Raw genomic sequence first — 72,089 nt, 5'->3', positions numbered from 1 at the left:
TCGTGTTTACAAAAGGAGATCCGCAGGCAATCATTATATTTTTTCTGGTATAAAATACACATGCTATTCTGCGCCATAGTCCAATGTTATAGTGCTCAATACCCGTGCTATGTGATGATCATTATTCCTGTTATTGTGCTTGAAATACCTCTGGTATTGTGTGTAATAAACCTATTTTTTGTGCTGTGCTAAAATACCTACATTTGTACAATGTACAATATATTCTATTGTGTAATGTACCTATGCTTTGTACCTACCAATTCCTGTTAATCACTCTACTCGAATACATATGCTTTAGAGTTGAATGTACTTATGTTTTTGTGCTCAATACTAATATGATATAGCTTCCAATATACCTTTGAAATCAATATTATGTTTATCTGTAAATATATAAGTAGAAATAATGTTAAATATTCCTATACAATATGGGATAGTCCCTCAATATCCCAATGTTCTAGTATTTATTATTCCTGTCTTTAGTTATGTAACTCGTAATAAAATTATTTTTGTAATGGGACTTATAATTAATGTACACCCAGTATGGTATAGTGTACAATAATCATAGATCCTGTATCAGTTCCTAAAACTCCTGTTATTCATTTGCTTATCAGTGTTGCTTCTTTTTGTGATCCTTGGTACTGCAGAGTTAGATGATGAGAAGTAACTCTGGAAATGATAGTTCTAGAAATAATGGTAAATTAGCATGTAGTGAGTATCTTGTTATACTACAAATATTGCTTGATTTAATTCTCATACTTATATTTAAATGTGTTGTTAAGAATTACATAAATGTTTTAGTTTCTATAATGTAGTTAAATATGTAGAAATTGAGGCACGTTCCCATGGTCCACTTGTTTGATATTTTGTCTCCCATCTAAGATTTTAGCCAAACTTTAAAAAACTTACTTAATTCATCTAGTGTACATTGTTTTGATAGTATGACTATTATGTTAAAAAGAAATGACACTTTTTAGCAAAATCTGTAGCCATCCATCATGCAATGCTTAATAATTCATGTATAATATTTTCACCCCTTGTTACACACAATTGTGTCAGAGCGTAAATAAAAATCTTGAAATCTTGAGATCTTAAATGATAGCAAATGGTTCCACTGATATCGATTAAATAAGCGATTATAGAACGTCCTTTTCCTAAATTGTCCACTATATATAACCCTGAGACAGAGATCAAAATGCAGAAATTCGTATGAATACTGACTGAAGAGTTAACGACAAAAAGTTAAATTGGACATGCTGTTATTAGACCATGTTTGTTGAGTACAGTTGATATTAAGTGAAAAGATACCATGATTAGTATATTACTGATAAATGCAGCAGGTTCAAATATGGCTATATACAATTCTAAGTCTCCTTAATCAAAAAGGAAGCTAATTAATTTTCATCCTTTATACATATATTACATAGCATCATAGCATAGCATCATAGGTTTAACGGGACTCTTTAGGCTTAAAATCAAACAAAAAACTAAAATCCATTTTTGTTCAAATAGTGCATCGGTGGACCAACTAATAGTATGGCTGATTTTATTGAGAGTATTAAAATACAACTTAATCCTATTTTCAAAAAGTGTTTAAGAAAAACACACGTTTAATTAAATATCCGCTAAAATGAGTATGAATCAATGTCAGAACGAGTTGTAGTAATGTGTCTGTGTAGCTCAGATGGTTGGGGCGTTGGCACCTATGCTTAAGGTTCGGTGTTCGAATCATCACTAGCTCTGCTTTTTATTTTTATTTAAACAAGCAATAGCAATCCCCTTATTTTGTCATCTCAAACACATACTTTGAATTATATGTGATATCAAATAAATATAATCAAAGACAGATGTTTGATAAAAATATCCACATTAAAATATCCTTATAATAACTGATACCATGCAAATTGTAGACAATGTGTTACGTCAACCTTAGTAGGGAAATAATCAGTATGGATTAGTAATTCATATAATTCTTTAATTTCACACCGAAATATATATCTAATTAATGTACTGTTTAAGTAGTAAATGTTTCTGAGTTTGGCGTTTAATATGCAAACAATTCAATAGGCCATGGGATTTTTTTTTATTTAAGTCATAAAATTCCATCAAAGAATATTGTCTAGTTTACTAGATGTGGTTTTTAGAACCGTTATATATCACCGAACACTGGTCAGAATTCAGAGTGGTGATACCGTTAAGAGAGAGGTCGATTTAAATATAGAAAAGGTCACATGCGCGTGGAATGGGTACTGTTTTGGGAGCTTTGTTTCTAATGACAACCTAGAATGGCCAGGTATATCACTCTTGGTCTTTTTCAATTAGCTGGCAATCGACGACATCGTTATATTTAGGATTGTTACATGAACGAATAACAGAAATGAGAAACCAGCAGCTAAATTCAAAACACAATTTAATTATATATAAAATATTATACAGAGATGGTTTACAATATCTAAAGTAATTGGTGGTGGTACAAGAGTAATACGATGATTTAAAGTGTTACTTATCTGTATGTGAATGTCCTGGTATAATCCTTGATCCTTCCAGGTTTCAAATTAACAATAATCACAAATCCACAAGGAAAATGAATGTCCACAGATGATTTGTAAAGTTCCAGGCAATATGAATAAATCCACTAACCCAAGTGTTGTAATAATCCACAGATAAAGTCACAATAGCTCTCCCAATAGAATCTTATATGGCACTGTACAATTCTTGATATGTCTCATTACAGGTCTCATTACAGTCCCGATTAGCCTTGGACAGTTGGAGTGTATATAGCTAAACCCTAATTCAAGAATATTGGAGAACCTTCTACTTCTAGAAATATCTAACTAAAAACAGTAAACAAATAAACACACAGAACTTTCTGGAAATAGACCATTCTAGATCTCTACTTAAAATCAACATGTTTACAAACATATTTGTTTATACATGATAATATTCTAGAAAGTTCTATAACCTAAATCAATGATATGAACTTTATAGGATGTATTGAGAATAAAGCTATAGAAGTTATTTCCCTTACCTCATAACTACATGTATTTAGTGTCATACATAACACACTCTCCTTAAAGAAAAGAAAGTTTTCTTGAAAAGGAAACTTTCTTGACATATCAAGTCATATTTAAATCCTTGATAAAGCATCAGCTAGAATATTGTCTTTCCCTTTGATATGTTTGATGTCAAGATTGTATTCTTGCAAAGTCAAACTCCACCTGAGAATTCTTTGGTTTTTGTTTTTCATTTTCCCAATGAATGTCAAAGGGTTGTGGTCGGTGAAGACCAACACAGGCACAACTGTAGTGCAGAGATATACATCAAATTGGTTCAAGGCCAAAATCAACGCTAAACAATCTTTCTCAAAGGTGGAATAATTTCTCTGGTGTTTGTAAAACTTTTTCGAGAAATAACAAATTGGATGGTCAATTTGTTCAGAACCTTCTTGCATCAAAACAGCACCAACACCTACATCGCTGGCGTCAACAAACAGTTTAAACTGTTTATTAAAATCTGGAGCAGTCAGAACTGGTGAGTTTGATAGTATGGCTTTCAATTTCTCAAAGGCAGACTTACATTCGTCTGACCAGACAAATTTGACATTTTTCTTTAACAAAGCAGTAAGTGGAGCTGCTATAACAGAGAAATTTTGACAAAATTTTCTGTAATATCCAGCCATACCAAGAAATCTCATCAGCTCTCACTTGCTTCCAGGAGTTGGAAAATCTATAATTGATTCTACTTTGGCCTGAACAGGTTTAATCTGCCCCTTTCCTACAACATGACCTAAATATTCAACAGTTGCATGACAAAATTCACATTTCAATAAGTTTACAGTCAATTTCATGGTGGTGAGTCTTTCGAAGAATTCACGAATCCCGCGTAGATGGTCTTCCCACGTGTCGTGATAGTTGATGACGTCATCGATGTATCCATCACAGCCTTCCAGGTCTGATATCACGCTGTTAAGAAGACGTTGAAATGTTGCCGGGGCATTCTTCATACCAAACGGCATAACTTTGTACTGGTACAAACCTTGTGAGATTACAAATGCCGACACTTCTTTAGCTCTTTCTGTTAATGGCACCTGCCAATATCCTTTCAACAGGTCAAACTTGCTTACGTACTTGGCTTTGCCAACTTTGTCAATACATGAGTCAATCCTTGGAATTGGATAAGAGTCTGTTTTACTGACAGAGTTTACTTTTCTAAAGTCAGTACAGAATCGGTATGTCTTGTCTGGCTTTGGTACCAGAACACATGGAGAGCTCCATTCACTTTTGCTTGGTTCAATAATATCATTGTCCAACATGTATTGAATTTCTTTCTTTAAATGTTCTTCTTTCAAAGGATTGACACGGTAAGGATGTTGCTTGACAGGTGGCGCATCGCCCACATCCACGTCGTGATAGATAGCATCTGTTTTGCCTGGTGTATCCGGAAACAAATGTTTAAACTCAAGTATCAAATCTTTCAGTTCTTTGCGTTCCTCTTCTGATTGATGACACAGTTTATTGTCCAAGTTCGCGAGCACATCTGAGTTCCGTAACTTAACACCACAGTCTAAACCTACATCTTGTACACCACCATCTAAGTCTAATTTACAAATATCAGCTGTACTTTCACTTTGTGATGGTACAGAGGCCAAAGTAGCAATAGGTTGAGAGGTTTTGCTCTCTTCTCTATCTACATATTTCTTAAGCATATTAACATGACATAATTGAGTTTTCTTGCGCCTCCCTGGAGTTTGTACAATGTAGTTAACATTATCGACCTTTTTCTCAACAACATAAGGTCCAAAATATCTAGCTTGCAAAGGCTGACTCGGTATTGGTAATAGAGCCAAAATTTTGTCACCTGGATCAAAACTTATTGTACGGGCATCTTTATCATACCATGCTTTCATTTTGGTTTGAGCAACGGCTAAATTTCCTTTTGCCAGTTCACATGCCCTTGTCAACCTTTGCTTAAAATTACACACATACTCTAAGAGATTCACTTTAAAATCTTCGTCGAAAATTTTGTCATTCAAAATTTTCAAAGGACCACGTACAGTGTGTCCAAACACAAGTTCAAAAGGACTGAAGCCAAGAGATTCTTGTACAGATTCTCTAACGCCAAACATCAACATGTGTATACCTTCGTCCCAATCTCTTTTGTTTTCAAAACAATAAGATCTCTGATGAAAACGTTCTAAAGCACCCTGAGACTCTAGATGATAAGCACTAGACTTATACTGCTTGATCTGGAGCTGGTACATGACTTGTTGAAAAATACTAGACATGAAATTTAAACCTTGGTCCGACTGGACAGCTTTTGGAAGACCAACCAATGTAAAGAATTTAACCAAAGCCTTGACTATGTTAGGGGCCTTAATATTTCTGAGTGGAATGGCTTCAGGAAAGCGTGTGGAAGCACACATAATAGTTAAAAGATACTCCTTCCCAGACTTAGTTTTGGGTAGAGGACCTACACAGTCTATAATGACTCTACTAAATGGTTCCTCAAATGCTGGAATGGGGTGCAAAGGTGCCACAGGGATTTCCTCAGCCTCTTCCTCACTCAAAGCACGATTACACAATAAGGAGATTTCAGGATCTTTTTCCTGTTCTACTATAAGCTCCTCTCTAGACAAAGATGATTTACTCATCATGTCAGACAAAGAAGTACCCTTGTTAGGAACAACTCCATCACTATCAAAGTCTACAGGATTGCTCAAAAGATCAAACTTGCTCCCGATATCCTCTATATCATGAGCCAAGAAAGTGTCACCTAACCTTGGACTATAATGATCCTCAACTACTGCAACATCAGAAACCTTCTTACTCATTGAACGAGTTACAGCACAAGAAGGGAAAATACCAGGAAATTCCTGTTGAATAGTCTCAGCATCACCTGTTTTATCTGGAATACTGGACACTAATGGATCTACCCTAACTTTCTCTCCAGCCAAGTCATTGCCTAAAATGAGCGCCACGCCTTTTATGGGAAGTTCCGGTCTAACACCAATGGTGACAGGCCCAGTAACCAAGTCGGACTTTAAATAAACACAATGGAGAGGCACATTAACAAAACCTAACTCTACACCTCGAAGCAAAACACTACTACCAGATGAGGTCTCTTCAGACAAAGGCACTACACCATCTAATATTAAAGAATGAGAAGCCCCAGTATCTCTCAAAATCTTCACAGGTTTCAAGTTGGTGATATCACTAGTAAGTGAAACAAAACCTTCAGAAATGAAGGGAGAGTACTTCTCCAAGACACTATCAGACTCTGAGCTCTTAATCTCAACAGACACTTTAGAATCCTCCCCAATATCACTAAGTTTCTGACTAGGCTTTGACATAGCTAACACAGAAGGAACTGACTGTTTACGCCTTTGCTCCTTACGCTGGAGAGAATAACATTCAGACATAGTATGCCCTACGTTCTTGCAGTAATTACAAACAGGACCAGAAGGAGACCCCACACCTGCCCTATGATCTGTTTTAGAATCATACTTAGTCTTATCACCTAATTTAGGTTTGTCGTTAGAAGGGCCACTAAAGGTTGGGTTCCTAGGCTGACCAAATTTACTAGTACCTGTGGTACTGTTTTTGTCTTGAGAACTGTTTTTAACAAATGAGCCTTTGTGGGTGAGAGCGTAATCATCAGCCATTGTAGCTGCTTCACTGAGTGTTTCAACTTTTCTCTCATCTAAATGAGTTTTTATGTTTATGTGGACACAACGTTTAAACTCCTCTATCAACAATAATTGCCTCAATTTACCGAAATCCTCATCAATTTCTTTAGAATCACACCACCTATTAAATAATTGTTCTTTTTCTCTGGCTAATTCTACATGAGTTTGTTCATCTCTCTTTCTCGAGTTTCGAAATTTCTGGCGGTAAGCCTCAGGAACTAACTCATAAGCTTTCAAAATAGCTTGACTACGTGGTAATTTGAAATGTCATCTACAGATAAAGAAGAATAAATGTCTCTAGCTTTACCAATCAAGACACTTTTAAGAAGCATTGTAAGCTTATCTTCAGGCCAGTTTATACTGTCAGCTATTTTCTCAAAATGCAGAAAATAGTTGTCAACTTCTTTCTCTTGAATAGGAGGAACTAACCTAATGTTTCTACTGACATCAAAACCTCTGTTTCCTTGTAAACCCCTAAAAGTTGGATTACTTGAACTGTCCTGAGAAGCTAGTTCTAATTCTTTAATTCTAAGTTCTGTTTCAGCTTGAATTTTCTGCTTCTCTAGTTCTAATATCTGATATCTCTCAATCTCTTTTTCTTTTAATTCTCTTTCAATTTCTTTTTCTCTTAACTCTCTTTCTTTGTCTGTTTCTTTTTCTCTTAACTGTTTTTCTATTTCCATTTGTCTTAGTTTCATTTCATGTTCAAGTTCCATTTGTCTAATTTGAATTTCTGAGCTGACTGTTTCCTCTATACTATCTAATGCACTAGAGTCAAATTTGCCATTGTCAACAAAATATCTTATAATTACATTCCTAATTTCAGCTTTCCTCATTTTAGTTTTGATAGTAAGGCCTAAATGTTTACCCAATAACAGTAAATCCTTCTTACTAACTTGCAAAAGAACATCCAGGGATGGCGTCTTAACAAACTGTTCTACCTGCATAGTAGTCATGTTTATCTAGCTGTTGGTTTCATATGTAAACTCCAAGTTTAAACACAAATTTTGAAAAATTTCTTAATTAATTTTTCAAAGTTAGATTTCACAAATTAAAATATCGATCTCGGACACGAGCCCCCAATTCCTGTTACATGAACGAATAACAGAAATGAGAAACCAGCAGCTAAATTCAAAACACAATTTAATTATATATACAATATTATACAGAGATGGTTTACAATATCTAAAGTAATTGGTGGTGGTACAAGAGTAATACGATGATTTAAAGTGTTACTTATCTGTATGTGAATGTCCTGGTATAATCCTTGATCCTTCCAGGTTTCAAATTAACAATAATCACAAATCCACAAGGAAAATGAATGTCCACGGATGATTTGTAAAGTTCCAGGCAATATGAATAAATCCACACAATGTTGTAATAATCCACAGATAAAGTCACAATAGCTCTCCCAATAGAAACTTATATGGCACTGTACAATTCTTGATATGTCTCATAACAGGTCTCTTTACAGTTCCGATTAGCCTTGGACAGTTGGAGTATATATAGCTAAACCCTAATTCAAGAATATTGGAGAACCTTCTACTTCTAGAAATATCTAACTAAAAACAGTAAACAAATAAACACACAGAACTTTCTGGAAAAAGACCATTCTAGATCTCTACTTATAATCAACATGTTTACAAACATATTTGTTTATACATGATAATATTCTAGAAAGTTCTATAACCTAAATCAATGATATGAACTTTATAGGATGTATTGAGAATAAAGTTATAGGAGTTATTCCCCTTACCTCATAACTACATGTATTTAGTGTCATACATAACAGGATGAGTTGTATGATATGGTGGTGTAAGACAAAAACTGTTTTAAAGTACACAATTTCATTAATTTCACCCGAAAATAAAATCATGATTAGAATATTTTGTTTTATATTTTGTAAATCTAAAAATGATGTTCTGTTTGTTTGTAAGCCTTAATCGTTCAATCTCGTTTTATTAAGCAAAATTCAAATTATTATCTGTGTAACGTTTACGATAAGTTAGGATGCAAAACTTCTTTTCCCCCAAAATACACTTTTTTACAAATATTTTTACGTTAAATAACGCAACAGAATTCGAGTCGAGTCGTGTATTCTGTAGAACATGCACATTGATAAAACTAGAATATTACATATCAAAACGTTTATTTTTAACTCGTGATATAATATGTGCAAATTAAAACCCACCCATTTCTGGCAATTCAAAAGAACTTGATAGCTAAATTACCCAAGGGTGAATGGTTGTTGAAAAGTCACTATAAATAAAATTAATCGTTACTATGCCAAAATTGCATGTCACATTTAAATGAGCAATTTACATATACTGATGAACATTAACCATTATTTTCATTAATTGTTCATTAATGATAGTAAATAGTTCCACCGATATCAATTAAATAAGCCATTGTAGAACTTCTTTTCCTAAATTATCCTCTATATTTATAACCCTGAGAGAGAGATCAAAATGTAGAAATTCGTAGGGATACTGTCTGAAGAGTTAACGACAAAAAGTTTACATTGGACATGCTGATATTAGACAATGTTTTCAAAAAGTGTTTAAGAAAAACACATGTTTAATTAAATATCCGCTAAAATGAGTATGAATCAATGTCAGAACGAATTATAGTAATGTGTCTGTGTAGCTCAGATGGTTGGGGCGTTGGCACCAAATGCTTAAGGTTCGGTGTTCGAATCATCACTAGCTCTGCTTTTTATTTTTACTTAAACAAGCAATAGCAATCCCCTTATTTTATCTCTCTCTGAGATAATCTCAACGTTGGGAGGCGTTGCTGACGACATCGGAGTCATCAGTCGATTCACAAGGATGTACTTGAAGCGATGACATCGTACAATAACAACACGGCTCATGGTGCCAGAGAACCAGTAGCTCTATCAATGGATGTTGCCGCCATGTATCCGAGCCTCAATGCCTTCGCCGTTGCGAAGGAAGTGAGAGAGGAGTTCCTTCGATCTGACCTGGAGGTAGTTGTGGATTCCGTTGAACTTGGTCTTTATCTTGCAATCATTTATCAGAATAAACGCAAGGACTTAGACGTGCTTGGCCTTGATGATAAGATACCCAAACGCAGGAGTCGTGACAAAGACATCAAGATCACAACGGATGAAATTACTTCAGCTAGGAGGAGGGGAGAAAGACCACCAGGCTCCGACAAGAGTCTATTTAGAGAACGTGAAAGTATACCTAGGTCAGATGAGACACGTCTCATGTTCGCGTTGGCCTTGGAAGAGGGGATCAAAATAGTAATGAACCACCATACTTACACGTATCAGGGAGATTTATACCACCAACAGAAAGGAGGTCCCATTGGTCTTAAATTATCTGGAGCGTTAGCCAAGATCCATATGATTTTCTGGCGCCGACAGTTCAGGCAGAAAATGGCAGCAGCCACGGTGTCAACCTTACTTAACCACCAGGTATACGTACACAAAGATTATGTGGATGACCAGAACCTTGTTGTGGAGGCGTTACCACCAGGTAGTAGGTTTGTTGAGGGCAAGATCGTGATTATGGATGAATTGGTGGAGAGGGATAGAATAAGACCAGCAGATGAGAGGACGGCACAGATAATTAAAGAGGTTGCCAACTCAGTATGCCCCTATACAAGAATGGAGGTCGACTATCCATCGGCCCATGATTCTGGATGGATGCCGTTGCTGGACATTCAGGTCCAAATTCGCGACGCGGATAGGTCTGTGGACTGGAAGTTCTACAAGAAAGAGGTTTCCATCTCACAATTCATCCTCAATCGTAGTGCACTCTCTGTGTCCGTGAAACGCCAATCCCTTATTCAGGACGGAATACGCCGATTGCGTAACACCAGACCATCTTTGGTACCAGAACTGCGCCAAGAGCTTATGGAGGATCTTGCAGAGATGATGCTGATCTCAGAATACCCAGAGTCTTTTAGGGCCAATGTAATAATTGCTGCCCTCAGAGGCTATGCCAATCAGGTATCCGCGAGCGAGCGTGGTGATACGCCACTATATCGGCATAGATCTTGGAAGGAGAATGAGCGCAGGTCTAGGAAGAACGTGAAAAAGGCTTCGTGGTTTCGACCAGCTGACACCGTAATTTTCGTACCATCAACTCCTGGTGCAGAACTTGCCAGACGTGTGCGAGGGGTGACAGCGGTACAGGGGCCCAGACTTGACGTGAATGTCAGGGTGGTTGAAACTGGTGGGCAGACGATCAAGCAGCAACTTGTTCGTACCGACACTAAATTTGGTGATGAGTGTCAACGAGGAGAGTGTGTGCTGTGTCAGAGCAACCCTGGTTCTGGTGGTGGGTCATTACATTTCCGGTCCGGTGCGCTGTACAAAGCCACATGCAAAATCTGTGCCAAGCACAACACAGTGGCTGAGTACATTGGTGAAACCGGCCGAAATGCCTATACCCGGTTCTAGGAACACAGGCGCCAAGTAGAGAGTGGTAATCTCTCTAATGCTCTGGCTAAGCACTTGCTCGAAGAACACCCAGGAGACGAAGGTGACATTAGAAACTTCAAGTGTGAAGTCCTCAAGACCTTCTCCAAGCCAATCGAACAACAAGTTTCAGAGTCGGTCGCTATACACGGATCAGTTGCTGACAAGTTCCTCAATTCTAAGTCAGAATGGGAGCAACCTGCCGTAGAGAGATTGGTGGTCACTAGGGAACCACGACTGTGAACAGCAATATGTGATAGGGAATCTGATTAAAATACAGATACTTATGACCACTGCGGTGATTAGAGGATCTGACAGCGTCCCATGGGAAGTCATGTCATGTTCAGGTGACCTTTATACCACGTGTACTCACGACCACGTGTAGGTTCTGCACCTTGCTGCATCAAGTGTAAACAACATTTCGTCACAGTATACATATACGGTAAGCTATGTTGTTCTCTTGGGGCGAGATGACCTTAGGTGTGAAAGTTTTGGGGGCAGCAATTTGACTGGTCTTTATCAAGGATCACGTGGACGTGGCCCCTAGTGGGATTTTCTCTGATCCTTTTTATCAAACGTAATGATAATGGGAATCTGTGTTTCATTTTATTAGATTTGATGTAATAGGCACTATGTCTACAGAATAGTGTGAGGTACGAGTTGTCTCAAAACAATAACATACCCTTAGTCGATTGTCAAACTTTTCTTTCGATTGCCACCTCGAAAAGCTGGTATGTCTGACGTTTCGACCGTGCATGTGATTGCATATAATATCCCCCTATTTGATACGTCAGTGTTATTTTTATGGCTACACGAGTCTATCTGATAAAGTATCTTGCGGTCATAACCATTGTTTAAACACTGGGGTTGATTTAGTGCACATATCATGTTGGGTCGAAATAACCCGCCGTATACATCAAACGGGCCGAGACATTTCGTACCTGCACACAATAGATGTAAACAGACATGTAGACGAACACGTTGTGTTACTGTTTTTTCGGACTGAAGCAGGCCCTATAGTGGCTGAATATATATTCCATAGAAATGAATTTGATTTTACTTTGAATTAAATTTTTATTTTGGCCTTTTATTTCGGATTATTATTTATACCGTCTTTCCTCCTTAATCAAAGAGGGAGGTAATTAAATATCTTTCTTTATACATATATCACACAACATCAGGTTTAACGGGACTCTTTAAGATTCAAATCAAACCAAAAACTAAAATCCATTTTTATTTATATAGTGCATCGGTGGACCAACTAATAGTATGGCTGATTTTATTGAGAGTATTAAAATACAACTTAATCCTGTTTTCAAAAAGAGTTTGAGAAAACACGTGTTTAATTAAATATCCGCTAAAATGCGTACGAATCAATGTCAGAACGAGTTGTAGTAATGTGTCTGTGTAGCACAGATGGTTGGGGCGTTGACACCAAATGCTTAAGGTTCGGTGTTCGAATCATCACTAGCTCTGCTTTTTATTTTTATTTAAACAAGCAATAGCAATCCCCTTATTTTGTCATCGCAAACACATATTTTGAATTATATGTGATATGAAATAAATATATTCAAAGACAGATAAAATTATCCACATTAAAATATCCTTATAATAACCGATACCATGCAAATTATAGACAAGGTGTCACGTCAACCTTGGTAGGGAAATAATAAGTATGGATTAGTAATTCATATAATACTTTAATTTCACACCGAAATATATATATAATTAATGTACTGTTTAAGCAGTAAACATTTCTGAGTTTGGCGTTTATTATGCAAATAATTCAATAGGCCACGGGATTTTTCTTTTTTTGGGGGGGATTTAAGATATAAAATACGTCATTTGACATTTTACCTATAGTGTATTTTTTAGCTCGAGCATTAGTTGTACGCGGCGTAGGTCGTACTAGGCGGAAAACGAATATTTTGGCAAATGACGGCATCGTTATATTGAGGATATTAAGCTGTGTTGTTTTGAAATACATAATTTAATCAATTACATATATCAATTGTATCGGGTTTACCGGAACACTCTAGTTTTAAACAACATATATCGTGATAACACCATCAAAGAATAGTGTCTAGTTTACTAGATGTTGTTTGAATGAACCGTTATATCACTGAACAATGGTCAGAATTCCGAGTGGTGATACCGTTAAAAGAGAGGTCGATTTAAATATAGAAAAGGTCACAAGGGCGTGGAATGGGTACTGTTTTGGAAGCTTCGTTTCGAATGACAACCTAGATTGGCCAGGTATATCACTCTTGGTCTTTTTCAATGAGCTGACAATCGACAACATCGTTATATTTAGGATGAGTTGTGTGATACGGTGGTGTAAGACAAATACTGTTTTAAAGTACACAATTTCAGAAATTTCACGGGAAAACAAAATCAAGATTAGAATGTTTTGTTTTATATTTTGTACATGTAAAAATGATGTTCTGTTTGTTTGTAAGCCTGAATCGTTCAATCTCGTTTTATTAAGCAAAATTCCAAAAGTTTTCTTTGTAACGTTTACGATACTTTAGGATGTTTTTCCCCATTGTAGAACGTTCCTTTCCTAAATTGTCCTCTATATATATAACCCTGCGATCAAAATGTAGAAATTCGTATGGATACTGTCTGCAGAGTTAATGACAAAAAGTTAACATTGGACATGCTGATATTAGACAATGTTTGATGAGTACAGGTGATATTATGTGAAAAGATATCATGAATAGTATATTACTGATTAATGCAGCAGGTTCAAATATGGCTGTATATAATTCTATGTCTCCTTAATCAAAGAGAAAGTTAATTCATTATCTTCCTTTATACATATATTACATAGCATCAGGTTTAACGGGAGTATTTAGTATTCAAATTTTTATTTATATAGTGCATCGTTGGACCAACAAATAGTATGGCTGATTTTATTCAGAGTATTAAAATACAACTTAAAGCTGACAATACAAGTTAAAATCATGCATTTGAAATTAAAAAAAAAAACAATTATTAACGAAATATTTTTTTCAAAAATTGTTTCTGAGACATCCCCTAGTTATGACAGTGTGGTATCTAAGGAAGTGGCAGCCATTTTTCTTTTGCTCTGCTTAGTAACCTTCACTGGCCAACCCCCTATATAAAGCACGGGACACTTGACACACGTGTGTCATTCTAAACATGTCTTGTCTCAGATACACATGCCCCGATATTGGAAATAACAATGTCAAATTGAAAATAAACATTGCACTAACCTGCCAATATTTCATTGAAGTAATAGATGAATGTGTTGTCAGCTATATCCCAACATATGTCCAATACGAACTAATAAAACACTTCAATATACACCAAGTTTTACACGTACATGTACATCGACACGTGTGTGTCCTTGATAGTTGTCGCTCGTTCGGGTCAGGTACGTAGTCACGTGTATACGGTCAGTTGAGTGCATCGGGTACGATGACATACGTGGAGATATGTGGACGGATTATTGTTTGGATTTCTATTCACTTGCGTTGAAATTTTATTTTGAGAAACATCTAAATGACAACTTAGAGGAGTTGACATGTTAATTGCTAAAAAAAGGTCCCATATAGTTTTACAGGTGAGGGTTTTGTTTACCTATTTGTAGGTGATATATACTGTGGAATGCTAGGTACATGAATGAGCGCACGTGTGTCGATTCACGCGCTTTATATAGGGGTCGGCGAGTCGTTGGAATGTAAAATAAAAATGGCTGTCCTCAACCGGGGAATGTCTCATAAACGATTCTTGAACAACGAGTATTATTATTTAAAAAAAAAAAATAATTTTAATAATTCTAACTTGCACTGTCAGCTTTAATCCTGTTTTCAAAAAGTGTTTGAGAAAAACACGTGTTTAATTAGATATCCGCTAAAATGATTATGAATCAATGTCAGAAAGAGTTGTATCAATGTGTCTGTGTAGCACAGATGGTTGGGGCGTTGGCACCAAAGGCTTAAGGTTCGGTGTTCGAATCATCACTAGCTCTGCTTTTTATTCTTATTTAAACAAGCAATAGCAATCCCCTTATTTTGTCATCGCAAACACATATTTTGAATTATATGTGATATCAAATAAATATAATCAAAGACAGATAAAATTATCCACATTAAAATATCCTTATAATAACCGATACCATGCAAATTATAGACAATGTGTCACGTCAACCTTGGTAGGGAAATAATCAGTATGGATTAGTAATTCATATAATACTTTAATTTGACACCGAAAAATGTACTGTTTTAGCAGTAAACATTTCTGAGTTTGGCGTTTATTATGCAAACAATTCAATAGGCCACGGGATTTTTTATTTTTTTTTTTATTTAAGCTATAAAATACTTCATGTGACATTTTACCTTTAGTTTTTTTTAGCTTGAGCAAGAGTTGTACGCGGCCTAGGTCGTACTAGGCGGAAAGCGAATATTTTGGCAAATGACGGCATCGTTATATTGAGGATATTAAGCTGTGTTGTTTTGAAATACATAATTTAATCAATTACATATATAAATTGTATCAGGTTTACCGGGACACTCTAGTTTTAAACAACATATATCGTGATAACACCATCAAAGAATATTGTCTAGTTTACTAGATGTTGTTTGAATGAACCGTTATATATCACCGAACACTGGTCAGAATTCCGAGTGGTGATACCGTTAAGAGAGAGGTCGATTTAAATGTAGAAAAGGTCATAAGGGCGTGGAATGGGTACTGTTTTTGGAGCTTTTTCTCGAATGACAACCTAGATTTGCCAGGTATATCACTCTTTGTCTTTTTCAATAGCCTGTATTCACGCTTCCGCCATTAAATTCCAAAACGAGGCTGAGGGTGCTTCCCTGACAACATAACATCTCTCCATCATGGCGGCTGATAAGCCAGCATGGACAAAGGCGATGTCATGTGTGCCACCCATCTCCGAAGCTAGAATCGAGGGATGGGCGGAACAGAAATATGTCCCGTCGAAATCTAAGAAAAGGGGATACAGCAATTTTGCTGAAGGTTACATTCACGAAGTTGAAGGTGTGTTTTATGTATCCAACTCTCCCGTGACCTGACCCAGTACCGGTGACGGTGTTTCTTGTGGTTTGGAGTTTACTTGGACTATGTTTAATATGGAATTCATGTATGAAAGATGCATCTTTAGTAGTGTAAATATATTTCAATTATGATATATTTTTCTTAAAATGACCGATTGTTGAATAATTAACTGTTTTAAGCGACATTTGTCTGACTTTATGAAACGAAAGTAGGCTGTGGGCGTGGGTACACGCGACAGGAAAAAGTTTGCTTATAGGCCTAGTTATACATGTAATATATGTTTTTTGCAAGGACAAAAATTGTACAGAATTGTTGAGTATATATATTTTATAATTTTGTTTTACTACAATTTTTTAGTTTGCTTTTCTTGACCCCTGTCCTTGTAATGTTTTGTTTTGCTATATAATTTATTTTAATTTTTTCACTTCAGTTTTTGTTAATTTCTGAAGATACACGAAGACATGATTGTAACATGAGTGACAAACATGGTCAGATGAAGATACAAACATACAGCAGCATGCTTACATAACTATTGTGAAATAACACTTAGTTTACACTTGTGTCATTTTATTAAATAGTTTAGATTTATCAATAATATGTACCAGGAGAGAAAAATAAAGACTGGGATTCGAACCCAGAAATCCCTCCGAACACTAGGGCCATTTTCGATTATGTGGTTTGACTAGTTGGACCTAGTTGTTTGTTTATGAATTAAAAACGAACCTGATGATTTTATACTGTTTTCAGACGAGCTTTGACAAAGCCTTCACAGGCCTGTGTCGAAAACTGCAGGTCCATCAGGATTTATACTTCAAATATTGACTTTAAAAACGGTCTAAACGATTGTTCAGAATAAACGAAAACGGTCTAGCGTTATGCTTTGTTTTTTTTAGTTTAATGTCCCCCCTATTAACAGCCAGGGTCATTGAAGGACGTGCCAAATTTATTGGTGGAGGAAAGCCGGAGTTCCCGGAGAAAAACCACTGACCAGCGGTCAGTACCTGGCAACTGCCCCACGTGGGATTCAAACTCACGACCCAGAGGTGGAGGGCTTGTGGTGATATGTCGAGACATCTTAACCACTCGGCCACCGCGGCCCCTAGCCTTATGCTCTACCGACTGAGCTACCTCACCGGTGATCGACCCTGACCAATTCTGCTTCACAATTATGAAGTTAAAACATCTGCAGTACTTATTGTGCCAAAAGTATTTGGTTGAATTTTTTTTTTACTACATACAGTACATATTTTTGGCCTATTTTGGCGTATTACTGTACATTGCTGGCATAAGATGAAGTTAAGTATTAACGTTTACAATGAAAGCAAATGTGTCTGTTGATGCATGGCACAGATAGCCAACTAATTGACAATTAAATAACATCAGTAAATATAAAACAACCTGTATTATAGGTGTTCATATCTAAATTTATTTCTGAAATACTTCAGGAAGTATCAGTGTAGTAGACCTATTACAATATAATACATGTAATAACTTGGAACTAAACAAGATTATGGAATTCATTTTTACATAAAAAACTGTTTCATTTAAAGATGCTCCACTGCTGACAGAACATAAACCATACTCATCATTTGAACAATAATTGGTGTTTGATTGTATATACATCTGTATAAATAACACAAAAAGTAATGTAAAATAATTTTGCATTTAGTGCATGTGCGATCAGCTAGTACCTCTTCCCATATACATGTAGGACATAGTGCCATGGATTTTTTTTCGGGACACAATTACATTAATTTTAAGTAGCAGCTCAAAATTTTCAATGTGGTAATGGTGTAAAGTTAGTAACTTTTGTAACTGAAGAAAAAAACTTATACATCCTGTCCTGTTTTTGATAGAGAAAAAATACCAATTGTCAGCAGTGGAACATCTCTAGGTATCAAAACATAGAATAGCCATCATGGTAACTGAGTAGGTTAATACAATAGACAAAGTCATTTGACACAAAACAAAAATACTTAAACCTATATATGTCAAGCTTGGAATAACAACTTTCCATGAATTTAAGTTAGAAATCTAAACAAGAGACTCAATGTGCCTTAACAGTCATCTGACTACACCTCTAAGGATTTTATTGACAGAAAGTCTTGATTGAAGGTCAAGGTCATTCATTTAAACAAACTTGGTAGCATTCCAGCAGTCTACAGACCAGATATCAGTATCACGGGGCTTTCAGTTAATGAAAACAAACTGTTTGAATGGTAAGTTTACACAATGAGAATGATAATGGACAGAGCACAGACAGACTCTTGCTCTGAACAAAACCTAGTCCATGTTAACTCCTAATAATTTCTGTATGACATTAATAAATGTGTAGCCAGTTCTGAGTTCTGCATTATGTAATACCAAAAATTCCAATAAACATTCAACATATAAATACAACATTTATCCCATTCAAGCATCACACAGGCAAAAAGCTTAATTATATTTGATCACAATGACCACAAAACTTTCATTTTCTTTTTTTTTTCTTTCTTTGTTTACTTCCTATTTTCTTTTAAACTAAGTATCTGTTTTTCAAGATAAATTTATTTCCTTTTGTGCTGTTTCAGTGAGACCATTATCGACAGGATTAAGGTGCGACATAAAAGGAAAGTGCTTTCCTTCAATGAGGAAAAATGACCCCCTCATTCTCTACATTTGACCTTGGATTCGATTCAAAATTCAAACTGCACATGTAAGGCAGACTCAGGCCAATGCAGCCATATCCTCGGTTTATTGTTTACATTAAATCATTATCAAAAACTTAGCCTAAAAACCATTCCATGTGTTGCTTCAAAAACATCAATGCCTCAAACATGGCATATTCCCCAGCGTATGCAAGGTGTCGCACCACAGGCTGTCGATGATATAACTGTTCAAAAAATTTCAAATATGAAACGAAAGAGAACAGATGGTGTAAAATCCAAATTCTACTGTGCAATACAACAACCCATCCCATTCGCAAGTATTTTTCTACACAACTGGAATCTACCAATGTACAGTTAAAAACTTTATTACCAAAAACAATGGAGAATGTTGAAATCACAAACTCGAAAATTGGGCCTGTCCCCAAGGGATCAGTTTTGTCCTACCAGCAGAAAATATCTCCTCATAACACAAACATTATTATCCACCCAAACTTTCCAACATACCCTAGCTAGACATGTTTTATTTCAGCTTCTTTTTACCCCAGTGTGTTAAAAACTGAATATGGCATTGAAAAAAATTGAACGTGTCAAAGACAAATAAAAAATGCCTGATAATTGAAGTAAAATACAGCATTCATGTATTTGTCTAAAACAAAGGAATTGATAGTCAACAAACAAGCATAGAACATTATATCTATGTAAAAATATTCTTAAACACCAATCACAATTTCTGTTTTTTTATGATACTGTATAGTTACTGAATAGCTAAGTATACATAATTCAGTATGAGGATAAATTTTGTAAAAGTTAAAATAACTTTCCTTGAAAATTTGTGAGTAAACAACATATGGTCCAAATCTGGTTCACAGTTCCAGCAATTGACAAAGGTACAACTTGATCAAAAATATGGTATTTTTTACATCTTCTTATTGCCCGTTCAACATGTATCCTCAACCTTGCTATTTGTTGTGTTCTGCTGACTTCCTCTTTACTAAATTTGCCTTTGCTTCCCAAAAATGGGGGAATAACTAATTTTGCTCCGATTGGAGTTAATAAATCCTGTATCAAAAATCACTTGTCTGTCATTACTTCATCACCTGCTTCTAACAAATCTAAAATACCACTACGTTGGGTAATATCTTTGTCTGATATGTTGCCAGTGTACAATCTACTAACAAAACAAACAGCTCCATTTGGAGTTATACCAATCAGACCTTTAAAAGTTGTGTGAGATTTGTAATTAGAATAAGTTTGAGAATTTAGAACTTTTGCACTGGGAGTCTGAACACGAATTTCTGTACAGTCTAAAATTACTTTAGTATCAGGAAAAGTTTGTTTAAAACATTCTGGCAAAAAATTCTGAACAATAGCTCTTGTTGGCCAAATTGGTATACAACCTAAAATACAGTATAAATAGTTACTCCATGTTATGATAATACGACTTACAGTGCTCTGCGAAACACAAAAACGTTGAGCTAAATCTTCTTCAAAAACTCCTTGTCGTAGTCTACACAAAAACATAAAAAACTGATCTACATATGACAATGATTCAATTCTATAAGGATTAGTATTAATATTGCAATTTCGTTGAATTTGCGTCCACCGAATCATGTTAGAAGCTGTTGGTTCGTTAACATTATAAACAGAACAAAAAAATTCATATGAAGTGAAGCCAGTATAAAAATTGATTAGATCTGGATTAGCTGAAAATTTTTGAATTCCAAATTTCTCCACTTTACTGGTGAGTTCTGTAACCTTCTGTTGCAGCCTTTTAATATGGTTCTTCATCTCCTGGAACGTAAAACAAAAAGTCAATACAATTTCAATATCATAGAAAGTAAGCTGTATTTTATATAGTGCCTTTAATCAATTAAATTGAAATTATTCTTACCACGAGTAGCTGCTCCTATGTGTGGTATCTACTTATAATCTGGAGTTCATAAATCAATTTTAACAAGACAATCACATGAATTTCCCTTACCATATGTGTTATAAAACTGCATGTATTTTACTCATATACATGGTAACAAAATATATAATATAAATAACACAATCTGATGTACTAGTGGTATAAGTTTTTTTCTTAATTGAAAGTCAAAGGTAAATCGAAGGTCACAGGGGCCTGTTTTGTGTACATAACAAACCATCTTACCTATATTATATGTCAGTGGGTGGATACCAATTAGCATAATTTCCAATCCATTGATGTGGAATAAAATATAAAGCATGGACATAATAATATCTAAAATGGATAACAAATTACTGATACCTCAATATCTTCATCTTTTGATGGCTTTTCGACACAGTAGTCATGCTCCACACTAGGGGGATTAGTTGGCATAGTTGAATGTGCTACCTCAGTTACAGATTATGTACTTTTTTGTATAACCTTCATTGCTGCAAAGAAAAAATGTACATTTACATAAAATATACAGCTAGCCCACTGAGCACAACTGCTGCTGCAGTTTCATAAGCCTCATGTGTTAGTAATTTTCACATTGGCAGAATGTCTTGTACTTTAGTTAAAAAGTTTGAGAAAATTCAGATTTTTTTTTCAAAATGTTTACATGTACATTGCCAGTGCCCAATACCTATAGACCATTGGATATGCTAGATCTCCCAATATATGTTACACACAAATGCATGTCAAAAATATCACAACCAATGCTTAAATGCTTCTATTTGAATTTGCAAATCAAACCTGGTTGCATGATTATCAGTACATGATCAGTGCAATTAAGGAGTTCAAACCTATCACTAGCTGCTGTTCTTTTTCGTGGAGATCTTCTAGGCACAGTGTCTGGAGTCCAGGGAAAAATGGAAGGAACAGTCCCTTTCTTCAATTTACGTAATCCTGAAAATATTTCGAAGACAATTAATTTTTATTTATTCAAATGAGTAACTGAAAGAAAGCGAAAAGAATATGGCAATAATGATCATTCTAAAATCAAATTACTCTACCTATTATGAGTTACTAATGTCAAATTGTCAAACTTTGTCAATGATGTGATCAAATTACGACTTAGTAAAGTTAAAAAGCATATTATGAAATGTGTTACTAATATCACTCAAATTAAATTGTAGTTTTGAGGACCAATTAGGATTATCATAATTGATATACCTTTACTTTGTTTTCTCTATATTCCTTTATAGTGAAAACATATTATTTTTTCACCCGAAAAATGTTGACTGTTTATGTCACATTCACTAATTGCAGCTCACTCAGCCAATTTAGTCGAGTAAACCCATTGAAAACTCTGTCACAGATTCTGTACCCAGGATGTAATTTTTTTTTCACCAATATTCTTTCGTTCTGTGCAATCATAGAATACTAGAAAAGTATTGATTGAGATTCTTTACGAATTCATGAATTTGTAACAGATGGCTCGACATATTACCATAAGCCCTCCGCCTCTGGGTTGCAAGCCTTAAATGACCCTGGCTGTTTATAGGACGTTAAACTTATAAAAAAACTGTAAAAGGAGAGGACAAAATGTACCGGCCAGACCAGGCTTCGAACCCGAGACCATCTGACCAATAGCTGAGCGCTCTACCGACTCAGACTGAGGTACCTGGTCATGGATGATCCACCCAGTCCAATCCCGCTACAAATCTATACTTTGTAGAATTGATTTCAAGTTTGAAATTGTTGCATTAATCTTATTTGCTATTTTATGCACTTTTGATACACATATTTTATGTCAACATATATTAAAAGTTTTGAAGTTTCAGACCGAAGGAGTGTACAGTAGGGAATACAAAGTAAAAGTATAACAATTTGGTGCTCTGACTCATCTCTAGTTCAACCTTACATTTATATGTTGAGTCAAACTCATTCAAATAATTATATTTAAAAAACACCTTTAAATATAAGTTAAATGTATTATCACATGATTTAAATTCAATTATCAGTCAAACTTTTCACAATATCTTCTGTGTTTTGAAAAGCCTTGAGCACACAACAGTTGAATCTGTAACCTACAAGGAAAAATTACGGCATTTAATATATTTCACATGTATAAGACAATAGTATCAAATCACATGTTAAAACATAATATAACTATGTTTATACAGCTGAACATGCTCTCTGAGAAAAGATATCTTGATCCTCATAGACCTTATAATTTTTAAATTGTTCATTGATAATGAAATATGGGGCAAATGGCAGTTTATAAATTCATGGTTAAGCTGACTGTAAAAAGGTAAACAGTTGATTATCCTCTGGGTGATTTGACTCTCATCTGCTAATCTATTAATATTAGATCTCAACATTGTGAAACTTATGACGGGCAATAACCGAAGCTTCTGAGAGAGAACCTGTTTAGGCTTAGCCTGTAGTTTGATCCCTCTCCATACTTTTTATGAAATAAAATCTGTTGAAATTGAACCTCAGGATTCATACGTGCACGACGGTGGTATACCTCTAAAATTTGTGGAGTGAGTTCATCTCTGTCTACATTCCTATTATGTATTTCAATTACCTACACAGGCTATTTTTCATGATCACATATACATGTACATTAATGTATGATTTGTAGGTGTTTATCATGCCGGTAATATACAATCACTATACACGTATGTATATGTTAGTCTATATAGTGGATCTAGATCTTTGGCTTACGAGTTACAGGTGTGCTTTACATCTATAAAATGTGGATCATCTAATTAATTATATATATAAACAAGAGGCCCAGAGGGCCTGTATCGCTCACCTTGTCTTTTGTTAGTAATTATCTCAAGACTCTGACAATTAGAAAAATAAACAAAATTGACTCCCAAAGTTTAATTTTGAATCACAACCATACAATGATGCTATTGATACCATACAAATATGCTATCCAATACATAAGTTCAGAGACAAAGTAATTTATAAGAAAGTAGTAGCCTAATTGAGACCTTTTTGACCTCGCATCTATTGCCGTCTAAGGCCCCGGGGGTCAGCCCTATCATTTGCATGATTTTAAATCCCAACCGTATAAGGACGCTACCATTGCATTATAAGTGCTCTTCCATTCTTAGTTGCAGAGAAGAAGTCGTTTATATGGAAATAGCTAAATTAACCCTTTTGACCCCACCCTTCAGGCCCCCGGGGGGTCAGCCCCATCATTTGCAAAATTTTGAATCCAAACCCTATAAGGATGTAACCATTGCATTATGAGCGTAATCCCATGTTAAGTTGCAGAGAAAAAGTCATTTATATGGAAATTGACCACTTTTGACCCCGCCCCTCAGGCCCCCGGGGGTCAGCCCTATCATTTGCACTATTTGGAATCCCCACCTTATAAGGATGCTACCATTGCATTATGGGTGCTATACCATGCTTAGTTGCAGAGAAGAAGTCATTTATATGGAAATAGCCAAATTGACCCCTTTTGACCCCGCCCCTCAGGCCCCCGGGAGGTCAGCCCTATCATTTGCACAATTTTGAATCCCCACACTATAAGGATGCTACCATTGTATTATGGGTGCTATACCATGCTTAGTTTCAGAGAATAAGTCGTTTATATAGAAATAGCAAAATTGGCCCCTTTTGACCTCGCCCCTCAGGCCCCTAGGAGCCCAGCCCCATCATTTGCACATTTTGGAATCACCACTCTATAAGGATGCAACCATTGCATTATGGGTGCTATACCACGCTTAGTTGCAGAGAAGAAGTCATTTATGTGGAAAAAGCCAAATTGACCCCTTTTGACCCCACCCCTCAAGCCCTCGGGGGGGGTCAGCCCTATCATTTACACAATTTTGTATCCCCACCCTATACGGATGCTACCATTGCATTATGGGTGTTATACCATGCTTAGTTTCAGAGAAGAAGTCGTTTATATGGAAATATCCAAATTTGTCCCTTTCGACCCCGCCCCTTAGGCCCCGGGAGGTCAGCCTCATCATTTGTACAATTTTGAATCCCAACCCTATAAGGATGCTACCATTGCATTATGGGTGCTATCCCATGCTTGGTTTCAGAGAAGAAGTCGTTTATATGAAAATAGCCAAATTGACCCCTTTTGACCCCGTCCCTCAGCCCCCCCCCCCCCCCCCCCGAGGGTCAGCCCCATCATTTGTACAATTTTGAATCCCCACCCTATAAGGATGCTACCATTGCATTATGGGTGCTATCCCATGCTTGGTTTCAGAGAAGAAGTCGTTTATATGGAAATAGCCAAATTGACCCCTTTTGATCCCGCCCCTCAGGCCCCCCGGGGGTCAGCCCCATCATTGGTACAATTTTCAGTTAGTACCCCATAAGGATGCTACCAGTCAAATTTTGTTGAAATCCGACCAGCGGTTATGGAGAAGAAGTCGATTGTTGACGGACGACGTAATTATGGAAAGGGTCCCGTCGTGCTCTGATGCTTTCATTGTTATTGTACAGTTACATTGTATATTGTAATTCTCGCCATCGCCTGTGTATTTGTACGACTGCACACGAATTTTCAAGAAATATTTTGTGAAATTATGCATGGTAGCATCTTTTATCTGAATATGACTTCAATTTTGAAAATTCGTGAGTAACCATATAAATGCATATGCGATAGCGAGTCGTCTGCCAGTACTGTACAGATTAATACTAACCCGGAAATCAGGGCCCTCATCACGCCTGATTTTCACAACCCACTCCCTCTTGGCATCCTTATGCTTTGGAAGACGATGAAATGATAGGCTGGGGTGTCTTCTACTGTCTCCGTTGCAATGCGGAACGCAACAATGAAAATTAGTTTTCAGTTTCCGCTCGCTTTCTGTCGCGTCCATGATTGTCAAGGAAGCACTCTCAGCCTCGTTTTGGAAACCGGAAGTTGACTCGCGCGAATAGAGGCTATTAGCTGGCAATCGACGACATTGTTATATTTAGGATGAGTTGTGTGATATGGTGGTGTAAGACAAATACTCTTTTAAATGTACACAATTTCAGAAATTTCACCGGAAAATAAAATCAAGATTATAATGTTTTGTTTTATATTTTGTCCATTTAAAAATGATGTTCTCTATGTTTATAAGCCTGGATCGTTCAATCTATTATTATTATTATTATTATGATATCAAATAAATATAATGATAGACATATGTTTGATAAAAATATCCACATCAAAATATCCTTATAATAACCAATAACATGCAAATTATAGACAATGTGTCACGTCCGCCTTGGTAGGGAAATAATCAGTATGGATTAGTAATTCATATAATACTTTAATTTCAAACCGAAATATAAATCTAATTAATGTACTGTTTAAGTAGTTAATGTTTCTGAGTTTGGCGTTTATTATGCAAACAATTAAATAGGCCACGAATTTTTTTTTTTTTTTTTTTGATTTAAGATATAAAATACGTCATGTGACATTTTACCTATAGTGTATTTTTTAGCTCGAGCATTAGTTGTACGCGGCGTAGGTCGTACTAGGCGGAAAACGAATATTTTGGCAAATGACGGCATCGTTATATTGGGGATATAAAGCTGTGTTGTTTTGAAATACATAATTTAATCAATTACATATATAAATTGTATCTGGTTTACCGGGACACTCTAGTTTTAAACAACATATATCGTGATAACACCATCAAAGAATATTGTCTAGTTTACTAGATGTGGTTTAAATGAATCGTTATATATCACCGAACACTGGTCAGAATTCAGAGTGGTAATACTGTTAAGAGAGAGGTCGATTTAAATATAGAAAATGTCATAAGGGCGTGGAATGGGTACTCTTTTGGGAGCTTTATTTCGAATGACAACCTAGATTGGCCAGGTATATCACTCTTGGTCTTTTTCAATTAGCTGGCAATCGACGACATCGTTATATTTAGGATGAGTTGTGTGATATGGTGGTATAAGACAAATACTGTTTTAAATGTACACAATTTCAGAAATTTCACCGGAAAATCGAATCAAGATTATTATGTTTTGCTTTATATTTTGTCCTTTTAAAAATGATGTTCTCTTTGTTTATAAGCCTGGATCGTTCGATTTCGTTTTATTAAGCAAAATTCCAATTATTCCCTTTGTAACGTTAACGATACGTTATGATGCAAAACTTGTTTTCCCCAAAATTCACTGTTTTACAAATATTTTTACGTCAAATAACGCAACAGAATTCGAGTCGTGTATTCTGTAGAACATGCACATTGATAAAACTAGAATATTACATATCAAAACGTTTATTTTTAACTCGTGATGGGGCCGCGGTGGCCGAGTGGTTAAGATGTCCCGACATATTACCACAAGCCCTCCACCTCTGAGAAGCGGGTTCGAATCCCATGTTGGGCAGTTGCCAGGTACTGACCGCTGGTCGGTGGTTTTTCTCCGGGTACTCCGGCTTTCCTCAACCAACAAACCTGGCACGTCCTTACATGACCTTGGCTGTTTCCTTTTCCTAGATTGTCCTCTATATATATAACTCTGAGACAAAGATCAAAATGTAGAAATTCGTATGGATACTGACTGACGAGTTAATGACAAAAAGTTTAAATTAGACATGCTGTTATTAGACAATGTTTGATGAGCACAGGTGATATTAAGTGAACAGACACCATGAATACTATATTACTGATAAATGCAGCAGGTTCAAATATGGCTATATATAATTCTAAGTTTAAACGGGACTCTTTAGTTTTAAAATTAAACCAAAAACTAAAATCAATTTTTGTTCATATAGTTCATCGGCGGACCAACTTATAGCATGGCTCATTCTATTCAGAGTATTGAAATACAATTAATCCTGTTTTCAAAAAAGGGTTTGAGAAAAACGTGTTTAATTCAATATCCGCTAAAATGCATATGAATCAATGTCAGAACAAGTTGTAGCAATATGCGTCAGTGTAGCTCAGATGGTTGGAGCGCTAGCGCCAAGTGCTAAAGGTCCCGTGTTCGAATCATCACTATCTCTGCTTTTTATTTTTATTTAAACAAGCAATAGCAGTCCCCTTATTTTGTCACATATGCGGATCGTGGTATCATTTCCAACACTCGGAATTGCTAAGCAATACAAGTAGTAGCTTCCAAAAAATCTAAGTGGGCTACGCGGAAGCTCAATCCTTTGACTGGAAAGAATATGGAAATGATATGATGATATTGCTTAGCAATTTAAAACGTTTTGTTGGAAGCCATTTTATAATTTGTGAGCTTGTGTTAGTGCAAGGTACATTTGTACATGTAGCCAGGTCTAGGACAGACGAACAGTTTTGATTATACTTTTGTTCCCAACAAATAAAAAGGATTTTATGAAGATATTGATAAGCTCAGAAAAAAAAGACAAAGAAAATAATTAACTTTATCTCATATTCTTCTGTAATTTTCTATGTTCCGTTTTCATTCCGCTTTTAGTATTTACTGTCATTCTACATTCCTCATTTTTGTATGTTCTGTGTTTCGTCTATTAGCATACGCATTGTCTGATTATTATTGTGTTATAGATATACAGTGTATTTGTTGCACCTGGAAAAGGAACCAGATTTCTTTAAAAATGCCTGATTAATTACTAGAAAATTGTAATTCAGAATATTTTAACCGCGAATGCTTGTTCTACACTGAAATATGAACGGATGCAACCGCTGTGTGACAATGATTTATCAGGAAGTAACGTCCTAATCTGGACAGTCTGTTTCTGTAATTCGTTTTAATATTACTTGCAACACACGGATCATCCGTCTGATTCAAGCGTTCTTGCTATATGTACTTGACACAGGGATCTGATAATTAGTTACATATTATATAATTATGGCCCCATCAGAGTGCCCTAAGACCATTTTTAGACGTTTTAAAGCTCTAGATAAAAAAAACCCATAAAAATCATATTCTACATGGTACCATATGCGAGAAGGAATCTCATTGGCTGGCTACATAAAGGCTCTCTTCTCGGGACGCATCGTAGTTTATCTGTGGCGTCAGCTACGCAGCAGAGACACATCGAAAAAGGGGAAAACTTGTACATCTATAAATAGATTTCGCCGTTACTATTCAAAACATACACAACTGTAGGAAATAATTGGTGAAAATTAGAGAAAGATATATGTCTTATCAAATGTTTAAAATAAGAAGCGATGTCAGAACCATCTCAGCAGTACAAAAACCTCTTCTGTGAACTATCCCTTTTACTTCGATATATACATCAGGCTTTTCAGTAAGTTTGGTGCTGAAACGTTAAATTATCAAAACTTACGAGAAGAGAGCCTTTATATAGCCAATAAATGAGATTGCAGCCATAGCCTAGCTCATGCATATTTTATCCGGGACGGCCACCGTGAATTTTAAGTAGCTGCCGTTCAAGGTGTTTGTCATAATGGGGTTTATATCGTCTTAATGACGGCACTTTGTATAGATGTGTAGGATGATTTCGAAAGGAAAATTATCGCTTTTTCCAACGGTAGTAACCGTTTTATGACGATGTACTAGAAATGTGTTTTTATAGCCGCTAAAGGTAGGCGGGTTAGATATTTGAGTCTAAAATCTTGCCATCCTTCTCGTATATAGTACCATGTAGAGTATGATTTTTATCGTTTTTTATCTAGAGCTCTAAATCGTCTAAAAATGGTCTTAGGGCACTTTGGTGGGTCCATGATTATATAATCTGTAACTAATTCTCAGATACCTGTGGTACGTGGCTGTTAGTCCTTGACTTAGGCCCCTTATAGTGAAACCGAATCCTGGGGACTTAAATTTATATATCAAGATTTTAACTCTAAATATAAAGAACTTTTCGAAAAGAGTGGCACAACCACTCTACTTATAAAAAGGTTAAGCACAGTAGCTTTAGAAACTTTAAAAATCTTACATGGGCATGGTCCTTGCTACCTTCAAAATTTCATACGTTTTAAACAATCGTCGTACTCTTTCAGATATGGTAATGTTTTAGTCTTACCAAGAACTAGCACAGTGATAATGATATTTCGTTCCCACGCAATAATATCGCGTTCGAACACAATAATTTTATTTATCTCTTGTCCGCTCCAAGCTTCCGTAATTTTTGCTTAAATAAGTTTACGTAAATCTTCATTGCGCCTGCATCACTGTGCCTGCGCTGTATCGAGTGATTTTCTTTGCTGTAAATCTTTACTATGCTCATTATAATTAAGATATTAAGCCTTAATGTGTGAAATGATATCCTTTGTCACTTTATTTTTACATTTAATGATAAATTGAGCACTTTTATTTTTTACTCTGAAATCTTGAAAAATAACAAATATTTAAGTGAGGCAAAAAAGTCAGCAAACCGACCCCCTAATTTCTGCCTGATTTAGAAAGACCAACATTTCACCTATACCTATTTTAATATCTAATACAGATTAAACAATGCAAATAATATTGCTTTAATTAAATGTAATAATAATTCTGTAGTAAAATCTTTTGTATGTTTAAAGCTTATACGTATGTCCATAATCTTCCACTGACCTGAAATACGATTACACATGTTCAAAAAATTTACAGTTTACCTTTAAAGCCAAATTTCCATCGCCAAGAAGCAACAAATTTAGGTGTAATTTCCAAATTTTGCTCATTAATTTCGCTAATTAACTTTGTACGGGCAGCTAAATAATTTGAACATTCTAAGAAATAATGGTAATCATTTTCACAATGATTTGCACAGTTTATACAACGACGAATTTTCAACTATAGTTGAACGGAAAAGATCGTCATTTAGAATACTACATCTGTGCCTCAATCTGGTGTGAAAAAAAATTAGCTTACTGTCATCATAGCTAAAACAAATTAGTCGATGAGAGACGATTTGTTGGGAAAAAGCAGTCTTAAAAGAGGAAATGGGTAATGACTAAATAGCATTATTTAAACTATTCCAGTTTCTTAACGTAGAAGGTAAGAAAGACCTGAGAGTGAAGGCCTAGGAGAGACGATAGTTTGGAATACAAAAGTCGCTATTTTTTCTTAGAGCATATTGATTATTTTCACCAACTGTGGTACTAGTTTCTAGTAATAGATTCGTAAGAAAATTAGGAGTATCAGGAGTTTTCTTCTTATGTAATAATTTCAGTTTTCTTCTTACTCTCCTATCACTACTTAGTAATTCTATATCTGATTCACTATAAAGAGATTTATTATTTGTAAATGATGGCATGATTAGCATCTTTGAGTGAAAACAGCTCAAAAACGAGCACACTGACATATGTTTTTAGTCCATTTTCTTCAATGGTATGAACTCAAATTTCCAAAAATCTATATGAGAAAAAAAGTTTACTACAAGAAAATTTTGACTTGTCTGAAGCGTACATCCTAATACACTTTTGGCATAAATCTTCATAATATAGACATTGTAGTTGAAAATGATATTCATCCTCAAGTTCATTTAAATCAAAACATGTGTACAATCTATTCTATCATGAAATATTTTGTTTTCTTCCATTTTCAATATTTAAATTGTGTGAAGAAAGTTTTATTTTTGTTAATCATCTTTAACGTTCAGTGTCAATAAGCTTTATTAAATAGATTTGTAAACAAAAATTATCTACTACATGTTAATAAAGCACAAATCGTGTTGTATTACTTATATTGTACTTATATTGTCTATATACATCATTAATTCTATTATCAATAATGTTATTGTAATGTGGCTTTCCTCCACCTCTTATACGTACCACGTCATTAAATGACCCTGACTATTGATAGGACGTAAAACAAAATAAACCAAACCAAAATAAGTAAGGCCTTGGTTCGATGACTCTTTGCTAATTTCTGCACTTATTTTCTACATAATATCGAGAGAGAGAGAGAGAGAGAGAAAAAAACACATAAAAATGTAAAATAAAAAAAAAAATAAAAAATCTTGGCCTATGAAAATAATGGCCTTGAAATGTGCCATTCGTTTTTTTCCAAAGTTAGATCGATAGATCGAAACGACTGGGGTGAGTCATTGGGGACATGTATGTGGCGTTGGGTTACGAAATGAAAAACGATTTCTTATGGAGTCAGTTTTCAACTGTGCCCATTTCAACGGGTCGGTGTGCAAAGCGTGCTTTAAGATAAGTTTTCAACGGCATTTGAGGTTAAATTTATTATAAATCCTTTACCCTGTTTCATAAACATATTAGTAAATCTTAAAGATAAAGTTAACATGTACCATATAAACACAACAGGGGGAGAGTAGTATGCCGCCAGCCGGGCTCGAACCTACATTAGAGCGAAGTTTTACTAATAAAAATACCCCTCAGTTGCCTCTTAATATTTCCTCCAAACTGAAGATTACAATATCATTTTATTATAATATTTATATAAATAAAGACATAATATGCAAAATCAAATTATGATGAAAAATATATTTTGCAAAACATTTTGCAATCGTTATTGAACAAGTGGTTGTATTGACATCTTTTTTATGTTACATTGAATAAGAATTAGTTTAATGACATTCAAATACTTGATGAATAAATAACTTTGTTAGTAATATACAATCACAATCTAATAGATTAGTTATTGTAGAAAGAGAACATATTGTAAATATTTATAATACAGACAATTCTAAAATCTTCTAAATCTTTCTGCCGTAATCTAAATTCTAATTCGCTTCTAAAGAATTTATATATTATTATTTCATCATCAGGTAATGAATGTATACACGGGATAAAAGTTAAATCATGATTATTGGCTATATTCATCAATAATTTATCTCTTTAATTGCTAATAAGGTCACAACTTAAAATTGCATGTTTGGTTAGATCCTGAAAAATCATTCCACATTTCGTTCTTACCTGTGTAGAGTGCACTGTATGGTCTCGTGCAAAACTGTTTGTTCGTTAATACTTGCTTATTCCCAAGTAATTGACTTTTCATGGTTAACTCCCTAACTGTTTTCATATGAGCCATCTCTTATAATAGTTTTTTAAGTATTAATTTTTTTTAAATTAGGATTCTATTAATATTTAAAGAGACTCATTTATAAAAACGAAGAAAATAAGATGACAATGCATTCGAGTCGTCTGTCAATATCTATCAGTTGACAAACATACCTTGGGTCAAATGTTATACAAAGCGGTTCTCATATGTGATGCTTACCCACGTGTGGACTGTGGCACCAACAGAGCGTAACAACGGAATTTCCTGGTACTCCCCCACCCTACAATTTCCTGGTACTCCCCCATCCTACAATCTCCCCCATCTCTACAATCCTGATTAACTACGACATTTTTTATTAAAGATGTTCCACCGCTGACAAATAGTATTTTTTCACTATCAAAAACAGGAGCAGGCAATTTAGCATTTTCTTCAGTTACAAAAATTACTTACTTTACACCATAACCACTATTGAAAAGTTTGACCCTTTAATTTTAGAACAAGTTAAAAATATAGAAAATAATTAATTGCACCCCGAAAAAATTCCGTGGCACTGCATCATATATGGAAGTACTGAGGGCGCATGCATCAAAGGCAAAATCAATTATTTTATATTATTTTTGTACTAATTAGACATATATATACACGATTAAACACCAATTATTGTTCAAATGATAAATATCATTTATGCTCTGTCGGCGGTCGAGCATCTTTAAGAAATATCGCCATAAGGATATAAACTCTATCATTTGACGAAATTTGGTATTTTTTTTACAATTAAATATATTGCGAAACTAAATAGAACTTTTAGGGAAATCCCCCCTAGTGTGAAGCTAGAAGGCGAATGTATCACCACTTACAATTAAAACCTTCTTCACATGTATTGTCATGTACTGATATTGATTATGTAACGGTGAGATAAATGCTGAATTTCAGCACCGAGAAATATGTTGGCTACTGGATCGGGGTGACGGACGAAGTGACAGAAGGAGTGTTTCGGACATACGATGGACGAATACAGAATTACACAAACTGGAAATCCGGCGATCCCAATGACAACAACATGCCAGCTCAGGATTGCGCAAGGATATTTCCAATGGAAACTCCGGGGTATCTTTGGCAAGACAGGTCGTGTACGGAGACAGCTCCCGGTTTATGTTCCCGTCAGTTTCGTGAGTTTTAAGGACGTCTCGCTATTTTTAATCTTGTAATTTATCTGTAGGATTTTAGACATTAACAATAGCTCTATAAATGTTCGAATAGTCAATCTTGTTTTATTAGCACTATAATCTCAAATCTGCTTTAAGGACCACCTGTCCGACACGTCTCATATGGCAATGACATAATGGTATCATACATATTTTACCTGTATTAAGGGAACACCTGTGACACAATGGTATCATATATATGTTACCTGTTTTAAGGGACCTCCTGTGACACAATGGTATCATATATATGTTACCTGTATTAAGGGACCTCCTGTGACATAATGGTATCATATATATGTTACCTGTAATAAGGGACCACCTGTGACACAGTGGTATCATATAAATGTTACATGTATTATGGGACCACCTGTGACATAATGGTATCATATATATGTTACCTGTATTAAGGGACCTCCTGTGACATAATGGTATCATATATATGTTACCTGTATTAAGGGACCTCCTGTTATATGTTATCATATATGTTTTTTACCGAATGTTCAGATATGACAGGTTTTATTGTAGTCAGTTTGTGTGTGAAGTTCAAAAATGCATTTATTCACTGCATTTATTTGAATTAGAAATTGCTTACGCCGACAGATGCCACTTCAAATGGGGACACAACAACAATAATGGCATCTAGGAGTACAATAGAAGTCGTAACATCAGAAGACTTATCTACGGGATGGCGGGAACCAATCGGCAACCAGGGAATGACTACCGACCAGGACTTAGGTACAGACCAGGGAGTTACTTCCAATCCTGAAAAGACCTCCGACCCAGAGACGGATTCGGTGGTCCAAAATGAGTCAACGGAAATGACATCAGTTGCAACTGTGGAAATGACGTCATCTTTTAACAGGCAATCATCGCTGGAAACGACCGAGTCTGATTCAGCGTGTTCAGTGTGCAGTACGTATCTAAAGTGTCGTTTCGCAGAAAATATATTAATTGCAGCAGGTAAATTTTTATATGATTTCTCCATGTATCGTACAGGGCTCTAATTTGGCGCACATTAATAATCGCGCACTTTGGCAAGTAGCAAGTATTTAGCCCGCAAATATAGTGCTTATATTTGGAGATAAATTATGTAATGCCAGTCGGGTTGTTTTCATCCATAACACTTTTTCGGCAACTTTATAACTCCAGAAAATATCATCGTCTCGAACGCTTCTTGTCACCTAACTATTAAGCGGACGACTAGATAGATTCTAATAATATCTATGGAAACTACAAATTACATATGAAGAGTACTGCATTGCAATTTTGATTAAACTCTATATCCATATGTAAACCTATTCGTCTGAACATCTTGATTTCGAAACACATTGGATATCGGCTTTCTACATATTATGACGTAATAGGGAAGGAGTGATGTATATATAAAATATGATACATGTAATGTGGAATATTATTGACATTCCAACACCCATCTTAAATTAGAAGACCCGTGCATAAATATTAACTATTTTATGTTGTTAACAGTTAATTAGTCAAACAAAATGTTGTGCAACATGGTAAAAATATCTTTCCATATTTCATTCGACTATAGTCCCACATAAATGTTTCTAGCAAAAAAAAAAAAAAAATTGTGTAGGCTCGCTTTCAGAGGCCAAAGTAACATGTTAGTGCAAAAATAAATGATCTGCCATCAATTTTGACCTTGCTCACTTCAAAAATCAATATGCAAGTTGAAAGATAAACAAAATTATAATATAAAACAGATAAAGCAGGACAAATACAGCGCTAAATCAAATCTTTTTAAAAAGCAATCGATTTTAAATACTTTTGGTAACCATGGTAACAATAAAAATTAAATTGAAAATGTGATATTCAATAGAACTTTCTTCTTTAATTCAATGATATGTTTGATTATTAAGTTGTTAATTGAGCATTTAAATCACTTTCATAGGCTTAAAGCTGACAATGAAAGTTAAAAAGTATGCATTAAAGTTTTTTTTTTTCATTTTTTTTCAAAATTTGTTTCTGAGACAACCCCATGCGTTTCTAAGGACGGGCAGTCGTCATTTTGTTTTAACTTTGTTTGGATACACCACCGCGTACCAACCCCTATATAAAGAGCGTGAACCACACACATGTGCAATCAGTGGAACGCTCGCTGTTCAAGGTGTAACAACTAACACCTGACCGACTCTAGATCTACTGTACTGTATACCCAAAACGTATTTACTTATAACTTGAGGCCGTGCCATAAGAATAAAATGGTTAGTACGGTCAATGTTTTCTCAAATAAAGTTTATAAGAACCATATATACATGTACGCCGCGCAGTGGAAAATTGTCTAAAATAAAGTACGACAATGTGCAGAAGGACCTTTTTTCATTCAAATGGGCAATTTCAGAACATTTCAGTCGGCAAAAATAGGGGGGATAAAAAGATATGTTTGCCCCCGTTCTGGGGACCGGGGCGGCAAATGCCCCCGACCCCCTCCCACCCCTATCCACCCCACGCTTCATACGCCCCTGTATCTACATTGCCAAGTAAAACAGCATACGTTCTATGAAGCTTTACAGTATTTGATGGAAATATGACAGGAATGTCAAATATTGATATAATGATAAAAGAAATACAAGTACTTACGTACACGGACTAGTACCTAATATCATGACAAATGGAAATAAAATAACAGTAGAAGAAACCATAAAACCATAAAATATAATGAAAACTCTTCTTTATGGCTACAAAACCTTACAGTATGTGATTATTTACACTTAGAAACTCTTCACAAAACTTCTGCATATGTTTCAACGTTTATTAGACTTAACACTGTAATCAGGAACCTGTAGTCGATAAATTTGTGTTTTAAGTCGATAGCAGATACGTCCATTAGACAGATGAGATTACCTTCGATCGGATGTTTTGAATGTTCATGGATCGCACATGCACATAGGGATTGTTTACACTCGCCGAAAGATAATAATATGAAAACGCGACTAGGTCGTTTCTATTAATTTTCAGTTTTTCACCATTTTGAATAAAATGGTCAAACTTTAAGATTTTGTTATTAACACAAATAACACAACTTTTACAATTATTTTCAGTTCTATTTTTTTTCATCTTTTACTACATGATTTTTTAACGACATCGAACAACATTAAATCTTACTAACTTTCGGAAACAACGTAATCATGTAATTTTTTTTTAAAAGCAGACCAAAGATTTGTTTGTATTCAGACATTAATGGCGTTTTAGATCGTCACTCGGATTCGAACTCGAGAAACTTTTGGAAAATTATTTGCAGATTATCAAAAACCTCGGACACTACCATCTGATAATCCTCCTCCATTAAACGATGCAGGACAACCTGAAATGACGGGCGCAGGTAAAGCCAATTTATTAAATGATTACTTTGTTTCCATATCAACTATTAACGATTCACAAATTGACGTTGAGAGGTTGAGATTAGGATTGATGCTATATAACCGACATACAATTTCAACCGACTGACATTATAGACATTCTTTAATCCTTACCTATCAATAAAGCAGTAGGACACGACGGAATCAGCCATAATATGCTAAAACACACAGCATATTTTATTGTACTACCCTTATTTCTAATAATCAGATCTTCCTTGGATACTGGTATCTTTCCAAAACAGTGGAAATTACTTTAGTCATACCATCCTTTAAAAAGTATACGTGGAGATATGTGGACGGATTATTATTAGGATTTCTGTTCATTTACATAGAAAGTTCAATTTGTGAAACATCTAAATGGCAGCATAGAGGAGTTGACATGTTTGCTTGCTAAAACAAGCCCTACACATATTTACAGGTAAGGGCTTTGTTTATGTTTTAGTAGGTGATACACAGAGGACAACTGCTAGGTGTATATGTAAATGACTGAGCGCACGTGTGTCGATTCACGCCCTGTACATAGGCGTATCTTATTTAAGAAGAGTTTTACAAAATGGCGTCTGAACGTCCTAAGAAACACAAGGAACTGTCTCAGAAACGAATTTTGAAAAAAAAAATTCAAAAGTATAATTTTTAACTTGCATTTTCAGCTTTAGAGCTATAAATGTAAGAAATTTTAACCTTATTTTATGAAAGTCAAAAGTCCCAAAATCCGGTTGCTATGATAACGTTATTAAAGGATTTGTGCAGCTATTTTTTTTTTGCTAATACGTCAGGATATTGCTTTGGATGAATGAAACATCTAGTCCCACCCAACGAATCACCTAGCTTTTAGCGCTATCGGTTGGTTTTGGTCGTGATTTACGGGTAGTGTCGACTACGGTTAAGAGATAATGGGCTAGGCGGTCACGTGGTCTTGTGATGTCACAGTAGTCCGCGGCTACACAAGGTAAACCTAGTACTATACATCTCTACAGCACATACATGTATACGTATACGTTAGATCTACAATTTGAGTTTTTCGAGTAAATGGTTATTCTAACTTTATGATGTAGATATTTTGCAGTTTCAAAACATTCCATTTACACCATTTCAAACATTCAAACACGCATATATCTAACTTTAGATTAGATAATCAGTCCAATTTGATAGCGATATCAAAATGATGTTCAGATTGATAGCATATTATGTAAATTTCTGTGTGATAAACAAAACAGTATAATGTAACACTATCTTTTTACGAGTAAATTCACAAAAATAAGCATAAATATATCTAGAATCCGTGTTTTTATTCCAAACTTCAGCCATAACGATGCAAACACGGCACACGGTTTAGACCTTGAAAATATGCATAATCGGGCGGTCAGAATTTTGGACCACGATATCGACAGCTTACAGGTCACGGGCGTAGGAAGCGACTGAAATGTTCTAAAAATGCTTATTTGAAATAAAAAAATGGTCCTCCTGCACATTTCTCTTACTTCATTCTAGAATTTTTTTACGCTGCGCGGCACATTTCCTGAAACGTTCAAGCACATAATGTTCAAACCTTTAATAGTAAAAATTCAATAAACATGAACTAGACTAAAAATGTCCATCAAAAGTATCTCTTAAAAGGTTAATTTGTTTATATATCTCGTAGCAAGACAATAAATTCATTATTTTTTTGAGTTACACAACTATATATAATGTGCCGATGGTGTGAAGCCGGTATGTTCAGATCGAACAGGGTTGCATAATGATATGACGATACAAACACAATTATCACAATTATCATTTCTTAATGCAGGTAACTTTAAATAAAAAAAAATACCACGTTAAAAATACTTTAAAATCATTAAAATACATCGTAAAACTTATTTTAAATCGTAACATTTTTTCCCGCTTTTGGGCGCTCGCAAAATCATCAAAATATATTGTAAAACTCATCTCAGCCATTCTAAATCGTAATATTTTTTCTCGGGGGTGATCCCCAGACCCCAAACACCAAAATCTGGCGCCTTCGGCACTCTCACGCTAATTTGGCCAATTTAGCGACCCCACTGTCTGTAAATGTGTACAAGGATTATTTTTAATGATATATGAAAAATGTATATAAAGCATATATGGTTGTGTGTTGAAATAATCTCCTCCTGTAGGTGCGGGGCGGGGGAGGGGGCACACGATATTGAGGCCCCCCTCCCCCCGTTACGTTTCATCTTCCTACGCCACTGCAGGTTATTCTGGTCGCTTGCGTCACGGAGAGGTTTCTACAAGGGCTAAAAAAGCCATTTCCAGCATAAACTGAAATTATCATTTTTGACGGCACAAATCCTTTAACACAAAAACATCTTTTTTCATACAAAATCTGAGAAGTGTGTAATCTGAAGTGTCTTAATATATATGGGTTGTTTACCAAAATTGTTGATGTATAACAGGATCGAGACGGGCCAAGTTTGTATATAACGACAAACTACACCCGGCTCCCTACCCGTGTGTTTCAACCCAGGTTCGTAGGGTTTATGCTTGACTTTTGTCGGTGAAGGAAAAATAGACAAATACTTGTAACACGTGGCAATATTTATTTATAACGACCTATTATATATCAAAAGATGTATTACACAAGACGTAGGGCCCAACAACAACGAGACTAACACATATATTTACAAAATACCCCCGACAACCCCTCCATACCCCACCTACAACCCTACCATCCTATAACTAGAAACATGGCCCCTTCCTGTTTCCTATTACACACCCCTAAAACGTATTAGGTTCAGGAACTCAATCCTTCAGTACACCGCACTGAAATGGACAGAACACCCTTATATATACCCGACTATAACAAACATGCATGATCGACCAATAGACATTTCCACCAACTGTGAGAATGAAATGTGAATGTGAACTCTGACGGGGTCGTTTCCAAAGTTAGTCGCGTGATATAATTTGTTAACGCCTCGGTTAGGATTATTTTACAAATCTTAGCGTCGAATGAGATTTTAAACCTCATCTCGATCACTCACAGGTATCAGATTTTATCAATACCCCGGACAGGGATATCCACCAGTTCACCGGTGTGAGATTTTTCTATCACACCCTGGGATAAACACAAGCTACGTATACACGAGGTCTTTGCACGTGCTCAATAATTGTATAGTGTCAGGACAACAGTATCATGACGTCGCAGTAACAGTAGTGTAAAGTCACGACAACAGTGAAATGACGTCACAATTTGAGGTCACGTCATCCCCGATTGCATAAGTGACACGTTGGTATTAGAAACCCAAACTGATGTACAGGGTAAGAGAAAATTAAATAATCCTTCACCTTCTTCAGGATGAGACAGGAGATCTCAACCCTCGGGATAAACACGAGGCTTTGCCAAATGTTCGACAACTTTAGAATTTTACCCCTCGGGTTGAGATTCCCTTTTATCCAATACTTCACAGGGTTATCCCGTGGTTGCTACGGAAAAGATAATTTTATCTTAAACAGGGGGTGTAAGACAGCTCATACGTGCTAAACAATAATATGAAGTCGTCAATATATGCGGCGTTACTGCGGCGTGCATAGTAGATGACGTCATCAATTTTGGCGTTCGGCAAGCGGATTGACAAGCCAAAATGTTTCACTCGGATTGAGATATCCCTGTCTACTTAACAGACCCATGTAAGAGTCTATTATTCTCTTACCTCAGAAAGGGATATACACAGTTTTACCGGTTTTACCGCACGTGCTCAACAATTGTATTACGTCATAACAACAGTATCATGACGTTACGGAAATAGTATTTTAATGTCACGACAATAATGAAATGACGTCACAAAGACAGTGACTCATTGAGGTCACGTCATCCTCGCTTGCATAAGTGACACGTTTATAAGAGAAACAAAGTGGTGCACGGCGTAACAAAAATAAACAATTGTATGGCGTCGCGACACAAGTATAATGTCTTTGCGGTAAGTTGCATTAATCACGACACAAATTCAATGGCGTCACAACGACGGCGACGACGACAATTCATTAAGGTCACATCATCATTGCTCGCATTGCTGACACGATATTATTGGAGACAACGATGTAGTGCACAGGGTAAGAGAAAAATAATATTTATTCCATTTGGTGTGGGCCTACGACAGGAAATCTCAAATCTGCCAAACAGTCGGTGTACAGACTCGTTTTTGACAACTTACAAATCGTACCCCCGGGACGAGATTCCCCTGTTTCACCCCAAAGAGGGTGACATTATACAAATATTGACCTGTTTTAGGTGTAAAAAGCATAAGAATAATAAATAACGTTTGGAGACGGCCCCCTTTAGAGTTCACATTCACAGCTCATCCACACATCCGCTCCGTTGGTGGATATGTCTAATAAAAAGACGGAACACAACACAGGCGCTCGATACAATGACATTTTTTACACGACAGCTACATGTGTACAAGATACACACACACTCTAACAGCTAGCACAGGACCACGACACCATATATATTTCCATAAAACACAAAGCATTTACAAGCCCTGCTACAGATGTAAAAGGGTGAAAATACTGGATTTTCGTGAATTCCGCAAAAACTTTGGAGTTAAGGGTAAAGGGGCAAAGTTTTTCAAACCGCTTAATGTGTTCTTTTACTTCATTATTTAGAGATAGTTTTGTACTCCCTTGGAACACAATGTTAACATGTACTTCTGTTGGGGACCAGGTTCGTCTGAGCCGAACACGACGTGTTACTGCACTTGTAGCCCATACCTCACCCTAGACGACCCATTGGTGAAGGAAAAGATCAATGAACTTATCGAAACACTGTCCATCTCCAAGAAAAACACCTCAGGTAGGTAGCACCTTGAACATGTATTTTTGTGTGCAGCATTATTAGGGCTTTTAACCATTTTTGAAAAGACTTATTGTTTTCGTTAAGTTTCTTATCATTAGGGCTTTTCACCAAATGGTGAAAAGACCTATTGTTTTCTTTAAGTTTCTTATTCTTATTATTCTTTTTCCTGTTTTTGTGAACGCTCTATCGGACAAACGGTAAGACATGGGATAAAAATGATTGCAGTATGTATAAACCATGTATCTGAAGGTGTTCCATGAACAAAATTAAGTAGGTCAAAAATTGCAAAATGGCCGCCATGACGTAAAACCTAAAAACACAAAAACTGCTATAAAATAAAAAGTATGAAAGCTTTTTCAAATCTGAATTATTTTGTTGTAGGGAATGAACATATCTAACTTTTACACATACATAATTCCACAAAATATGTATCGTTAAAAAAGCTCACTAAAGGTCAAGGTTTACCTAATGTTACTATTTTTGTTTTCATTACTCAATTTTCGTCAACTTTTTACATTACATCGATGCAGTATACCATTCTGAAAAATTTGATTTCTTCAAACTTAAAATTGGTCCACTAATTATTTTTTATGACGTTATTAGTATTTAACTATGATTTTTTTTGTAAATTTCGACAATTATATTTTAAACACTTCCTCTGATTCCACCAGTTCGATTAAGCCCAAACTTAAACAAGATCTTCCACTTATCACCGTGACCAATTCTTGTTAATATGGTGTTGATTCAAATTCAAATATGGCCGCAACCTAGACAGCCATAATTCGTTAACCGTTGAGCCAATTCCTTTGATTTTTTACATGTTATGTAGAAGTAGTATATGAAGAAACTTTGTAATTGTAGATTTTTCTCTAAAATTTCAACTTCCGGTTGATCATTGACTCATCATGCAAATTCGTCGTTTTTGGTGAAAATCACGAATACATATTCTTGTCAAGTCCTACATGATATAGAGGCTTGATATTGTACATGAAGTATGCTTTGACTATCAGGTTAAAATAATAAACGACCTTGACCTTCATCCAAGGTCACAGAGTGCTTGTGATTTTTGAGCTATGAAAATGATCAAGTGAAAATACAGCTCATTGAGACAATTGTACCTCGTGAACCACAAAGCCAATTTCTTTGATTCTAGGATATGTTATGTAGAAAAGAAAGTGAAACAAGTAACTTTGCTACCACTTTTCTGTAAAACGTGAACTTTCGGTTGCAAATAAGGATCAAAGTTCAAAAGTGCAATTTTTTGACAAAATCATTAACAAATTTTCTTCTCAAATTCTAGGAAGCCGACAGACCTAATATTTAGCATGTAGCATGGTGACATAAATGCCTACCAAGTTTGTTATATTATTATTGACCTTCATCGATATTCAAAGTCACGGGGCCAAAAACTTAAAATCTTCAAATAACGTATGCTGTTCTGCAAGGCCTAGATACCTAATATAGTGCATCCATGATGATGAAATAAATGGCTACCAAGTTTGTAAATATGAAAGACCTTGACCTTCATTCAAGGTCACTATGGCTAACAATCTTAAAATCTTCAAATTACTTCCTGTGAAGTTCTGAAATGACAAAGACCCTGGAACTGGACGTGAAGGACGTCGACACAAATCGCTACCAAGTTTGTTAATATGAATGACCTTGACCGGAATACCTTTTAGGTGAAAAGTCCGTAAAATTGTCCTGGTGACTATTTCTAGTTCTTATTATTATGAGGGCTTCTCACCAAATGGTGAAATGACCTATTGTTTTCGTTAAGTTTCTTAATAGGGCTTTTCACCAAATAGTGAAAACACCTATTGTTTTCGTTAAGTTTCTTATTCTTATTATTAGGGATTTCTATTTACGGATGGAAATCCCTATTGTTATTGTTCTGTTTTTTTCACATTGTTTTTCTTTTTTTTTCTTATTTCCACAAATCTTGTTAGCAGGATATCTAACGAACCAAACAAGGTACGACACTGAACTTTGGACAAGATATGTACGTACATGGGTTCTAGAAATATACTTTTGTCACAAAAATGTTCAAGGTCAAGGTCTCCGACGTAAAAATACCTTTTTCGAACAAATTTTAAACGTTCATAACTTCATAACCGTACGCTGTTCAACGTGTGCGTTTCGTTATTTATGTAGATCGCGATATTGAACGTGTTTTTTTTACTACATGTTATCAGAGATTGTGTTAGGTCAAGAGTTCGCTAGAGGGTCAAACAAAGGTCAAAAATGAACTTTACCATAGAAATGTTTTGAAGGGCATATATGAAAGAACATGTTCTCAAGCTCATGAAATGACCAATTTCAAGGTCATATGATTCAAAATAATGGAGATATTGGACATTAAAAATCGAAATTTTAATTTTTATTTGCCCTTAAGCTTGCGGCAGACGTTTGAGCTCCTTTAAACCTGTATGTAAAGTGTAGATTGCCTATGTTGTCTTCAAAAGCTATGAATTTTAAAGGGGTTATAAAGAAAAATGGCGGAAATATAGCTCTCGAAATATGGCAATTTGTTCAATTTCATTATTTTTTCGTAATTTGTGAACTCGTAGGGCATTTATCATTTAATGTAGAGTCTTGATTTTTTGTAAATAAAGACATTGGCATATTGTCTGTACATATTTCAAAGTCATGAATTAGAAAATGGCGGAAATATAGCTTTCCAAATATGGCGTTTCGTTCATGTTTTAACGTAAATTTCACCGTAATTTATGAAATTTTAAACAGATATGTTTTAAATTGGATGTTAAAGAGCATGCTTTCAGACAAATATAATGACCAAGTTCATGGTTATATTATTAAAAATGGCGGAGATATAGGACATCAATAATCGAAATTTTAATTTTCATTTGTCCTTGCGACACTTGTTCCAGCGGCTTGAAACCTGTATGTACAGTGCTACTTTTTCGTACCTATGTTGCATGAAATTTTGTCTTCAAACAATTTGAATTTCAATGGGTTTTATAGAAAAATGGCGGAAATATAGCTCTCCAAATATAGCAATTTGTTCCATCTCCTTATTTTATTCCGTAGTTTGTGAGTTTGTATGGCCTCTATTATTTAATGCAGGGTGTAGATTTTTGTGTAAATTTAGACGTTGGCATATTGTCTGTACAGGGTTATAATTTCGAAATCATGAATTCGAAAATGACGGAAATATAGCCCTCCAAATATATTTGAATTGGATGTTAAGGAGCATGCTTTCAGACACATATATTGACCAATTTCAAGGTCATGTGATTCAAAATGGCGGAAGTATAGGATATCAATTTTGTCCTTTCGGCGATTTTATTTTGTGCGTTGGATGTTATGTATGTAGTTGTACGAATGTGATGAGATTACATTATGTGGCCAAATGGAAATAATCCTCTAATACTAATGCTCTAATTTTACGAGTTATTCCCCATTTGTAGAAGATATTCGTAAGAAAAGGAGAATGAACGTCGAATTAAAACACCCATATGTGTTTTTGTTGTGAAGAATCAGACTCAATCCTTGTAGAGCGAGTTCCCCAACCCAACCTCACGTCCACGACACAACTGCAGTTTGGTATAGAGTACGACCCACTAAATAATTTTATATAGACCACAGTGTTAAAGTCTGTTAAAGTTTTGTGATGTTTTATTAAAACAAAGAAATATTAGTTGGTTATTGTGTTCTATAATTAAAGTCTAGGTTCTCATATAACACCAGATAAAGAAAAAAAGTTTGGATCCTTCAGCTCAAACCCCAACGAGGTTAGCTATATTGAAATCAGGCGCTAAAAAGTCATGAAATTCTAGTGTTTTTATCTATACATTATCAAAATTGATATTTTGAACCTAAATCTCAATCTGAATTTCAAAACTCATATCATGGTTATCTAGGAATAATTACCCGTCAGCAACTTGAATACTTTTTGAGATGTTTTAAGTTCTACGTGTACACGTATAAATACGAACACTGTACACATATTTGCGTTAATACATGTACATTTGTAGCTACACCGCATACATGGGAGGCCGTCCTTACGTGACCCTAGCTGTTAATAGGACGTACATTTAAACAAACAAACAAACAAAAAAAAAGGTAATGCACAACCTTTTATGTGTGTGGCAGAGCTGTCACATGTGACACTGGATGTTTAAGCAAAACCGGTGCTATATTGGGAAAATACCCGGCAGTTTGAAACCACGGAACCAAATAAATCTACATCACAATTCTTTACAAATGTTACATCTACATGTATTGCCCGACCCACACATTAACAATTAACTGATGTACATTGAATATATCCAATCAGCAGGCTCCGAAACATTCACCTCTCTATGAAATCCTGTGCCCAAAAGGGGATCCCCCTAAATCTATTTTTCGGTTGGACTAGACTACTTTCATAAGAAACGCTTTCTGATTAATTGAGTGAGATCGTCCGTTCGTTCATTCATTCGACTTGAAGCGAAGGAAAAGAGTATTAAAGCAATCGTCTGTACGCTAACATTACTTAGATCATTACATAGGTGGAAATCCCGTGTTTTGATCGCGATCAAATCTAGTTAGGGATTTCCATTTACGGATGGAAATCCCTTTTGTTATGTGACCTTTACCGGGTCCGTACCAGTCACAATTAACTGATGATCTATACAGTATCTACATTATGTACTGTTCCTTTCAAATTACTAAGTGCAAATATATACAGATATTACACAGCTGACCTTGCTGTGATCCTATAAACTATCTAGTATCCCTAGATATTATAATCAACAATGTCAGTCCTAATGATTACTCAGCGCCTCTGAGTGATCGTGATAACACAACTTCAAAATATACAAACCAAACTGAATAAATCATACAGAACAGTATAACAATGAAATGATTATCAACAAACACTGAGTATCGTTAAGCTTATGCGAGTAGTCTCCACTACCTCGGGTGATTCGATAATCCCTACTCGCACATATATAACAAGACTGCGATAAAATCAATGTGATATCATCTATAAGAACCTTTCCCTAAGGCCTAACACAACCGAGCTACGGAGTACTCAAAATCGCTGAGTACGCACAGAGTAATCTCAATGATTCGTATCCGCAATCATTCACTAACAATGTCAAGGCTCAGTTTACAACTTACTCTCCAGAATATTTAACGCGGAGGAGGAAAGCCTTATTCAGGCACGTCAATCTCCGATCTCAACTTTATCGTAAGTTATTAACAACTGACGCATATAGGCAAGCCTTGTTCAGGCACATCTATATATACCTTGTATTAACCTCTCAGATGTTTTCGCTTCAGCAGCTCGTCCAACAATAAAAAAAACTCTCGCTGAAACCGCGGCTTTATATACTGCCGGGCAACGAAATTAGCGCCCTCTATTTACAACAAACCTATGTCCTAGAACGCTTAACTTACATATTTGACGACGAGACTAACAGACAAAATAGAGCAGACAGCGATCCCGGATAGTATGGTAATACAGCCGTAATTCATCACAGTTATTGTTTTGTTTTTTCTTATTTGTGATTTCCATTTACGGATGGAAATCCCTATTGTTATTTTTCTGTTGTTTTTTTCTTATTCTTTTTTTTTTCTTATTTACACAAATCTTGTTACAGGATATCTAACGCACAAAACAAGGTACGACACTCGACTTTGGACAAGTTATGTACGTACATGGGTTCTAGAAACATACGTTCAATTGTTCACAACAATGTTCATGGTCAAGGTCACAGACGTAAAAATCAACTTTTTTCGTACAAATTTTAAACGTTCATAACTTCATAATCGTACGCTGTTTAACGTGTGCGTTTCGTTATTTAGGTAGATCGCGATATTGAACATTTGTTTCTTACTACATGTTATCAGAGATTATGTTTAGGTCAAGAGTTCGCTAGAGGGTCAAATTAGGTCAAACAAAGGTCAAAAATGAACTTTATCATAGAAATGTTTTAGAGGGCGCATATCAAAGAACATGCTCTTAATCACATAAAACGACCAATTTCAAGGTCATATGATTTAAAATGGCGGAGATATTGCACATCAAAAATCGAAATTTTAGTTTTATTTGGCCTTGCGGCAGGTGTTTCAGTGCTTTTAAACCTGTACGTACAGTGTTGATTTTTCATATCTATGTTGTATGAACTTTTGTCTTCAAAAGATATGGATTTTTAAGGGTTATATAGAAAAATGGCGGAAATATAGCTCTCAAAATATGGCAATTTGTTCCATTTCCTTATTTTTTCCCTGTAATTTGTGAGCTCGTAGGACCTGTCTTATTTATGAAGGGTGTTGAATTTTTTTTAACCTATTGTTTGTACAGGAATTTAATTTCAAAGTCATGAATTTGAAAATGGCGGAAATATAGCTCTCCGAATATTGCGTTTCGTTCATATTTTAAACTTTAATTTTACCGTATTTTATAAAACTTCAAAGAGAAATGTTTTGAATTGGATGTGAAAGAGCATGCTCTCAGACACATATAATGACCATTTTCAAGTTCATATAATTCAAAATGGCGGAAATATAGGACATCAAAAATCGAAATTTTAGTTTATATTTGTTCTCGCGGCACGCGTTTCAGCGCCTTTAAACCTGTATGTACTGTGTTGATTTTTCATACCTACGTTGTATGGACTTTTGTTTTGAAATCTTTTGAATTTCAAGGGGTTATATAGAAAAAGGCGGAAATATAGCTCTCCAAATATGGCAATTTGTGCCATTTCATTATTTTATTCCGTAATTTGTGAGTTTACAGGGCCTTTATTAGGGTGTTGTTTTTAGAATTTAGACTTTGGTATATTGTCTGTACAAGGTTATAATTTCGAAATAATGAATTCGAAAATAGCGGAAATATAGCCCTCATCATATGACATTTTAGTTCAGTTTTTAACGTAAATTTTAACGTAATTTAAGAAATTTTCAAGAGAAATGTTTTGAACCGGATGTGAAAGAGCATGATCTCACACACATATATTGACTACTTTCAAGGTCATATGATTCATAATGGTGGAGGTATAGGACATCAATCCTTTCGGCGATTTTATTTTGTAAGTTGGATGTTGTGTATGTAGTTGTACGAATGTGATGAGATTACATTATGTGGCCAAAGGGAGATAATGTTTTAATGCTAATAATTTAACTGTACGAGTTATTCCCCATTGGTCGAACATCTTCATAAGAAAAGGAGAATGAACGTCGAGTTGAAACACCCATATGTGGGTTTTTTGTGTGAAGAATCAGAATAAAGACGTGTAGAGCGAGTTCCCCAACCCGACGTCACGTCCATGACACAACTGTGGTTTTGTATAGATAACAACCCACTTTATAATTTTACATAGACCACAGTGTTAAAGTTTGTTAACGTTTTGTGATATATTATTAAAACAAAGAAATCTCAGTTGGCTATGGTGTTTTATAATTAAAGTCTAGGTTCTCATATAGCACTAGATAGAAAAAAAAAGTTGGATCCTTCAGCTCAAACTCCAACCAGGGTAGCTATATTTAAATCAGGCGCATTTTGCGCTAAAAAATCCTGAAATTCTAGTGTTTTTACCTATTCATTATCAAAATTGGTATTTTGAACCTAAGTCTCAATCTGAATTTCCAAATTCATATCATGGTTATCTAGGAATAATTACCTGTCAGAAAACATTTTTACTTTTGAAATTCATAATCAGCCAGCCAATCAGCGGCCGGGTTAAAATTCTATCCTGGGCTCAATCTTGTATACACAGGGGATATTTCGAAGGTCTTTTTTCATTTAGTTTGTCGTTCGTTATACCCAACTTGAATACTTTTCGAGATGTTCTACTTGACCAATGTACACAATCGTCATGTTTGCATAAATATACGTACATGTGTAGCTTCACGGCATGCATGGGAGGCCGTCCTTGCGTGACCCTAGCTGTTAATAGGACGCACATTTAATCAAACAAACAAACAAATAAGGTAATGCACAAACCCAATAACTGACCGGTTTAAAATCTTTTTTGTGTATGGCAGAGTTGTCACCTGTGACACCGGATGTTTAAGTAGAACCGGTACTATTTTGGGAAAATACCTGGCCGTTTTGAGACGACAGAACCAAATAAATTCCCATCAAAATTCTTTACATATTTTACATTTACATGTTTTGCCCGATCCACACATTTACCATCCACCAAAGTACCCGGAATACATCCAATTTGCAGGCTCCGATACATTCACCTTTCTATGAAATCTTGTGCCCAAAAGGGGATTACCCTTAATCTACTTTTTGGTCGAACTAAAATACTTTCGTAAGAAACGCTATCCGAGTGAGATCGTCCGTTCGTTCATTCATTTGACTTGAAGCGAAGGAAAGGGTATTAAAGTAATCGTCTGTTCGATAACATTACTTATTTCATTACCTGGGTGGGATCCTGTGTTTTGATCGCGATCAAATTTAGTTCTTATTATTCTTCTTCTTTCTGTTTTTGTGAACAATCTATCGGTCATAAGATAAGACGTAGGATAAAAATTATTGCAGTATGTTGAAAGCACATATCTGAAGGTTTTCCATGAACAAAATTAAGGAGGTAAACAATTTCAAAATGGCCGCCATGATGTAAAACCTAAAAACAATAAAACTGATATAATTAAAAAAAAGTATGAAAGCTATTTCAAATCTGAAGGTATTGTATTGTATGGAATGAACATATCTAACTTTTACTTAAACATGCTTTCACAAAATATGTCTCATTAAAAAGCTTGCTACAGGTCAAAGTTTACCAAAAGTGACTATTTTAAGATTTTTTTTATTATTCATTTTTTCCCAACTTTTTGCATTACACCGATGCAGTATATCATTCTGAAGGTTTTGATGTATTCAAGTTTAAAATTAGTCCACTAATTAATTTTTAATGATGTAATTAATATTTAAAAAAAAGAAATTTTAGCAAATTTCGACAATTATTTTTCATTATCTTCTCTGACTCCGCCGGTCCAATCAAGCCCAAACTCGCACAAGATATTCCACTTGTCACCTTGACCAATTCTTGTTAATATGTTGTCGATTCAAAAGCAAATATGGCCGCAATGATGTCACTTCCGGTTTAACACATACAGCCATAACTCGTTAACCACTGAGCCAATTTCTTTCATTTTTTATATGTGATGTAGAATAGCATATGAATAAACTTTGTAATCGTACAATTTTATCTAAAATGTCAACTTTCCCGTTATCATTGACTCATAATGGAAATTCGCCATTTTCGGTGAAAATCACGAATACATCTTCTTGTCATGCTCTACATTGTATAGAGGCTTGATATTGTGCATGAAGTATGCTTAGGTAGTTGACTTTCAGGTTTAAAAAAATAAACGACCTTGATTTTGGATATGTTATGTATAATTGAAAGTGAAACAATTAACTTCAAGACCACATTTTTGTTATACGTGAACTTTCGGTTGTAAATAAGGATCAATGTTCAAAAGTGCAATTTTTTGACAAAACCATTATCAAATCTTTTTTTGAAATTCTAGAAGGCCTAGACACATGTCGCGGATATGTCGTTGGCTTAAATATATGTATATATTGTCACTGTTCCGTTTATGTGGATCACTGTTTACCGTTAGTGTGATCTGTTTACTTGTGTGTCTAATTATAGTATGTGTCCATGTGCGTCCAGTAGTTGTGTAAAATAGCTGGAATGCAGAAATCACGTACCACTCGGTTCCATCCCCAAGGAAATGGTATGACAGAACGCTTTAATCAGACACTGTTAAAAATGCTTGGTACATTAGAGGAAAAAGAGAAACAAAATTGGAAGGCAGGTTTCTCCCCTTTTTACTTATTGTTCGGGCGACATCCCAGGCTTGCTGGGGATGCCTATTTTGGGTTACAGGAGAAAGAATTTTCGCAGTTTCAGCCGAAGACAGAGTATGTCAGTAAGCTAAAATCAAGACTAAAGTTTGCATACAAAACATCAGAGAAACATGCAAAGAAATCGGCTAACACTCACAAGTCCCATTATGACCTGCGTGTTTGAGATTTTGTTCTCAAGACAGAAGACAGGTTATTAGTCCGTAATGTAAACTTAAAGGGTAAGGCAAAACTTGCTGATAAATGGGAGAAGTTTCCATATAAGGTACTATCTAAACCCAACAAGGATACACCTGTTTCCAGAGTCAAGCTGGAGCGAGTAGTCTCCACTACCTTGGGTGATTCGATAATCCCTACTCGCACATATATAACAAGACTACGATCAAATTAATGTAATATCATCTATAAGAACTTTTCCCTAAGGCCTAACACAACCGAGCTACGGAGTACTCAAAATCGCTGAGTACTCTCTGCTACCGAGCACACACGTTTACCGAGTCCTCTCAGAGCAATCACTGCAGCAATGATTCACACACAATCATTACATATTACCGAGTACGCACAGAGTAATCACCTGTACTCTCAGTGATTCGTAACCGCAATAATTCACTAGCAATTTCAAGGCTCAGTTTACAACTTACTCTACAGAGTATTTAACGCGGAGGTGGAAAGCCTTATTCAGGCACGTCAATCCCCGATCTCAACTTTATCGTAAGTTATTAACAACTCACGCACATAGGCAAGCCTTGTTCAGGCACATCTATATTTACCTTGTATTAACCTCTCAGATGTTTTCGCTTTAGCAGCTCGTCCAACAATAAAAAAAAACTCTCGCTGTAACCGCGGCTTTATATACTGCCGGGCAACGAAATTAGCGCCCTCTATTTACAACAAACCTATGTCCTAGAACGCTTAACTTACATATTTGACGGCGAGACTAACAGACAAAATAGAGCAGACAGCGATCCCGAATAGCATGGTTATACAGCCGTAATTCATCACAGTTATTGTTCTCTTTTTTCTTATTATTAGTATTAGGGATTTCCATTTACGGATGGAAATCTCTTTTGTTATTTTTTTCTTATTAGGGATTTCCATATACGGATAGAAATCCCTATTGTTATTGTTCTGTTTTTTCTGATTATTTTTTTTTCTTATTTACACAAATTATTCTATAATGTCTCCATATAGAGTGATACAATGTCCGGTAGTGGTACAACTATGTCTCTAACGGACTGACCTCGCAAGGTACTCTACGTCTCGTCCTTCCTGACTAACAGCCCGCTCTACCCGTATGTCACACCTTATATACGCACTCACAGACACACCCGATCACATGCATGCTATCCACACACTTGCATACTCGAACACAACTGGACGAACAGGTTACAGATAAAAAAAATAGACATAACATTACATAACTACTGGACGCACATGGACACGTACTATAAATAGACATACAAAATGTTCATGGTCACGGTCACAGACGTAAAAAAACAACTTTTTTCGAACAATTTTTAAACGTTCATATCTTCATAACCGTACGCTGTTCAACGTGTGCGTTTCGTTATTTAGGTAGATCGCGATATTGAACGTTTTTTTCATACTGCATGTTTTCAGAGATTATGTCTAGGTCAAGAGTTCGCTAGAGGGTCAAATGAGGTCAAACAAAGGTCAAAAATGAACTTTACCATAGAAATGTTTTGAAGGACTTATATGAAAGAACATGCTCTCAAGCACACGAAATGACCAATTTCAAGGTCATATGATTCAAAATGGCGGAGATATTGGACATTAAAAATCGAAATTTTAATTTTTATTTGTCCTTGCGGCAGACGTTTGAGCGCCTTTAAACCTGTACGTACAGTTTTGGTTTTTCATATCTATGTTGTATGACCTTTGTCTTCAAAAGTTATGGATTTTTAAGAGGTTATATAGTAAAATGGCGGAAATAAAGCTCTCCAAATATGGCAATTTGTTCCATTTTCTTATTTTGTTCCGTAATTTGTGAGCTCGTAGGACCTGTCTTATTTATGAAGGGTGTTGAATTTTTTAACCTATTGTTTTTACAGGAATTTAATTTCAAAGTCATGAATTTGAAAATGGCGGAAAATATAGCTCTCCGAATATTGCGTTTCGTTCATATTTCGAAAGTTATTTGCAGGGCCTGCATGAACTCAGAAAATTTCAAAATGGCATTTGTAAAACCTAATGACCAATTTTCATAGCTTCATATAATCAAAGTCAAAAGTGGCGGAACATGCAGTAGAAGACAAGTTTAAAAATTAGTCCAAAAAATGAGGTATATTAATATATTTTTCAAATAAGGAAATTTTAGTCAAATTTCGACAATGACTTTTTCGAAAATTTTATTTTCCACTTCTGTCACCTTGACCAATTTCGTTTGTTTAATTGATATGGCCGCAATGATGTTCACATTCCGGCCATATTAACTCGTTTAACCACGCGTTTTCAGCTATGAAATGGATAAACCTAACAATTAAACCTTCCCGTTATATTTACTCATAATGGAAGATACAGTGTTGATTTTAGAGGCCTTGATATTGTGCATACCTACGTTGTAAACGAACATTGATTTTTGGATATGTTATGTATAATTGAAAGTGGAAACAATTAATCTTCACAAGAACCACATTTTTGTTATAACGTGGAGACTTTCGGTGTGTAAATAAGGGGATCAATTTGCAATTTTTTGACAAATACCCATTATCAAATCTTTTTTTGAATTCTAGAAGGCCTTAGAGGGGTATATAATATGTTATAAAAGTCACTGTTCCGCACTGTTTTACCGAAACTATATAGCTCTCCAAATAAAATAGCAAATGCAAGAAATCACCGTACCAACTCGTATCCATGGTATGGACATTATTTTAAAAATGCTGGGTACATTCCGTAATCCCCAGCTTGCTGGGGGGGCATCCCCTTTACACATCAAGATTGCCTATTTTGGGGTTTTACAGCGAGAAAGATATTTTTGCAGTTTCCAAGCCGAAGGACAGAGTATGTCAGTAAGCCTAAAAATCAAGACTTAAAGTTTGCATACAATACATCAGCGAGAGAAACATGCAAAAGAAAGAAATCGGCTTAACACTCACACGTCCCATTCATGACCTGGCGTGTGTTTGAGATTTGTTCTACAAGGACCAGAAGAGACAAGGTTTAGTCGTACCGTAATGTAAAACTTGAAAGGGTATAAGGCAAAACTTGCCTGAAAAATGGGAAGTGAGAAGAAGTTTCCATATATAAGGTAACTATCTCAAAAACACCAACAAAGGATACACCTGTTTTCCAGGGTCAAGCTGGAAGCAGCAGAGTAGTCTCCAACTACCTTGGGTGATTCGATAAATCCCTTACTCGCCATATATATAACCAGACTTACAAATCAAATTAATGGAATATCATCTATAAGAACTTTTCCCTCAGGCCCTAAGCACAACCGAGCGTACGGAAGTACTCAAAATTCGCTGAGTACCTCTCTGGTACCGAGCACACAACCGTCCCACCGTTTTACCGAGAGTCCTCTCCTAGAGCAATCACTGAAGCATATGATTTCACCACACAATCATCTTACATATTACCGAGTACGCACAGAGTAATCACCTGTTACTTCATAGTGATTCGTGAACCGCAATCATTCACTAGCAATTTCAAGGCCTCAGTTTTACAACTTACTCTTACAGAGTATTTTAACGCGGAGGTGGGACGGGTGGAAGGAATGCCTTATTTTCAGCGCACGGTCAATCCCGATCTCAACTTTTATCGTCCAAGTTAACTTAACAACTCACGCGACATAGGCAAGCCTTTGTTCAGGCACATCTCATATTATACCTTGTAATTAACTCTCATGATGTTTTTCGCTTTAGCAGCTCGTCCAACAATAAAAAAAAAACTCTCGCTGTAACCCGCGGCTTTATATACTGCGGGGCAACGAAAATTCTAGCGCCCACTATTTACAACTACAAACCTATGTCCTAGAGACGCTTAAACTTATACATATTTAGACGGCCCGAGACTTACAAACAAAATTAGAGCAGACAGCGATCCCGAATAGCATGGTTATAACAAGCCGTTATTCATCACAGTTATTTGTTTTCTCTTAATTTCTTATTATTAGTATTAGGGAGTTCCATTTACGGATGGAAAAGTTTCTTTTTGTTATATTTTTTCTTATTAGGGATTTCCCTATACGGGATAGAATTCCCTATTGTTTTTTTAATGTTCTGTTTTTTCTGAATTATTTTTTTTTCTTAGTTACAACACACCCGAATACTCGAACACAACTGGACGAACAGGTTACAGATAAAAAAAAATAGACATAACATTACATAACTACTGGACGCACATGGACACGTACTATAAATAGACATACAAAATGTTCATGGTCACGGTCACAGACGTAAAAAAAAACAACTTTTTTCGAACAATTTTAAACGTTCATATCTTCATAACCGTACGCTGTTCAACGTGTGCGTTTCGTTATTTAGGTAGATCGCGATATTGAACGTTTTTTTCATACTGCATGTTTTCAGAGATTATGTCTTGGTCAAGAGTTCGCTAGAGGGTCAAATGAGGTCAAACAAAGGTCAAAAATGAACTTTACCATAGAAATGTTTTGAAGGACTTATATGAAAAAACATGCTCTCAAGCACACGAAATGACCAATTTCCAGATCATATGATTCAAAATGGCGGAGATATTGGACATTAAAAATCGAAATTTTAATTTTTATTTGTCCTTGCGGCAGACGTTTGAGCGCCTTTAAACCTGTACGTACAGTTTTGGTTTTTCATATCTATGTTGTATGACCTTTGTCTTCAAAAGTTATGGATTTTTAAGAGGTTATATAGTAAAATGGCGGAAATAAAGCTCTCCAAATATGGCAATTTGTTCCATTTTCTTATTTTGTTCCGTAATTTGTGAGCTCGTAGGACCTGTCTTATTTATGAAGGGTGTTGAATTTTTTAAGCTATTGTTTTTACAGGAATTTAATTTCAAAGTCATGAATTTGAAAATGGCGGAAATATACCTCTCCGAATATTGCGTTTCGTTCATATTTTAAACTTTGATTTTACCGTATTTTATAAAACTTCAAAGAGAAATGTTTTGAATTGGATGTGAAAGAGCATGCTCTCAGACACATATAATGACCATTTTCATGTATCTGAAGGTTTTCCATGAACAAAATTAAGGAGGTCAAAAATTTCAAAATGGCCGCCATGATGTAAAACCTAAAAACAATAAAACTGATATAATTTAAAAAAAGAATTAAAGCTATTTCAAATCTGAAGGTATTGTATTGTATGGAATGAACATATCTAACTTTTACTTATACATGCTTTCACAAAATATGTCTCGTTAAAAAGCTTGCTACAGGTCATAGTTTACCAAAAGTGACTATTTTAAGTTTTTTTATTATTCATTTTCCCCTAACTTTTTGCATTACATCGATGCAGTATATCACTCTGAAGGTTTTGATGTATTCAAATTTAAAATTGGTCCACTAATTAATTTTTATGACGTAATTAATATTTAAATAAATTTTTTTTGCAGATTTCAACATTTATATTTTCAACATCTCCTCTGGTTCCATCAGTCCGATCAAGCCCAAACTCACACAAGATCTTTCATTTATCACCCTGACCTATTCCTGTTAATATGATATTGATTCAAAGGCAAATAAGGCCGCAGTGACGTCACTTCCGGTTTAATTCCTTTCATTTTGTAATATGTTATGTAGAATAGGATATGGAGAAATTTTGTAATGTACATTTTTTTCTAAAATGTCAACTTCCGGTTATCATTGCCTCATAATGGAAATTCGCCATTTTTGAAAAATCCCGAAAAACACCTTCTTGTTAAGTTCTACTTAGTATGGAGGCTTGACATTGTGCATGAAGTATGCTTAGCTAGTTGATTTTTAATATAAAAATAATAAACGACCTTGACCTTCTTCCAAGGTCACAGAGTACTTGTAATTGTAGAGCTATGGAAATGATTAGGTGAAATACAGCTCATTGAGACAGCCTTAGCTCGTTAACCACACAGCCAATTTCTTTGATTTTTGGATTTGTTTTGTAGAATGGAAAGTGAAACAATTAACTGAATTACCACTTTTCTGTTATACGTGAACTTTCGGTTGAAAATAAGGGTCAAAGTTCAAAAGTGCAATTTTTAGACAAATTCATTAGGCCTAGACACATAATCTTAAGCATGTAGCATGCTGACATAAATGCCTACCAAGTTTTTCAATATGATTGATCTTGACCGTCATTTAAGGTCACAGGGACGATAAAGTCTAAAATATCCAAATTACTTCTTCTGAAGTTCTGGAAGGCCTAGGGACCTATTATTAGGCATACATGATGCTGAAATAAACGACTGTCAAGTTTGTTAACATACATGACCTTGACCGGAATACCTTTTCGTTAAAAAGTCGGTCAAATTGTCCCTGTGACAATTTCTAGTATACAATTATGACTCTCAAGCAAATAACTTTCCAGGGAGACAATTATAGATGTTTCCCGACACATAGGGACATAATTATTTTATTATACCGAACAAAATTAAAAGAAAAAATCCCTGGTAAAAGAACTCATGAAGATATTTCCCAACAACGTTGCTAAATGTGTCGGGTTGCAAAAAAAAAAAAAAAAACCACTAAGCAACATCGTTGCAATTAATTGTTTGGTTGATCGTTGCAGATGACGTCAACTTCCGGTCTTGAATGTTCGGAGCTTCCAATTGCATGCCATTTAATTAGTTAGACATTTCACCGGAATTGGAAGGCTAGGGTTATTTCCTGCCAGGGTTATTTCTTTTGGGTTATGTCCCTCGCCTTCCAATTCCGGTGAAATGTCTAACTAATTCAATAACATGCAATCGAGTTTAATCCAATCAGAACATTTAAAATAAAAGTGAGGTACAATAACATAGATTTTAGGCCTATTCACAGTATTGTAACAATGGAATACTTAAAAAAATGATACAACATGATATTTATGATTGGTATGGTCGACATTATCAATACCATTGAAAACTATTGTGGGTGAATTATGTACTTTTACAAACGGTCAATCATTCAAAGCACTCAGTTCTATAAACATTTTACTTGGAGTTTGCGTACAAACATACAGTCAAATCTCATTAAAGTGAACGTGCATGACTCAAATGCCATCCTGTGTAATTCACAAATTCCGAACAAAAATTTTCATTACATGCTCAAGTAAAGTGTTCGTTGGAATTGTGGTTTTGACAGTATTTTGGTACAATAGAAAAATACAGTTTGTTAGAACAGTACACATTGATTTCAAGTTTCAATTCATCGTTTACTGTCGTCGAAATGATTAATTTCAGCAAACTGATCACATCAATTACATACGAACTTTCCCATTTCAGCAAATAGGCGGAAGTACATCAGCGTCGCCGACAACCGTCCCAGTGCTAGGGGCATCGGATACATCGGGGCGGCCATTTTGGTCGTATCCTTAGGTTCAATAATTCTTTTGGACTTGTCAACATTCCTCCGCCATGTTAAACATTTGACAATGAAAGCTACAGGACGCGAGAAGGAGAATACTGACTGGGCAACACGGAACCCTACCTAATCCACACCTCCTAACATCCTCTCCATTATTGATATACACAGCTCATGTCAAATGTTTTTCTTCATCCACTTATATTTGTTATGATATCGTTACTTGGTGGATATCGGCATAGCAACGGTTTAGGTAACTAAATGACAAGGTGATATTTGACAAATTTTACTAGTAAGAACAGTGAGGAGCAGACAAGTGAGAACAACTGAGGACAACACAAACAGGACGTTTTTGATGTCGTTAATAACCTTCGTTCTATATAATATATAGTTTGCACTATATTGTCTCAATGCTCCTACTATTTATAAAATATCATTGCCACATCATGATGCCGAAACACGTATCTGCTGATAAAATGACGTGAATACCGCTCGTAGACTGGCCACCATTCTCTATAATATTGAAGAAAAAATATCACTAAAAATTGGCTTGATTATTTTTATCTCTATTACATGTCTGGTTCTCAACAACTTAGGGTCTGGTGGCCAGTCTAACCGGTATGGCATTTTCATTTTATGACCCGTTTTCAAGTGTGACCTGGGGCACTATGTAATATATGGACTGGACTAAGACTTTTATTGATCCGTACCGCAATACTATCAATGGATATATGACAGAATACATTTCAAATCTATAGTTTTGGGAAGGGAAATGGTGATTTAGTATTTCTAAATAAACAAGGAGCGAAGAAGCTTCATTAAATGTGGCAAAGTGAAAAATAAAACAACCGGAGGTCGAATGCAATAAATGATTAAGTGTACACACGAACATTATCGGTACTATGCACAGCGAGGACTTTTTTAAGTTTCTTAAATTAGAGAATACATATAATAAGAATCTACTTGATAATATATACGAAGGAAATCAGTATAAGATGAAAAGATAATTCATCATAATATTTTGTTTAGTATCATATGTTTTTTAGAATATAAGAATATAAAAAAACATCCAGAACACAAATCTATTACCGTTCAAAATGTTTTGCTTTAACAATAAACCTATACAATACACAAACAATATAAAGACCCACCAGTTAAGTCTGATCCCTAAAACATATAATACTCCTCCCGTTTTCAAGTGTGACCACTACAATGTACAAACTCCTGCCGTTTTCAAATGTGACCCTAGTAATACACAGACTACTCTCGTTTGTGTCCCTAGCCATACATACTCCTCCAGTATATGACTATGACCCCCGCAATATACAAACTCCACCCGTTTTCAAATTTGACCTCCAGTGCTCAAGTGTGAGCCCCACACTATAATATAGACTCCACCCGTTTTCAAGTGTGAGCCCCACAATATACAGACTCCAACGTTTTCAAGTGTGAGCGCAACATCATAGAGAATCCACCCGTTTTCAAATGTTACCTCCACACACACTCCACCGTTTTCAAGTGTGACCACACACAATGTATAGACTCCACCCCGTTTTCATCTGTGACCCTAGCAGTGTAAAGACTCCATTCGTTTTCAATGTGACCTCCACAATATACCGACTCCACCCGTTTTCAAATGTTACCCTAGCAATATAAATAGTAAAATGTGATTTTTTTTAGGGCCGCTAGGCAGTGGTTAAGATGTACCGACAAATTACCACATGCCCTCCACCTTTGGGTCGCGAGTTCGTGATCCCATGTGGGGCAGTTGCCAGGTATGGCCGCTAGTCCACTCCGGTTTTCCTCCACCAACAAACCTGGCACGTCCTTAAATGACCCTGGCTGTTAATAGGACGTTAAATTAAAAACAAATTCCATCCGTTTTCAAGTGTGACCCACACAATGTACAGACTCCACCCGTTTTCAAGTGTGACCCAAGCAATGTAAAGACTCCACCCGTTTGCAAATGCGACCTCCACAATATGCAGACTTTTCCCGTTTTCAAGTGTGACCCCCACAACATTCAAACTCCAGCCGTTTTCAAAATGTGACCCTAACAATATACAGACTCCATTCGTTTTCAAGTGTGACCCACACAATGTTCAGACTCCACCCGTTTTCAAGCGTGACCCTAGCAATTTAAAGACTCCACCCGTTTTCAAGTGTGACCCACACAATGTTCAGACTCCACCCGTTTTCAAGCGTGACCCTAGCAATTTAAAGACTCCACCCGTTTTCAAATGTGACCGTCACAATATACATACTCTACCCGTTTTCAAGTGTGACACACACAATGTACAGACTCCACCTGTTTTCAAGTGTGCCCCAAACAATGTAAAGACGCCACCCGTTTTCAAATGTGACCTCCACATTATACAGACTCGTCCGGTTTTCAAGTGTGACCACCACAATATAAAGACTCCATCCGTTTTCAGGTGTGACCCCCCATTATTTACAGACTCAGGAAATCAGTATAAAATAAAGAGATTACTCATCATAATATTATGTCTAGTATCGTAGCTTTTTTAGAATATAAGAATATATAAAAACACATTCAAGAAAACAAGCATTGAAAAATTTTGCTTGAACAATAAACCTATACAATACACATACAATATATAGACCCGTCAGTTAAGTCTGACCCCCCACAACATATAATACTCCTCTCCTTTTCAAGTGTGACCACTGCAATGAACGGACTCCTGCCGTTTTTAAATGTGACCCCTAGTATTACAGAGACTACTCTCGTTTGTGTCCGTAGCCATATACAGACTCATCCAGTGTTCATTTGTGACCATAGCAATGTAAAGACTCCCACTATCAAGTGTGACCCCCCAAAAAATAAACAGACTCCACTCGTTTTCAAGTATGACCCCCACAATAAACAGACTCCACTCGTTTTCAAGTGTGAGTCCCACAATGTAAAGACTCCATCCGTTTTCAAAAGTGACCCTAACAATATACAGACTCCATCCGTTTTCAAACGTGACTCACACAATATACAGACTACTCCCGTTTTCCAGTGTGAGCATAACATTATACATAATCCACACGTTTTCAAATGTGAAATTAGCAATGTAAAGACTCCAACCGTTTTCAAATGTGACCTTCACAATACACAGACTCCTCTCGTTTTGAAATGTGACCTCCACAATATTTACACTCCATCCGTTTTCAAGTGTGAGCCCAAAACTATACAGAATCCACCCGTTTTCAAATGCGACATTCACAATATAAAGACCTCACCAGTTTTCAAGTGTGACCCCACAATATAAAAACTCCACCCTTAAAATATACACACTTCCCCGTTTTCAATTGTGACCCTCACAATATACAGACTCATCCCGTTTTCAAGTGTGACCCACAAAATGTACGTACTCCATCCGTTTTCATGTGTGACCCTATCATTGTAACGACTCCACCCGTTTTCAAATGTGACCTCAACAATATACAGACTCACCTCGTTTTCAAGCGTGACCCACACAATGTACAGACTCCACCCGTTTTCAAGTGTGACCCCACAACATACAAACTCTATCCGTTTTCAAGTGTGACCCTTACAATATACAGACTCCACTCGTTTTCAAGTGTGAGCCCCACAATGTACAGACTCCATCCTTTTTCAAGTGTGACCCCCCCATAATATACACTCTCCACTCGTTTTCAAGTGTGAGCCCAAACACTATAACAGAATCTACCCGTTTTCAAATGCGACAACCACAATATAAAGACTCCACCCGTTTTCAATTGTGACCCCACAACATAACAGACTCCACCCGTTTTCAAATGTGACCCCACAATATACAAACTCCATCCGTTTTCAAGTGTGACCCCTACAATATACAGACTCCATCCGTTTTCAAGTGTGAGACCCACAATGTACAGACTCCATCCGTTTTCAAGTGTGACCCCCCACAATATACAGACTCCACTCGTTTTCAAGTGTGAGCCCAACACTATACAGAATCTACCCGTTTTCAAATGCGACATCCACAATATAAAGACTTCACCAGTTTTCAAGTGTGACCCCACAATATAAACACAATCTTCACCAGTTTTCAAGTGTGACTCCACCAGACTATATACAGACACACTCCCACCGTTTTCAAATGTGACCCCCACAATATACAGACTCCATCCGTTTTCAAGTGTGACCCCCCACAATATACAGAATCCACTCGTTTTCAAATGCGACATCCACAATATAAAGACTCCACCCGTTTTCAAGTGTGACCCCACAATATACAAACTCTATCCGTTTTCAAGTGTGACCCTTACAATATACAGAATCCACCCGTTTTCAAATGTGACCATACACAATATACAGACTCATCCGTTTTCAAGCGTGACCCACACAATGTACAAACTCTCCACCCGTTTTCAAGTGTGACCCCACAATATACAAGACTCCACTTCCATTCAAGTGTGACACCCCACAATATACAGCATTCCACTCATTTTTCAAGTGTGGAACCCACACAATATACAGACTCCACCCGTTTTCAAGTGTGACCCCCCACAATATACAGAACTCCACCCGTTTTCAAATGTGTGACCCCACAATATACAAACTCAACCGTTTTCAAGTGTGACCCCCACACTATACAGACTCCACCCGTTTTCAAATGTGACCCCCACAATATACACAGACTCCACCCGTTTTCACGTGTGACCCCAACGACAATATACAAACTCCTTCCGTTTCAAGTGTGACCCATAATATACAGACTCCACCCGTTTTCAAAATTGACCCTCCCACAATATACAGACTCCTCCCGTTTTCAAGTGTGACCCACAAATATACAGACTCCACTTCCGTTTTCAACCCCATGTGACCCCACCGTAAATACAACTCCACTCGTTTTTTCAAGTGTGAGCTCCAACACTATAGAGGGATCAACCACCGTTTTCAAAATGCGACCCCACAATATACAGACTCCATCCCAGTTTTCAAGTGTGACCCCACAATATACAGACTCCATCCCTCACGTTTTCAAGTGTGACCCCCACAATATACAGACTCCCATCCGTTTTTCAAGTGTGACCCCACAATGTAACCAGGATCCACCCGTTTTCAAATGTGACCACCACAATATAAAGACTTCACCCGTTTTCAAGTGTGACCCACCACAATGAATAAGACTCCACCCGTTTTCAAGTGTGACCCCAACAAATATACAGACTCCACCCGTTTTCAAATGTGACCCCCACAATATACAGACTCCACACCCGTTTTCAAGTGTGACCCCCACAATATACAGACTCCACCCGTTTTTCAAATGTGACCCCACAATATACAGACTCCACCCGTTTTTCAAGTGTGACCACACAATGACCCCACAAATATACAGACTCCACTCCGTTTTCAAATGTGACCCCCCCCACAATATACAGACTCCACCCGTTTTCAAGTGTGACCCACACAATATACAGACTCACTCGTTTTCAAGTGTGACCCCACAATATACAGACTCCACCGTTTTCAAATGTGACCCCCACAATTATAAAGACTCCACCCGTTTTCAAGTGTGACCCCAACACAATATACAGACTCCTCCCGTTTTCAAATGTGACCCCCACAATATACAGACTCCACCCCCGTTTTCAAGTGTGACCCCCCACAATATACAAACTCCACCCGTTTTCAAATGTGACCCCCACAATATACAGACTCCACCCGTTTTCAAGTGTGACCCCACAATATACAGACTCCACCCGTTTTCAAGTGTGACCCCCCACAATATATACAGACTCCACCCGTTTTTCAAGTGTGTGACCCCACAATATACAGACTCCACCACTCGTTTTCAAATGTGACCCCACACAATATACAGACTCCACCCGTTTTTCAAGTGTGACCCCCCACAATATACAGACTCCACCGTTTTCAAATGTGACCCCCACAAATATACACAGACTCCACCCGTTTTTTCAAGTGTGACCCCACAATATACAGACTCCACCCCGTTTTCAAATGTGACCCCTCACACAATATAAATGTAGACAATATAAAGACTCCACCCGTTTTTCAAATGTGACCCCACAAATATACAAACTCTATCCGTTTTCAAGTGTGACCCCTACAATATACAGACTCCATCCGTTTTCAAGTGTGAGACCCACAATGTACAGACTCCATCTCCGTTTTTCAAGTGTGACCCCCCACAATATACAGACTCCACCCGTTTTCAAATGTGTGACCCCAACAATATACAGACTCCACCCGTTTTCAAATGTGACCCCCACAATATAAAGACTTCACCAGTTTTCAAGTGTGACCCACACCACAATATACAGACTCCACCCGTTTTTTCAAATGTGACCCCCCACAATATACAGACTCCACCCGTTTTCAAGTGTGTGACCCCCACAATATAAAGACTCCACCCGTTTTTCAAAATGTGACCTCCACAATATACAGACTCCACCCGTTTTTCAAGTGTGACCCCACAAATATACAGACTCCACCCGTTTTCAAGTGTGACCCCCCCAAAATATACAGACTCCACCCGTTTTCAAATGTGACCCCACAATATACAAACTCTATCCGTTTTCAAGTGTGACCCTTACAATATACAGACTCCACTCGTTTTCAAGTGTGAGCCCCACAATATACAGACTCCATCCCGTTTTCAAGTGTGACCCCACAATATATGTACAGACTCCACCCGTTTTCAAATGTGACCCTCCCACAATATACAGACTCCACCCGTTTTCAAGTGTGACCCCCACAATATACAGACTCCACCCGTTTTCAAATGTGACCCCACAATATACAGACTCCACCCGTTTTCAAGTGTGACCCACACAATATACAGACTCCACCCGTTTTCAAATGTGACCCACACAATATACAAGACTCTCCACCGTTTTCAAGTGTGACCCCCACAATGTACAAGACTCTCCACCCGTTTTCAAATGTGACCTCCACAATATACAGACTCCACCCGTTTTCAAGTGTGACCCCCACAATATACAGACTCCACCCGTTTTCAAAATGTGATCCCCACAATATAAAGACTCCACCCGTTTTCAAATGTGACCCCACAATATATAAGACTCCACCCGTTTTCAAGTGTGACCCCACAATATACAGACTCCACCCCGTTTTCAAGTGTGACCCCACAACAATATAAGAACTCCACACCGTTTTCAAATGTGACCACCCACACAATATACAGACTCCACCGTTTTCAAAATGTGACCCCACACAATATACAGACTCCACCCGTTTTTCAAATGTGTGACCCACACAATATACAAGACTCCATCCGTTTTCAAATGTGACCCCCACAATATACAGACTCCTCTCCCGTTTTCAAGTGTGACCCACAATATAAACAGACTCCACCCGTTTTCAAATGTGACCCCACAATATATACAGACTCCCACCCGTTTTCAAATGTGACCCCACAATATACAGACTCCCATATCAATGTGACCCTCACAGACTCCACCCGTTTTCAAGTGTGACCCCACAATATACAGACTCCACCCGTTTTCAAGTGTGACCCCCACAATATAACAGACTCCACCCGTTTTCAAATGTGACCCCCACCAAATATACAGAATCCACCCGTTTTTCAAATGTGACCCATCCACAATATACAGACTCCACCCGTTTTCAAGTGTGACCCAAAATATGCACACAATATACAGACTCCACCCCGTTTTCAAATGTGTGACCCCACAATATACAGACTCCACCGTTTTCAAATGTGACCCCCACAATATACAGACTCCACCCGTTTTCAAGTGTGACCCCCACAATGTACAGACTCCACCCGTTTTCAAATGTGACCTCCACAATATACAGACTCCACCCGTTTTCAAAGTGTGACCCTCCACCACAATATACAATATAGACTCCACCCGTTTTTCAAATGTGACCCCCACAATATACAGACTCCACCCGTTTTCAAATGTGACCCTCCAACAATATACAGACTCCACCCGTTTTCAAATGTGACCCCACAATATAAAGACTCCACCCAGTTTTTCAAGTGTGACCCCACAATATAAAGACTCCACCGTTTTCAAGTGTGACCTTACAATATACAGACTCCACCCGTTTTCAAATGTGACCCCACAACAATATACAGACTCCACCCGTTTTCAAATGTGACCCCCTACAATATACAGACTCCACCCGTTTTCAAGTGTGACCCCACAACAATATACAGACTCCACCCGTTTTCAAATGTGACCTCCACAATATACAGACTCCACCCGTTTTCAAGTGTGACCCCCACAAAATATACAGACTCCACCCGTTTTCAAATGTGACCCCCACAATATACAGACTCCACCCGTTTTCAAGTGTGACCCCAAAATATAACAGACTCCACCCGTTTTTCAAATGTGACCCCACAATATACAAGTGACTCTCCTCCAAGTGTGACCCCCACAATATAGACTCCACCCCATTTCAAATGTGACCTCCCAAATATACAGACTTCACCAGTCCTTTTTCAAAATGTGACCCACAATATATACAAGACTCCACCCGTTTTTCAAAATGTGACCTCCACAATATACAGACTCCACCCGTTTTCAAGTGTGACCCCACAATATACAGACTCCATCCCGTTTTCAAGTGTGACCCTAACAATGTAAACAGACTCCACCCGTTTTCAAATGTGACCCCACAATATACAGACTCCACCCGTTTTCAAAGTGTGACCCCCACAATATACAGACTCCACCCGTTTTCAAGTGTGACCCACACAATATACAGACTCCACCCGTTTTCAAGTGTGACCCTACAAAATATACAGACTCCACTCCGTTTTTCAAGTGTGACCCCACAATATACAGACTCCACCGTTTTCAAGTGTGACCCCCGCAATATACAGACTCCACCCGTTTTTCAAGTGTGACCCCACAATATACAGACTCCACCCCGTTTTCAAATGTGACCTCCACAATATAAAGACTCCATCCCCGTTTTCAAGTGTGACCCCCACAAATGTACAGACTCCACCCGTTTTCAAGTGTGACCCCCACAATATACAGACTCCACTCGTTTTTCAAGTGTGACCCCCACAAATATACAGACTCCACCCGTTTTCAAATGTGACCCACACAATATACAGACTCCACCCGTTTTCAAGTGTGACCCCACACAATATAAAGACTCCACCCGTTTTCAAATGTGACCCCCACAATATACAGACTCCACCCGTTTTCAAAGTGTGACCCAACAAATATAACAGACTCCACCCCGTTTTCAAATGTGACCCTCCACAATATACAGACTCCACCCGTTTTCAAATGTGACCCCCACAAATATACAGACTCCACCCGTTTTCAAGTGTGACCCACACAATATACAGACTCCACCCGTTTTCAAATGTGTGACCCCACAATATACACAGACTCCACCCGTTTTCAAGTGTGACCCCACAAATATACAGACTCCACCCGTTTTTCAAATGTGACCCCACAATATACAGACTCTCCACTCCGTTTTCAAGTGTGACCCCCACAATATACAGACTCCACTCCGTTTTTCAAGTGTGACCCCACACAATATAAAGACTCCACCCGTTTTCAAATGTGACCTCCACAATATATACAGACTCCATCCCGTTTTCAAGTGTGACCCACACAATATACAGACTCCACCCCGTTTTCAAGTGTGACCCCACAATATACAGACTCCACCCGTTTTCAAAATGTGACCCCCCACAATATACAGACTCCACCCGTTTTCAAGTGTGACCCACACAATATACAGACTCCACCCGTTTTCAAATGTGACCCCCCACAATATACAGACTCCACCCGTTTTCAAAATGTGACCCCCACAATATACAGACTCCACCCGTTTTTTCAAGTGTGACCCCCACAATATACAGACTCCACCCGTTTTCAAATGTGACCCCCACAATATACAGACTCCACCGTTTTCAAATGTTTCACAATATGTGACCCACCGTTTTCAATATACAGACACAATCAACCTCTTCGTTTTCAAGTGTGTGACCCCACAAATATACAGACTCCACCCGTTTTCAATGTGACCCCCACAATATACAGACTCCACCCGTTTTCAAAGTGTGACCCCCACAATATACAGACTCCATCCGTTTTCAAGTGTGACCCCACAATATACAAGACTCCACCCGTTTTCAAATGTGACCCTCCACAATATACAGACTCCACCCGTTTTCAAGTGTGACCCCACACAATATAAAGACTCCACCCGTTTTCAAATGTGACCTCCACAATATACAGACTCCACCCGTTTTCAAGTGTGACCCCACAAATATAACAGACTCCACCCGTTTTCAAGTGTGTGACCCACACAATATAAAGACTTCACCCGTTTTTCAAGTGTGACCCCCACAATATACAGACTCCACTCCCCGTTTTCAAGTGTGACCCCACACAATATACAGACTCCACCCGTTTTCAAGTGTGACCCCACAATGTAAAGACTCCACCCGTTTTCAAATGTGACCTCCACAATATACAGACTCCTCCCGTTTTCAAGTGTGACCCACAACAATATACAGACTCCATCCCGTTTTCAAGTGTGACCCAACAACAATGTAAAGACTCCACCCGTTTTCAAATGTGACCCCACCACAATATACAGACTCCACTCCCGTTTTTCAAGTGTGACCCCTCACAATATACAGACTCCACCCGTTTTCAAATGTGACCCCACAATATACAGACTCCACCCGTTTTCAAATGTGACCCACACAATATACAGACTCCTCTCGTTTTCAAGTGTGACCTCCACAATGTACAGACTCCACCCGTTTTCAAATGTGACCTCCACAATGTACAGACTTCACCAGTTTTCAAATGTGACCTCCACAAAATACATAATCCACCGTTTTCAAATGTGATCCACACAATATACAGACTCCTCTCGTTTTCAAGTGTGACCTCCACAATGTACAGACTCCACCCGTTTTCAAAGTGTGACCCCCACAATATACAGACTCCACCCGTTTTCAAAATGTGACCCCCACACAATAAAAGACAGACTCCACCCGTTTTCAAATGTGACCCACACAATATACAGACTCCTCCGTTTTTCAAATGTGACCCACCACAATGTACAGACTCCACCCGTTTTCAAGTGTGACCCCACAAATATACAGACTCCACCCGTTTTCAAGTGTGACCCACACAATATACAGACTCCCACCCGTTTTCAAGTGTGAAACCCACAATGTAAAGACTCCACCACCCTTTTCAAATGTGACCCCCACAATATACAGACTCCACCCGTTTTCAAGTGTGACCCCCAATATACACACTCCACCCGTTTTCAAATGTGACCCCACAATATACAGACTCCACCGTTTTCAAGTGTGACCCACAACACAATATACAGACTCCACCCCGTTTTCAAATGTGACCCTCCACAAATATACAGACTCCACCCCGTTTTCAAATGTGACCCCCACAAATATATACAGACTCCACCCGTTTTCAAGTGTGACCCCCACACATAAAGACTCCTCCACCCGTTTTCAAGTGTGACCCCCACAATATACAGACTCCACCCGTTTTCAAGTGTGACCCAACAATATACAGACTCCATACCGTTTTCAAAGTGTGACCACCCTACCGTTTTCAAATGTGACCCCCACAATATACAGACTCTCCACGTTTTCAAGTGTGACCCCCCAAATATATACAGACTCCACCGTTTTCAAATGTGACACCCACAATATACAGACTCCACCCCGTTTTCAAATGTGACCCCACAATCCACAATATACAGACTCCACTCCAGTTTTCAAGTGTGACCCACACAATATACAGACTCCACCCGTTTTTCAAATGTGACCCCACAATATACAGACTCCACCCCGTTTTCAAGTGTGACCCCCCACAATATACAGACTCCACCCGTTTTCAAAGTGACCCTACCACAATGTAATAGACTCCACCCGTTTTCAAATGTGACCCCACAATATACAAAGACTCCATCCCGTTTTCAAAAGTGTGACCCCACAAAATATACAGACTCCACCCGTTTTTTTCAAAATGTGACCCCCACAATATACAAGACTCCATCCCGTTTCAAATGTGTGACCCATCCACAATATACAGACTCCACCCGTTTTCAAAGTGTGACCCACACAATATATACAGACTCCACCCGTTTTCAAGTGTGACCCCCAATATACAACAGACTCCACCCGTTTTCAAGTGTGACCCCCCACAATATACAGACTCACCCGTTTTCAAGTGTGACAATACAGACCCAACAACCCCCGCAATACAAACTCCACCCGTTTTCAAATGTGACCCCACACAATATACAGACTCCACCGTTTTCAAGTGTGACCACACACACAATATACAGACCCTCCAATCCACCCGTTTTCAAATGTGACCCTCACAAATATACAGACTCCTCCTCGTTTTCAAGTGTGACCCCACACATATACAGACTCCACCGTTTTTTTCAAATGTGACCCCACAATATACAATGTAAAGACTCCACCCGTTTTCAAGTGTGACCTCCACAATATACAGACTCCACCCGTTTTCAAATGTGACCCCCACAATATACAGACTCCATCCCGTTTTCAAGTGTGACCCCAAATATATACAGACTCCACCCGTTTTCAAATGTGACCCCCACAATATAAAGACTCCACTCTTTTCATTTTTTTGACCCCCAAATGTACAGACTCACACCGTTTTCAAATGTGACCTCCACAAATATACAGACTCCACCCGTTTTCAAATGTGACCCCCACAATATACAGACTCCACCC

The 72,089-nt window shown here is 36.8% G+C and overlaps 1 protein-coding gene and 1 long non-coding RNA gene across 2 annotated transcripts; one reads left to right on the top strand and one right to left on the bottom strand.

Annotated features, from left to right (window-relative positions):
- Positions 1-17,587: 17,587 nt before the first annotated feature.
- Positions 17,588-21,759, bottom strand: LOC138317248 (uncharacterized). Its single transcript, XR_011207742.1, has 3 exons — positions 21,575-21,759; positions 21,093-21,220; positions 17,588-20,614 (listed from the first exon to the last, which is right to left on the bottom strand). It is a non-coding gene; the product is annotated as an uncharacterized lncRNA (long non-coding RNA).
- Positions 21,760-33,519: 11,760 nt separating this feature from the next.
- On the top strand, positions 33,520-60,343 carry LOC138320135 (uncharacterized). The gene is made up of 4 exons (XM_069263192.1): positions 33,520-33,769; positions 34,406-34,717; positions 41,873-42,001; positions 59,256-60,343. The coding sequence occupies exons 1-4, from the start codon at positions 33,520-33,522 to the stop codon at positions 59,462-59,464; spliced, it is 900 nt and encodes a 299-aa protein (XP_069119293.1). The 3' UTR covers positions 59,465-60,343.
- Positions 60,344-72,089: the final 11,746 nt, after the last annotated feature.

The sequence above is a fragment of the Argopecten irradians genome, chromosome 3 (assembly GCF_041381155.1).
Source record: "Argopecten irradians isolate NY chromosome 3, Ai_NY, whole genome shotgun sequence".
Taxonomy (NCBI): domain Eukaryota; kingdom Metazoa; phylum Mollusca; class Bivalvia; order Pectinida; family Pectinidae; genus Argopecten; species Argopecten irradians.
The sequence above is the reverse complement of the archived record's forward strand: the minus strand, read 5'-3'. Positions and strand labels throughout refer to the sequence as shown.

What these genes read in the sequence shown, in the direction of transcription:
- LOC138320135 (XM_069263192.1), top strand. Translation starts at nt 33,520, where the DNA reads ATGCTGAATTTCAGCACCGAGAAATATGTTGGCTACTGGATCGGGGTG. An exon ending in TTCAGCGTGTTCAGTGTGCA is followed by an intron (nt 34,718 to 41,872) that starts GTACGTATCTAA and finishes GTTGGGGACCAG; the next exon opens with GTTCGTCTGAGCCGAACACG. An exon ending in CTCCAAGAAAAACACCTCAG is followed by an intron (nt 42,002 to 59,255) that starts GTAGGTAGCACC and finishes TTCCCATTTCAG; the next exon opens with CAAATAGGCGGAAGTACATC.